The sequence below is a fragment of the Aethalodelphis obliquidens genome, unplaced genomic scaffold, assembly GCF_003676395.1.
Source record: "Aethalodelphis obliquidens isolate GAN/ISIS:26980383/991018 unplaced genomic scaffold, ASM367639v1 scaffold20, whole genome shotgun sequence".
Lineage (NCBI taxonomy): Eukaryota > Metazoa > Chordata > Mammalia > Artiodactyla > Delphinidae > Aethalodelphis > Aethalodelphis obliquidens.
In genome coordinates this window covers 7,357,031-7,429,119 of record NW_020837964.1, presented here as the reverse complement: position 1 = coordinate 7,429,119, position 72,089 = coordinate 7,357,031, and the positions used below count along the sequence as shown (strand labels likewise).

Genomic DNA, 72,089 nt, shown 5'->3' with positions numbered 1-72,089 from the left:
GGAATTCCCTGGCAGTCCAGTGGTTAGGACTTGGCGCTTTCATGGCCAGGGCCAGTTCAATCCCTGGTCGAGGAACTAAGATCCCACAAGCCACATGGCACAGCCAAAAAAAAAAAAAAAAAAAAAGGTTTTCTGAGATGAGTGAGAATAAGATAAATAAAAATAAATCCACAAGTTAAAAACATGGTGGTGAAGCTGTGGACCTCAAAAGGCAACAGGAAAATCTTAAAGGCTATGGAGTGAGCAGAGGGTTGGATACGCAGCAGAGGAGGGTTGACAAGACTACCTGTAGATGAATAACAATTAGATTGACAGGAGACTGCTCAACAACAACAAAAGTCAGATGATAAGGGTATGATATCTTCAAAGTTTCATGAAGAAATAACTTTGAGTCTAGAAATATCTATTCACCCAAACCACCTTTCAAAGTAAAGGGGGAGCTACCATATGATCCAGCAATCCCACTCCTGGACATATATCCAGAAAAGATGAAAACTCTAATTTGAAAAGATACACACACCCTTATGTTCCTAGCAGCACTATGTACAATAGTCAAGACATGGAAGCAACCTAAATGCCCATCAGCAGATGAATGGATAAAGAAGATGTGGTATAGATATACAATGGAATATTACTAAGCCATAAAAAAGAATGAAATATTGCCATTTGCAGCAACATGGATGGACCAAGAGAACATACTAAATGAAGTAAGACACAAAAAGTCAAATATTATATATCACTTATATGTGGAATCTAAAAAATAAAACAAGGCTTCCCTGGTGGCGCAGTGGTTGAGAGTTCGCCTGCCGATGCAGGGGACACGGGTTCATGCCCCAGTCCGGGAAGATCCCACATGCCGCGGAGTGGCTGGGCCCATGAGCCATGGCCACTGAGCCTGCACGTCCGGAGCCTGTGCTCCGCAATGGGAGAGGCCACAACAGTGAGAGGCCCGTGTACCGCAAAAAAAAATAATAATAATACAAATGAACTCATTTATAAAACAGACACAGACTCACAGACATAGAAAACAAACTTACGGTTTCCAAAAGGGAAAGAAGGGGGAGGGATAAATTAGGAGTTTGGGATTAGCAGATACACACTTCTATATATATAATAGATAAACAAAAAGGACTTACTGTATAGGACAGGGAACTATATTCAATACCTTGTAATAACCTACAATGGAAAAGAATCTAAAACATATATGTATACATATAATTGAATCACTTTGCTGCACAACTGAAACTAACACAATATTGTAAATCAACTACACTTCGTTTTTTAAAAAGTAAAGGGGGAAAATGATAATTTTGGATAAATAGAGATGGGAAGAATTTAGCACTAACAAACCCTCACTGCAAGAATTACTAAATGTTACAGTACTTTCAGCAAGTAGGAAATGGAACTCAGAAGGAAGTAGAGTGGTGCAGGGAACAGTAAGTAGAGAAACTAGTAAACACGTCAGTAAATCTGAGTAATAACAGAATAATAACAAATGTTGAGGGAATAAAAACAAAACAGTGGTGATATCAGTGACACTATTTAGCAATAAAAAGGAAGAAACTAGCTCAACAACTTGGATACATCTCAAGGACTTTATGCTGTGTGAAAAGAGCCAATCTCAAAAGGTCACATATGGTACAATTCCATTTATATGACATTCTTGAAATGATACAATTATTGAGATGGAGAACAGATTAGTAGTTGCCAGGGGTTGGAGACAGTGGTAGAACAGGGGTGAGGGTGAGACCATAAAGGAATATCACAAGGGAAAGCTTTATGATGGTGGATCAGTTCTGTGTCTTGATTACAGTAGTGGTCAAACAAACCTACACGTGATAATATGACACAGAACTATAAATAAACATTGTACCGATGTCAACTTCCTGGCTTTGATATTGCACTGTACTTGTATAAGATGTAACTTTCAGAAGGTACTGGGTGGAAAACACAGAGACCACTCTGTACTATCTTTGCAACTTCCTATGAATCTATAATTATTTCAAAAGAAAATGTTAAAAAAAAAGATGAAACCACTAAATAATAAAAATATAGAAGTATAGAAGATGGCAGGGGCGATCGGAGTTAAATCATTTTAAGGTCTTCATATGTTTGAAAAGAGGACAAAGATATTGATTAAACCTTAAGTCATCTATGTCATTAAAAATTTAAGGAGGGCTTCCCTGGTTGCTCAGTGGTTAAGAATCCACCTGCCAATGCAGGGGACACAGGTTTGAGCCCTGGCCCGGGAAGATCCCACATGCTGTGGAGCAACTAAGCCCGTGTACCGCAACTACTGAGCCTGTGCTCTAGAGCCCGCGAGCCACAACTGCTGAAGCCCACGTGCCTAGAGCTCGTGCTCTGCAGCGAGAGAGGTCACTGTAGTGAGAAGCCCGCGCACTGCCACGAGGAGGGGCCCCGGCTCGCCACAGCTGGAGGGAGCCTGTGCATAGCAGTGAAGACCCAATGCAGCCTAAAATAAATAAATTTATTTTAAAAAAATAAATTTAAGGACCACAATAAAAGAACAAAAAAAATGTACAGTTTCTAAACCAGAGAAGGAGAGGGGAAACATAATAAGGAAAACTTGATTAATTCAATAGAAGTTATGAAAGGAAAAAAGAGTAAAGTGGCTTGCTAAAACATATATATTCAAAAAGTCATAACTTTCCTACAACATCAGTAATAATGAATTAGGAAAAAGTAATACAATTCATAATAATAACAAAAGAATTATAATATCTATAAAAAATCTAAATGAAAACTGTGTGTGGCATATGAAGAAAACTACAAATATTTATGGAATAAGTGCTGTTTATACATAGCTATTTGGCCTTGAGAGATAAAGAAAGGAGAGCGAGATTTGTTCATGAAAAGCATGTCCTTGATAAGAAAGCAAAAGTAACAATGTTGTGCTAGTCTGCAAGGGCTGACTGCAAGAATGCTGCAGTTTCTAACGTGTCAAACTTCGACCAGCTGAGTAACATAAAGGATGTGAGTCCTTAAGTCCTCCTAATAAGTGGATGCCATTTAATCCCTGTTTCTGATGGAACAAGCTTGGGGAGAACTCGGGAGCTGAGGGTTCCTACGTCTCACTGGAGCAGGTGTGCAGCTCTAAAAAGGTCTGGGGCCTGATCCTGGTGGGAAGGCGGAGGTACTCAACCCTTGACTTGCTCAGAGCAAGGCTGTTGGTGGTCCCCAGGTCAAGGGTAGTCCACATCGCCACTGCAGCCAGCCACATCTCACCCCAAAAGAACATCCTAACCAAAGGGGGTCTTGCCTTAGGGTTAAGACTTCTCTTATCAGGGAGAGGAAGAATGGCTGCGACTACTTCTATCCTCTTTATCAACCACACCCAATAAAGGGTCTTATCCTTTCAAGAGACTGATGAGGAATATTGAGTTCAATGATCTCATCTGGGTGGGTTTGGGATGATCCAAATCCCCCCTCTCCACACAGATATTAAATTCTCTACTAACTAAGAATTCAACTGGAACACTACATGTGGGTAAAACAACAATGCTCATTGATAAAATATACAGCAAGCTATGCTCCTGAAGAGGGAGTTCTTTCCAAACCAATGTGTAGGTTTGAATTACTATGATTTCAATAAATATCCCAATAGGATGAGTTTTGAACTTGACAAAATTATAATAGCTAGTATTATTTAGAACTTACTGTGTGACAGGTATTAATCTACGTGCCATATGTGTTTTAATTCCATTAATCCTCACCACAGCCCCATGAAGAAGATGGTACTATTGTTCTTATAGAAGATACTGCTATTATTCTCATAGAAGATACTGAAGCAACCTGTCCAAAGTTATAGAGCTGGTAGATGTCAATGCAGGATTTGAACTTGAGAAGTCCACCTGTTGGACCCATGTTCTAAATGGCACTGCAACTTGTATTTATTTATTTATTTTTTGCGGTACGTGGGCCTCTAACTGTTGTGGCCTCTCCCATTGCGGAGCACAGGCTCCGGACACGCAGGCTCAGCAGCCAGGGCTCACGGGCCCAGCCACTCAGCGGCATGTGGGATCTTCCCGGACCGGGGCACGAACCCATGTCCCCTGCATCGGCAGGCAGACTCTCAACCACTGCGCCACCAGGGAAGCCCGCAACTTGTCTTTTAAACTAAAACTGGAAAAATAAATAGATAAAGCTATTAAAGAAAAACACCAATGGAGGCAGACTAGCCCTAACAGCTATCTCAGGGTGCAATACACAGTGTAATATTATATGAGAACAGATAAAGGGAACTGGTGAAACAAAACCAACCATTGAGAAACAGAATCTATTGTGTACATTGATTTAATTAAAGGTATATCTAAAGTCAGAGACAGAGATTTTAGTAAGTCGTGTTAGCACAGCAGGCTAGCAACTGCAAGGGGAGGGTAAAGATTCACTCTGAATTAATAATTTCTCTTTTCACCATGCACAAACAGATATTTCAACTGGAATAAAGAGTTAAATAAAACCAAATTGTATCATAGAAAATAGAATGCATATCATTAAATATTTATCAACTTTTGATGGAGGAGGAATGCCTATGTAATAAATTACAAAGGAAAACAGCAACTGACCTGATAACATAAAATGACCTGATAACATAAAAATGTAAATTTTCTGTTAACTAAGTAAAAACTCAGAAAGTTCAGAGGCAAAGACAAACACAAAAGTTATAGCAAATATAATTTAAAATCATACAAAATGCAACTGCACTGTTTTGTCAAGTTGCTTTAAATTCGAAGAACTCATTGATGTCCTTAAAATAGAAAGAATTTTCAGAAATCAAAGAGCAAAATACTAAAACCCCAGAAAAAAACCTGACATAAGCAGAAAGTCAACAGAAGAGACATTAATGTTCAAAAATTCATTTTTAATTCAATAAAAGATGCAAATTAAAACAATAGGTCATTTTATATTTCCCTTTGTTGATAAAGAGTTCTTTTAAGTAATGGTAGTAAGATTGTAATATAGGTATAAATGCATGCAAACTTTGTGTAATGCAATTTATCAGAACAGTATAGTTACATTTTGTGTCATTTTGAATTAAGTAAATTAAGTAGTGGGATATAAACATCTTAAGAAAATTGTACTTTGTGTGCAATCTTGGAAATAATGCAAAGCTTGACATTTTTAAAACTTGAAAAACAGCAAAATTACTGAGCTTTCCATCCAAGTGAATTGTAAACTGTGGAGATGCAACATAGCATGGAAATTAGGAGTTTGGACACCAGAGACAGGTCATTTGGGTTTAAATTCTTCTGTTTACAAGCTGAGCTATTTACAAGCTGTGTAAACTTGGACAAGTTGTTTTACCTCTCTGTGCCTTGGGTTCTTCATCTATGAAGTGGTAATAATAACCACCTTATACGTTACAAGTATTAAATGAGATAATATATTTAAAGTGTTTAGAACACAGCCTGGCATGTGTAAGTATTACATAGTGTTTATTATGACAGGATGATGATGGTGGTGATGATCATTATGATCATAATGATAACGGTTGACATTGCCACATGACGGCACCAGGTTAGCAGAAAACAAACATACCCATTATCCTTTGTCATTATTCTGACCCATACTGCTGTTAAGTGCTAGACATTCTATAGATGATTTTCTTGGGTATTTATTATTTTGCTATAGTATTCAGTAAAAATAATAGTTTATAGTAAACAGCAACTTTTAAATATGAATTTTCAACTATATTTATATTTATAAGAATGTTTGTTAAATAATAATACAATTACTGTTGCTGAAATGGTAACCCCGAATCAATAACTTTAAAATAGAAATTAGATATATTACAACATTATAAGAAGAATTTTTTAAAACTCATGATACACTATGCCCTTTGAAAAAACTATCAAAGAATGCTGAAAAATAAAGAATCATTAAAGCAAAAATAGACTGCAGTAGTTGAAAATTTATGCACACCAGGAATACCCTCTCGCACAAACTTCACATTCATTCCAATTGGAAAATCAGCCTTGGATTTTCAAAGTCTTCAGGAACACTTCCCTCACATAAAATGCAACCACCTGGTAAAGGCAGAACCAATAAACCTACAACAGTCAGGACCCTTTATGGACTGGCATCAAAATACATAAGAATTGCTATAAAAATCTCAAGAAAGAACTGACCAAAAAGTTAGACTAAAACACTTGATTTTTAAGATAAAATAAGTAGACAAGTATATATACCAAGATATATACCCATTATCTATTTGTCTCGAAAGAAAACCTCAAAATTTTTTCAAAATTTGAATTCGTACAGGCCATAGGCTCTCACCATTTTATCACCAGCAAAGTTTTAAACTGTTTATAAAGTAGCTCTTGAGTCAGGTTGGAAATAAAATCTGTATTTCAAGACAATTTAGAAAATTTCTTCAACAACAATAAGTAGCACATTTCAGAGAATGCAGTCAAAGCTGTATTCAGGGGAATATTCATAGCCTTAACTGCTTTTGTTATTGAACAAGAAATAATAAAAAGAAACATTCGACACAGAAAGCTATAACCTGTAGAAAATGAAGTAAGTAATTATAATAAAGGAGAGATTATTACACTAGAAAATAAAATAGAACTGATATATCTGAGGATGAGTTCTCTGAGATGGCCAGTTAAGCAGTTTAATAAGGAGATATATATATATATATATATATATATATATATATATATATATATACACACACATATGTATGTATGTATATATATGAAATGAGATAGAGAAAATACAAATAGAAAATTTTAGGAATAAAAAGTAAAATTTCTCTCTATGAAATCTCACTTCTAGAGATTTCACAGCCATAAAAATCCAAATAACATTTAAACAAGCCTAACAAAGTAGCATATTAAAATAGCCATAGCTACAACAAAATAAAGTTTAAGAAAGCAAAGATGGTTCCATATTAACAGGAATAGATAGGAAAAACTCTGTCCACTTCAATAAAGGCAGAAAAGCATTTTCTAAAGTACAGCATCCATCCCTGCTTATTTTTTTTAAATCTCCCAATAAAATAGGAATTGAAATATACTTCTGTAATTTAGTAAAGAATATCAATATCAACTGGTAAGCCAGCAAGTAACAGCACATTGCTCATTAAAACAAACAAACAAAAAACCACCAAAGGCATTCTCATTAAAATAGACAAGATAAGAATGCCCATAATCACCTCTGCTATTTAAGATTATGGTAGAAGTTCTGTGTACCATTGCAATACTCTTTATCTGTATAAAACACGAGTATATATCTCATCAACAACAGCAACAACAACAAATCAATTGTAAAACTATTGAAACTAATAGGAAACATTTCCAAAATGTCTGTTTACATTGGTTACAATGGCTTGATAGTTTCAGTTTGGGATGAAAAAAAAGTTTCAGATGTGGTTGGTGGTGGTGGTTGGACAACAATGTCAATGTACTTAATTCCACTAAACTGTACACTTTAAATGCTTAAAATGGTAAATTTTGTGTTATTTATATTTTACCACAATAAAAAAATGTCAATGGTTTAGATAACTTGGAATAATAATGGCACTATAAAAGTGCTTGATAATTTTTTTTTTTTTTTTGCAGTACACGGGCCTCTCACTGCTGTGGCCTCTCCCATTGTGGAGCACAGGCTCTGGACGCGCAGGCTCAGCAGCCATGGCTCAGGGGCCCAGCCGCTCCGCGGCATGTGGGATCTTCCTGGACCGGGGCCCGAACCCGTGTCCCCTGCATCAGCAGGCGGACTCTCAACCACTGCGCCACCAGGGAAGCCCACGATAATTATTTTTTAAATGAATAACTAGTTTTGAAAAGTTAATGGGAAAAAAACAAGCATTCACAATAAGAGAGAGAAGGAAGGAAGGAAGGAAGCAAAGAAGGAAGGAAAGGAGGGAAGGAAGGAAGGAAGGAAGGAGGGAAGGAAGGAAGGAAGGAGGGAGGGAGGGAAGGAAGGAAGGAAGGAGGGAGGGAGGGAAGGAAGAAGGAAGGAAGGAGGGAGGGAAGAAGGAAGGAAGGAAGGAATGGAGGGAGGGAGGGAGGGAAGGAAGGAAGGAAGGAGGGAAGGAAGGAAGGAAGGAAGGAAGGAAGAGAGGCAGGGAGGAAGGAGAAAGGGGAGAAGGGAAGAAGAGAGTGAACAAGGGACGGAGGATGGGAGGGAGGAAGATGCAGGACTCTCATGAAGCTAAAAATGTTTATTCAGGAACATCAAAGACAACTGAGTTTTTTCAAAAGGCATCACATTCCTGGATAAAAACATTCAATATTACAAAGGTCTAAAAATTCTCCAAACTAATCTTTAAAGGTAATTCAATTCTAGTCAAAATATCAGCAGGATTTCCCTTTCAGAATTTGACAGAATAATTATAAGGTTTATCTAGAATAATAAATGAGTTAGAAGAGCCAAGAAGATTTTGAAAATTAGTAATGAGGAAGGAGGGGCCATTCCAGAAATCCATAACGTGGTCTATAATTTTTTTCTTCCTTTTTCTTCCAGAAGACTAGAAGTTCTGCTTCTCCCAGCTCACTCACAATTGTCCAGAGAAAGAAAAGACATTGGTACAAGTTGCTAAAAGTTATTTTAACCGAGTAAACAAGCACCTTCAGTAGAATATGTTTTTAATATATTCTTTATTTTTTATTTTTAAAATAGAACACCACAATTGGAAATAAACTTACTAGTTCTGCTGTATAAATTAACCAAGTGTATTACAGAATGCTTTTTTTTAAGATTTTTTTTAATGTGGACCATTTTTAAAGTCTTTATTGAATTTGTTACAATATTGCTTCTGTTTTAGGTTTTGGTTTTTTGGCCGTGAGGCATGTGGGATCTTAGCTCCCCCACCAGGGATCCAACCTGCCCAACAACTGGACCGCCAGGGAAGTGCCCAGAATGCACTGATATTCTGTGACTTGGGCTCTGAGATTTAAAGTTATTCGAGTGTTGTCTTCTTGTACAATTAATGAAAGTAAAATCTTTCTATAAAAATAAGTAAATTTTCTACTATCCACTGAAAAACCATAATCAAGAACAATTTCTTAGAGGGTGGTTATGGGATCAAACAGACAAACAGACTAACAAACAGAATAGAAAGTATAGAAACAGCACCGAGTATATACATGATTTTCGTATATAGAAAGGGCAGGGTTTTAAGTCAACAGGAAAACAATGAATTATTTGACATTTGCCATTGAAGTTACAGACTGATCATTTGTGGGGAAAAAATAAAGTTAGTTCTCTAAATCATAGCTTACACTAACTTGAATTGTAAATGGATTGAACAGTTTAATTCTTCCATACATTTAACAAATATTTAACAAGTACAAATTTATAAGCTAGACTACTGTGAGGTAGCAAGGACAGAGCAGTGAACAAGACCCACAGGCATGGGGTTGACCACCTAGCTGTGGTCTAATGGTAAATGCCAATAACTTCAGTGGAATTGAGAAATGCTACAGTTACGTATCAAGGGTCTAGTCACAGCAACTCTAGGATTAGGTGATGTTTCACTTCCCACCCTGCATTTCTTTTATCTGGTGAACAGATCTATCAGGTGATAACCCTTTGGCTTTTCACCTTTCGCTTGCTGATAGTAAACTTCAGGTGGTTTCCTGCTTACCTTTTAGAAATAGTGGGTGGGGAGGTAATTAAGCCCTAGGATGTTTAAAATTCAGTTTCCTCGGGCTTCCCTGGTGGTGCAGTGGTTGAGGGTCCAGCTGCCGATGCAGGGGGCGCAGGTTCATGCCCCGGTCCGGGAAGATCCCACGTGCCATGGAGCGGCGGGGCCCGTGAGCCGTGGCCGCTGGGCCTGCGCGTCCGGAGCCTGTGCTCCGCAACGGGAGAGGCCACAGCGGTGAGAGGCCCGCGTACCGCAAAAAAAAAAAAAAAAATTCAGCTTCCTCAACATTTCAGGGGAGATATGGAGGGCAGGGACACATAAGCTCACAAGGAGGTGGAGGGGATCTCCCAGAACAAAGGGCAAAGGTAGCAATCACAAGATAATGTATCCTGCCACCCTTGATAACATTTTCTCCATCAGGGTCAGAATTACTGAGAAGAAGGAGAGAAATTCAGCTTAAAAATAAATATATACATAAGTTTCTCTCCCTCTCCCCCTCAGTGCTTGAACTGGGATGTCACCTGACAGGTAAAATGTGAGGTGTAGCATGTGGCTAATAAAACAGCTCTGATTCTGCCTTCCAATTGTTTCTACCCTAATTGACATGGCAACCATAATGCAGACATCAAAGATTGAACTGCACAATCAGTTGTTTAATTACCTCTGGGATAATGCCAGAGAAGTCCAGGGTCAGGGGATTCACAGAACAGGGGCTCTGACCTAACCTCACGGGTCAGGTGAGGCTTCCCTGAGGATATTTGAGAACTCTGAAGCGGGAGCAAGAATTAAACAGGTAGAGTGACTAAGATAGAGGCTGAGCTCGTGCAGAGTGTGTAATAAAGCAGATGGCCCTCTCCAGCACAGGTGGGCATCATCTAATCCATTAAGGACCTCAATAGATTAAAAAAGTGGAAGGCTGAATTTGCTCCCTGCCTGACTACTTGAACATCAATCTTCTCCAGGCCTTGGTCCTCCTGGTTCTCAGGCCTTCACACCTGCACTGGAAACTACACCATTGGTCCTCTGGCTCTTGGGCCTTTGAACGTATACCACCAGCTTTCCTGTGTCTCCAGCTTGCAGATGGCAGACTGTGGGACTTCTCAGCCTCCATAATCGTGTGAGCTAATATCTTACAATAAGTCTCTTTCTCAGCTTTTTTTTTTTTATTGGTTCTGTGTCTCTGGAGAACCCTGACAAATACAGATTTCTCTCTTAGTCAGTCTGAGTTACTATAACAGAATACCATAAACGGGAATGGCTTAAACAACAAAAACTTGTTTCATACAGTTCTGGAGGCTAAGAAATCCAAGACCAAGATGTGGACAGATCCATTGTCTGGTGAGGGCATTCTTCCTTCTTTGCAGACCAGCCATCTTCATCTTGAATCTCATATGGTGGAGAGAGAGAGAGATCATCTCTCTCATATCTATTCTTTTTTTTTTTCCCCAAGGCAGAATAATAATCTGTTGCTTTATTTAACCAGTCCCTATGGATGGACATTTGCATTAATAGGTTTTGGCTGTTACAAATAATGCAGAAGTGAATATCTTTGCACACGTCTCCTTGTCCATCTGTACAAGAGGTTTTATCAAAGATCTGCCTAGAAGTGAAATTTTCATAGTCCTTATCAACGCTTTAAAAATCGTGATACATTTAAAGAGTACCGGTTCCATCCTAAAAGCAGACAGTTATTCATCAAGTTGAAATTGGGGGACATTTTTTAAACATTTCTTGATCTCTATAGAACCAATCTCTTATTTTACAGAAATTAATGACCCTAAGGAAACTTGCGTGGTCCTTCAGACACTTCCTACCTCAGCGAGCAGAAACACAGTGGTGATAGCTGGTCAGAGGGTCACTTAGCACAGCAAAGAGATGACAAAGAGGATCGTGGCCCCAGGTACGTGGGTGTGCTGTTGCCACTCACAGCACGCTTTTACCCATTAAGGTGGATGTTATAATTCCTCCTTTGTCCAGAAAAGGAAACTGAGGCTCATAGAGAGGCTTTTTTTTTTCAGGTTTATGAGATAGGTTTTTTTTTTAATAGATCTTTATTGGAGTATAATTACTTCACAATACTGTGTTGGTTTCTGTAGCACAACAAAGTGAATCAGCCATATGCATATGCATGTCCTCATATCCCCTCCCTCTTGAGCCTCCCTCCCATCCTCCCTATCCCACCCCTCTAGGTCATCGCAAAGCACCGAGCGGATCTTCCTGTGCTATGCTGCTGCTTCCCACCAGCCAACTATTTTACATTTGGTAGTGTATGTATGTCGATACTACTCTACTTCGCCCCAGCTTCGCCCTCCCACCCCATGTCCTCAAGTCCATTTTCTATGTCTGTCTCTTTATTCCTGCCCTGCAACTAGGTTCATCAGTACAATTTTTTTTTTTTAGATTCCATATATATGTGTTAGCATATGGTATTTGTTTTTTGCTCTTTCTGACTTACTTTACTCTGTATCTCATATCTATTCTTAAAAGGGCACTAATTACATTCATGAAGGTCTACCCTCATAACCTAATCACCTCCCAAAAGTCCCACTTCCAAATACTATCACATTGGCAACTTAGGCTTCAACATATGAAATGGGGGGGGGGACACAAACTTTCAGTCCATAGCACATACCTAGTTACTTTCATTACATCTGGTTTCATTTTCCCTTTCTGTTGACACTGTACTATTTCTCTCTCACACTTAAACCTTTGCCTGTACATTTTCAAAGACTGTTTTTAAACACTTGAAAAAATAATATTATTTTATCAAATTGAGAATAGTAATGTGTGCAGAATAAAATACAGGCTTGGCTACCTAGGAGAGTTCTATGGAAATCTGCTTTTCTTGACCATGACCCTATTCCAATTCAAAGTCTGGTATCTGGGGGGGAAAAAAACCTGATTTTTTAATCTCTCTTTAAACTCCATTTAAATTATGCTCAAAATGTCCTATTCTCATCAATCAGAGGAAAAATGCAAATGAGTAATAAATATGAGAAAATGTTCAGCACTCAACTAATCAAAGAAATGCAAAATAAAACAACAAGGTAATAATTTTTACCTACCAAACTTGCAAATGCTTTTTAAATATCAATACTGGATGTTGGCAACGGTGAGATACAACTCATATAACAGTGATCATGGTAGCACAGACTGAAAGATATTTTGGCAATATAGATCATGAGCCTTCAAAACAGTCATAACCTTTGACCTCATAAATTCTCTGCTAGAAATCTAGTATAGAAAATAATGTATAAAATCAAAGATCTAGGTACAAAAAAATTCAAAGCAGTGGCATAAAAAGAAAAACAAAAAAACTGTCAACATCCTACAATTGATAGTTTTGGTCACGGTTTTCAGGCTGTTTTCAGTAGAGCCCTAGAGTTAAAAACGGGGAACCAGTGGGGCCAGAAAGTGGTCAAGTTCATAGGACTGAGTTCTATATTTCAGCTTTTATCTATTTTACATATTGAGTTCCAGTTATGATTCACTTTTTGGTGGAAGGGGTGTGGAGGAGTTAATCATCTGTGAGTGATGTGCAACCAGATTCCCAAAGCTAAGCACAGTGCTTAGCTCATAATAGGTATTCAACAAATAGATGATGTTTGTTGTATATTTAAGGATTTTTTTCCTGATTAAAAACAAGTTTGAGGGCTTCCATGATAGCACAGTGGTTGAGAGTCCGCCTGCCGATGCAGGGTACGCGGGTTCGGGCCCCGGTCTGGGAGGATCCCACATGCCGCGGAGCGGCTGGGCCCGTGAGCCATGGCCGCTGAGCCTGCGCGTCCGGAGCCTGTGTTCCACAACGGGAGAGGCCGCAACAGTGAGAGGCCCACGTACCGCAAATAAAAAAAATAAAAAAAACAAGTTTGAAAAGTATTATGATCAGTAAATTGAATAAATACCGGAGGTTGGCAAACTGTAGCCTGTGAACCAAGCCTGGCCCACCACCTGTTTTTATAAATAAAGTTTTATTAGGACACAGCCACCCACACTCATTCACTTACATGTTGTCTATGGCTACCTTTGTGCTGCAATAGCAGAGCTGAGTAGTTGTGACAGGGACTGTGTGGCCTGCAGTGCTAAAGATATTTACTCTCTGGCCCGTTACAGAGAGTTTGCTGACCCTTGCTCTATATCATATACTGCATGCCGCCATTTGAAAATATGAAAAATATAACATTAATAAATGAAAATGTTCACAACGTGATGTTAAGTGTTAAAAGTTCAAAAACAAAAGTGTTGGTGAGAAGGTGAGGTAACAGGAAGTGTCCTATGCCACTGATGAGAGTGTAAATGGTTACAAGCACTTAGGAAAGCAGCTTGGCATCGTCTCCTGAATTCATAAGTGTGCCACCTATAACTGACATCTGCAAGTTGATGTCTGAACAGAATTCTTCATTCCTAGCAGTTACACAATGGAAATGAGGGCACATGTGCACTAAAAGGTATATTAAAAGAATGTTCACAACAGCATTATTTGAAATAGGCTCAAACTGGAAACAACCCAAACATTCATCAAAAATAGAGTGGATAAATATATTACGGTAGACTCATACAATGGGAAAAAACCCTCAGTGCAAATGCATAAACTCTACTCACAACAGGGCTGAATATTGCAAACATAATGCTTAGAAAGAGAAAGCAGACAAAAAAAGAGTATACACAATATGCTTCTAATAATAAATAGAAGCCTAATAATAGGCAAAATTAATTTATGACAGATAATAGGATATCCTTTAACTTTGGGGGAAACGGAGAGGATACACGTTTGTAGGGGGCTTTAAGAGAGGCTTCAGAGGGGCTAGTAACCTTTCATTTCTTTACCTGGGTGGTGGTTACATGGCCATTTTCACTTAGCAATAATCTATTGATTTGTGCACTTTTCAGTGTATATTTCAAAATTTGATTTTTATAAATGCTTTAAAATGAATGTATAATATGGTCCTAATTTGGTTGAAGAAAGAAAGTATGAGACTGTATGTGTGAGTGCATCAAAAAAGCAACCTATAGAACTACATCAAAATCTTGAGAAACTGGAACTGCAAAAAAAATAATAAAATACCTAGGAATAAATATAACCAAGGAGGTAAAAGACCTGTATTCATAAAATTATAAAACAGTGATGAAAGAACTTGAAGATAACACAAGCAATGGAAAGATACACTATGCTCATGGATTGGAAGACTTAATATTGTTGAAATGACCATACTACTCAAGGCAATGCACAGATTCAACAGAATCCCTATCAAAATACCAATGGCATTTTTCACAGAACTAGAACAAATAATTCTAAAATTTGTATGGAAAAACAAAAGACCTCGAATAGTCAAAATAACCTTGAGAAAGAACAAAGCTGGAGGTATCACGATCCCTGATTTCAAACGATACTACAAAGCAACAGTAATCCAAATAGTATGGTACTGGCCCAAAAACAGACACATAGATCAATGGGACAGAACAGAGAACCCATAAATGAGCCCACACTTATATGGTCAATTAATCTACAACAAAGAAGGCAAGAATATATGATGGGGAAAAGACAACTTCTTCAATAAATGGTGCTGGGAAAACTGGACAGCTACATGCAAAACAATCAAACTGGACTACTTTCTCACACCCTATACAAAAATAAACTCAAAATGTACTAAAGACTTAAATGTGAGACCTGAAACCATAAAACGCCTAGAAGAAAACATAGGCAGTATACCCTTTGATATTAGCCTTAGCAATAATTTTTTGGCTATGTCTCCTCAGGCAAGGGAAATAAAAGCAAAAATAATCAAATGGAACTACCTCAAACTAAAAAACTTTTGCACAGTGAAGGAAACTCAATAAAATGAAAAGGCAGCCTACTAAATGGGAGAAGATGCTTGCAAATGATATATCTGATAAGAGGTTAATATCAAAAATATACAAAGAACTCATAAACTCAACATCAAAAAACCAAAACCTCAATTTAAAACTGTGCAGAGGGGACTCCCCTGGTGGTCCAGTGGTTAGGACTCCATACTTCCACTGCAGGGGGCAGGGGTTCGATCCCTCGCCAGGGAACTAAGATTCCACATGCTGCACAGTGTGCACCCCCCCAAAAAAAAGAAGTGTGCAGAGGACCTGAATAGACATTTGTCCAAAGAAGACACAGAGATGGCCAACAGACACAAGAAAAGATGCTCAACATCACTAATCATCAGGGAAATGCAAATCAAAACCACAATGAGATACCACCTCACACCTGTCAGAATGGCTATCATGAAAAAGACAACAAATAATAAGTGTTGGCAAGGATGCGGAGAAAAGGGAATCCTCACACACTGTTAATGGGAATGTTAATTGGAGCAGTACGGAGGTCTCTCAAAAAATTAAAAACATACGATCCAGCAATTCCACTTCTGGGTATTTTCCAAAGAAAACAAAAACACTAATTTGAAAAGATATATGCAGCCCTATGTTCATTGCAGCATTATTTACAATAGTTAAGATATGGAAACAACCTAATTGCCAATCAATAGATGAATGGATAAAGATGTGGTACACACACACACACACACACACAAATGGAATATTATCTAGCCATTAAAAAAAAGAATGAAATCTTGCCATTTATGACTACATGGATGAACCCAGTGGGTATTATGCTAAGTAAAACAAGTCAAAGAAAGAAAATACCATATGATTTCACTTATATGTGGAATCTAAAAAACAAAACAAATGATAAAGCATAACAAAACAGAAGCAAGGTCATAGATACAGAGAACAAACAGGTGGTGGCTAAAGGGGAGTGACCTGGGAGATGAGTAAAATAGGCAAGGGAGATTAAGAGGCACAAATTTCCAGTTACAAAATAAATGTCAGGGGACTTCCCTGGTGGTCCAGTGGTAAAGAATCTGTCTTCCAATGCAGGGGATGCGGGTTCGATCCCTGGTCAGGGAACTAGGATCCCACGAGGGGCAACTGAGCCCTCGCGCCACAACTACTGAGCTCGGGCCCCTTAACTAGAGAACCTGTGTGCCGCAAACTACAGAGTCCATGTGCCCTGGCACATGCCACAACTATAGAGCCACAACGATAGAGCCCATGTGCTCTGGAGCCTGTGCCCCACAACTAGAGAGAGAAAACATGCATGCCACAACTAGAGAGAAGCCCACACACAGCAATGAAAGATCCTACATGCCTCAGTGAAGATCCCATGCCACAACTAAGACCCGGCACAGCCAAAAATAAATAAATAATTAATTTTTTTAAAAAAAGCTATTAAAATAAATGAGTCAAAATGTACAGCTTGGAAAATATAGTCAATAATATTGTAATGTCTTTGTATGGTGACAAATGGTAACTAGAGTTACCATGGTGATCATTTTATAATATCTAGAAATACTGAATAACTACGTTGTGCACCTTGAACTAACATAGTGTTTTATGTCAATTATACTTAAATTTTTAAAATAATAATAAAATGAGGAAAAAAATTGTCCTATGTTTGGACATTGAGGTAGTTTCCAATGTTTTTGTGATTTCAAATAATACAACCTTCTGATATTTGTATAATATTTGAATATAATATCACAAATACAAATATTTGTATTTGAAAAAAACCTTGAGAAATTGGATTATGACTGCTTTCATTTTTTTCCTCTATACACTGTTCAAAATTGTCTACAATGTTTAAAACATGACAAACCTCTAAGAATGATAGCGGGGGCTTCCCTGGTGGCGCAGTGGTTGAGAATCTGCCTGCTAATGCAGGGGACACGGGTTCGAGCCCTGGTCTGGGAGGATCCCACATGCCATGGAGCAACTAGGCCCGTGAGCCACAATTTCTGAGCCTGCGTATCTGGAGCCTGTGCTCGGCAACGAGCGGCCGCGATAGTGAGAGGCCCGCGCACCGCGATGAAGAGTGGCCCCCGCTTGCCACAACTAGAGAAAGCCCTCGCACAGAAACGAAGACCCAACACAGCAAAAATGAATTAATTAATTAATAAACTCCTACCCCCAACATCTTCTTTAAAAAAAAAAAAAAAAAAAGAATGATAGCTGCGAGGCAGATATCCAGAATTCCCATTTCTAAAGTTGAAAGAAATAGGCAAAAAGAAGGAAAATTAGCAAAGAATACATAGCGAACATTAAAAATTCAGCTGATACTCCCAACTAGGAGCACACGGACTAGAAGTGAGGGCAAGCCAGGGGGAGCCAGGGAACATCCCCTCTGGAGGGCCTTCCCCCACACTGCTGAATGATGTCCTACATCCCAAGTCAGTGGAGTGGCCTAAGTTTACACAGCAATAGGAGTATATACACCACAGAAATTGACAAATGCTACAAATCAGACCTTGACTTATTGCTTTATTGATCATCTAGGCTTAAGAAAATGATGGAGAATAATGTCAATCATGCATTAAAATTAAATATGTATTTATAAAAATCACCCCCAAATTAAGGAAATATTCTTCCAGGACTCAAAAGCTATTATCCAGGGCTTCCCTGGTGGTGCAGTGGTTAAGAATCCGCCTGCCAATGCAGGGGACACAGATTCAAGCCCTGGTCCGGGAAGACCCCACATGCCATGGAGCAGCCCATGCGCCACAACTACTGAGCCTGTGCTCTAGAGCCTGCCAGCCACAACTACTGAGCCCACATGCCACAACTGCTGAGACCCGTGCACCTAGAGCCTGTGCTCCGCAGCAAGAGAAGCCACAGCAATGAGAAGCCCGCACACCGCAACGAAGAGTAGCCCCTGCTCGCCGCAACTAGAGAAAGCCCACGCGCAGCAATGAAGACCCAACGCAGACAAAAATAAATAAATAAAATTTAAAAAACAAAAACAAAAGCTATTATCCAATCCAGCAAAGGAGTCGCTCATATCATGGACCAACATCCCTACATATGTCTTTGGTTATTGCACTTTCATCTTACTGGTTAACATAAAGGAAAACATCAGCCAACATTTATGGTGGAACTACACTTTCTGGTCAATAGCAACCGTAAGTTGGCTACAGATACAAGCATTCAGCACAAATCAGCAAAAACATACTGTGAAAATCAATCAGCTCTACGGAATTTACAAGAGTATTGCTTATTTTGTCTTTATTTGTAAATTGTGTGCTACACATCCTTTATATCAGTAATAGTGATAATAAATATACAAACATATATGCATCCATCTTCCCAGAGAGTCGGTTGTTAAGCATTTACCAGCACACCACTGCCTAAAAACATTTTTTTCTCAGTAGAAGGGAGTTACTAGCATAAACGTGATTTGCAGATGTAGCCACAGCTGAAGAAGCCAAAGAGCTGATGGGAGGAGGCCACTAAAGCAAAAAAGGTAAAGGTAAAAAGTACCTCTTTCAAACTAGGGCTAAGGGAGAGTAAACAACCAACATTTTGTACCCTGTATGGAGGGAATCTGTAGGAGGTTAAGTCCTCATTTTTCAGGTTCTGCCACAGGTAGAGAAAGAAAATAAGAAATCCGAAAGCAAGGAAGTTAAAAGGTCTTCTCTATAATTAACTTAACAGGTAAATTAAGGTGCATAGATTCCCAGGGGCTCAGATAAAAAGAAGTGGCGTCCCCCAGCATCTACCTAATTCTCTGCACCCTTTGCTATTCATCCAATAAATTGCACTTTCTCCTCTAATGAGATTGTGACTTAATGTGGGAAACCTGATTTCCTTTGCATTTAAACAGTACTTTATAATTTTCAAATACAATTATATTATCTCATTTGATTCTCATAACAATTTTTTTTTTTTTTTTTGGGTGTGTTGGGTCTTCGTTTCTGTGCGCGGGCTTTCTCCAGTTGCGGTGAGCAGGGGCCACTCTTCATCGCTGTGCGCGGGCCTCTCACTGTCGCAGCCTCTCTTGTTGCAGAGCACAAGCTCCAGACGCGCAGGCTCAGTAGCTGTGGCTCACGGGCCTAGTTGCTCCGCGGCATATGGGATCCTCCCAGACCAGGGCTCGAACCTGTGTCCCCTGCATTGGCAGGCAGATTCCCAACCACTGCGCCACCAGGGAAGCCCTGATTCTCATAACAATTTTTATGAAGCAGGAATGGTTAAATTTTAAGGGAAAAATATTCCCAGGGAAAACTTACTATTTTTGTGTGCTTAATTTAATCATGGTTTTAAAACCAGGCCCAAGAAAAATGCTGTATTTCTTTTAAGTGTATTCATACCTGGTTCCTTAAAGATTTTGGTATGGTTTTGTTTCTAAAGCACTTGCCCTTTATCATTCTTCCTGGGAAAGAAGACAAAACCACCTGATTACAATTAACTAAAGGGCAACCTTTAATTTTTTAATTAATTTATTTTTTCACTTTTACTTATTTTTTCACTTTTATTTATTTATCTTTATACAGCAGGTTCTTATTTGTTATCTATTTTATTTATCTATTAGTGTATATATGTCAATCCCAATCTCCCAATTCATCCCACCATCAATTTAGTCCTTGATCTAAATTTTCTTCCTTAGTATAGAAACATGAACACAGTGTGTGCTCAAGTAAATTAGGTAAGAATGGTTTCCCCAGACTGCCTTGCTTGGGTGACAACAAACACCACACTGGAGGGAGACACATCATGAATTGTACATGACTAGAAAATTCCCAAGAAGCCTCATGAAGGCAGGTGATTCAGAGGCAGTGAGAAAATAAGTAGGTACAGTTCCTTCTCAGAGAGAAGGGGTGGGGAGAGAGAATAGAAGGAAAGAGGGAGGGCAGGTGGGAAAGAAAGAAATGCCCAGGACTTCCCTGGTGGCGCAGTGGTTAAGAATCCGCCTGCCAATGCAGGGGATACGGGTTTGAGACCTGGTCTGGGAAGATCCCACGTGCAGCAAAGCAACTAAGCCCGTGCGCCACAACTACTGAGCCTGTGCTCTAGAGCCCGCAAGCCACAACTACTGAGCCCATCTGCCGCAACTGCTGAGGCCCGCGCACCTACAGCCCATGCTCCACAACAAAGAGAAGCCACCGCAATGAGAAGCCCATGAACCGCAACAAAGAGTAGCCCCTGCTCGCCACAATTAGAGAGAGCCCGCGCACAGCAACAAAGACCCAACACAGCCAAAAATAAGTAAATAAATAAATTTATTTAAAAAAAAAAAAGAAATGCCCATTCATTGAATCCCTACCACATGTTCCAGGAACCTTCACAGACTTCATGTACTGAATCTTCAGACAATCTGACTTGGTTATCATGAATCCCATTTTACAGATGAAGAAACTGAGATTCAGAGAGAGGTTAATTGCTCGATAAATAACAAATTAGTTAAAGATGTATCTGTGGGGCTTCCTCGATGGCGCAGTGGTTGAGAATCTGCCTGCCAATGCAGGAGACACGGGTTCGAGCCCTGGTTTGGGAAGATCCCACGTGCTGCGGAGCAACTAGGCCCGTGAGCCACAACTACTGAGCCTGCGCGTCTGGAGCCCATGCTCCACAACAAGAGAGGCCACAATAGTGAGAGGCCCGCACACCGCGATGAAGAGTGGCCCCCGCTCGCTGCAACTAGAGAAAGCCCTCGTACAGAAACGAAGACCCAACACACCCAAAAGTAAATAAATAAATAAATAAATTTATTTTTTTTTAAAAAGATGTATCTGTGATTTCAAAGACCATTCTTTACGTCTAGAACAGGGATTCGCAAAGTGTGGATCCCAACCAGCAGCAGCAGAGGCACCTGGAACTTGCTAGAAATGCAACTTCTCAGGACCCACCTCAGACCTTCTGAATCAGAAATTACAGGGGTGGGGCCCACAATCTGTGTGTTAAGGAGGCCCCCGCTGTTACTCTGGTACACACTAAAATTTGAGAACACCTGGCCTAGAGCAGAAGTCAATAAATATTTTCTGTAAAGGATCAGATAGAAAATATTGCAGGCTTCAGGCCAGGTGGTCTCGGTTGCAGCTACTCAATTCTGCTGTCACAGCTCAGAAGCAGCCATAGACAATACATAAGCAAATGAGTGTGACTCTGCTCCAATAAAACTTTAATTACAGACAATGAAATCTGAATTTTATATCATTTTCACGTGTCACGAAATGGTATTCTTCTTTTGACAATTAAAAATATAAAAACCATTCTTATCCCAAGGGCCGTACAAAAACAGGCTGTGGGCTGGATTTGACCTGCAGGCCATAGTTTGCAACCCCTGCTCTAAAGCTGGACTCCTACCTACTAACAGAGAACTCTATAATTAGAACAGAGACACAAAGGCAACTCTCATACAAGGTAAAATGTTGCAAAACTCTCTAGGGTTCAATGGAGGCAGACAGCCCATTTGGCAATTAGGAAGGCTTCCATGAACAGATGACAATCTGTGGGCCTTTCATGATGGCAACAAGTAGGGACAATGAAGATATGCAGAAGGAATGGCTTGGATAAAGGGGTGAGGACTGGCGTATGCAAGGTACTCCCTTCCAAAATGCCCACTTCCACCCAAAATATTTCAGTCTCTTGAACTAAAAATGTTTTGGGGAATTGTAACATGTAAAATGTGTTTCAATGCTTCTGTGAGCACCACCTAACCTAAAGCATTGAGAAAGGGACAAACTGAAATCACAGCTTCCTGTGCTAAAACCGTTATCAGTGATATATTCTTCTTCTCTCCCTACAGGTCATGAGTTGGGAGGAGGATATCTTATTTCCTACCACAAGTTATTTCCGGGTGCAAGTTCGACTGTATGAAATATGCTCCCAAGTATACAATGCAAGAAATAATTCTCTTGAGATAGTTTCTAGGTATACAAATTCATTCCCTTGAGATTTGTTTTGTTTTCCTAATTCTTTTTTTTTTTTTTTTTTTTGCGGTATGCGGGCCTCTCACTGTTGTGGCCTCTCCCGTTGCGGAGCACAGTCTCCGGACATGCAGGCCCAGCGGCCATGGCTCACGGGCCCAGCCGCTCCGTGGCATGTGGGATCCTCCCGGACCGGGGCACGAACCCGCGTCCCCTGCATCGGCAGGCGGACTCTCAACCACTGCGCCACCAGGGAAGCCCTGTTTTCCTAATTCTTTACATACCATCAAATCAAGTTGTTGTTTATTTTCAAACACAAGAGATCCCTTTATGATCATAAATTAGTCCCATTTCAGAGAGTGGTGTGTTTTTTTCAGGTTACACATTTTCATTAGATTTGCTTCAATACCAGCTATTAACAGGAAATTCTATCCAGTCTGGTTATATTTCCAAGAAAGAAGGCAAATTGTCAAGTTTTAAGGAATAGTAATTTCCTCTCCTGATCGATTTCCAACTTCAGATAGCAAAGTCATTAAGAGACCAGGTTCTGAAGTCAAAGCCTCTGGACCCAAACCCCTCGTCTTCCACTTAAGAAGCTCTCTGACCTTGACAAATTACTTTTTTCTCAGAGCCTCGGTTTCCCTAACAGTAAAATGGGAAAAAGTAATTGTAGTCACCTCTGGTTATGTAAGTGTTTGCACAGTACAGAAAAAGGGACTCAGATAGTTTTAACCATCATTATTATTTCCCAGTGATCCCTTTCCTCCAAAGCTAAACAAGTCTACCTCTCTTTTTTTGAGCTAAAATATTCCCTTCATTCAACCTTTTGATGTGGCCACAAGTTCAAGACAGGACCTGCCAAGTAAGATCTTTCATGGCCCCTCCTCCCTCCTTCCTCCATCACTTGGACCCTGGAGGGATGAGAAACTGCTCACCAAGCTGGGGGAAGCAAAGGCATAAAGACCTGAAGCTTCACTGCCTATTAACCTCGCTGAAGTGCCATTTCCTTCCTTCCTTCCTTCCCTCCTCCCTTCCTTCCCTGTGCAGCACGCGGGATCTTAATTCCCCGACCAGGGATCAAACCGCGCCCCCTGCCGTGGAAGCGCAGAGTCTTACCACTGGACCACCAGGGCAGTCCACTGGGGACGAGGATGAGTGGGGACTAAATGAGATGAGGGGCTGCAGAGTTCTTTGCACAGCACCTGCCATCCTGCAAACCAAACAAACGACAGTTCTGCGTGTCCTGATCATTAGGACCCGTGTTCTCACACCCACTCGATGGTCACCTGCAAAGTCACATGCGTATTCACTAACAGCGGCACCAATTTGCAGTCAGTGCTTTCATCTGTCAGATTACCATCCAGCAGAGCCTGCTGCTGTGGGCTTTCCCCACACACACACGCACCCCCACCCCCCCACCCAAGTAACATTGACATTGACATTCCTTTACTCATTACCATTCTCCTCTCCTGACTCATTGGTCAGGAACGACAAGTTCCCAGGCTGGTATGAATAAGGAACGGGCTTGGTGGGAGGATGGAGAGCTTGCCATCCCCCACCCCTTCTGGTTCGCCTCCCTCCTCCCTGCTCCGCCACACCTGGTACTTCTTTCTTCACACAAATCACACTTTGTTGCAATTATCTCTTGAATTAAACACTTTCTCCACACTCTGTGAACTCCGTCAGAACATAGACTGGATCTTTCATCCCTGGATTTGCACTGTCTAGCTCCTAGTTTTCTTAAATGATTTAATGATATTATTTATTAAGGTCTGAGAATAAGCACCTCATTCAAAAGTACACCAGCACTGCGCGGGTTCAATCCCTGGTCGGGAAACTAAGATCCCACAAGCCACTCAGTGTGGCCAAAAAAACCCCACAAACAAACAAACAAAAAACACCAGCACATATGCTATATAAATCTATATTTGTACTTATAAGCTTTTCCACAGACCATTACTCTAACCGGGTTTTTTCTCACTGAATCATTTCATTTGCCCAGCAGGATTCCCCCAAATCCTCTCTTCCCCAAAGTACAATGTGGCTGCTAGCATTCCATTATGTAAAACAAATATAGGGTGCTCCCTAGGATGCCTTAAGTCGTGTCCCCCAGTGGCTGGAAAGGGGCAACACCTCGCCCCATAACTGCTTCCTCTGGAAGAGACCTCACTGAAGGGAGGAACCGGTGCCATTCTCCAGGGAGCAGAAAACGAGGATCCAGGAGCATGTCTACACAGCCCGCTGGCTTTCTTTCCCAGATTTGCCTCCAAATGAGCATTTCTTAACTTCCTTAAGTGACACCTCCCTACACCTTGTTATCCCATGTGGCCCATGTGTATTCAGACTAAAGAGAGGCACCAAGTGCCCGAGATCCTCCACATCCCTGAGGGAATCAAAGCCACACGGCCATGTCACAGCCTGCCACACCCCCTTGTCCCCAGCTGTGCCAGGGCAAGAATGCTGTTTCCAAAGCAACTGCAACATTGTGCTTTATCGATGCTGCAGGCAGACAGCTCCACGTGCACACATGCAAACACACAGTCACACACCAGTATGGGCACACTTAGGCAGGCACAACTAATGACATATGCACACACCCACACACGGATCCCCTGTATTGTGGAAGCACATGTATCTTTTAATAAGAGACAGATATTTTATTTCTTATTCTGGCCAGAGAAGTTAGCTTTCCAAGGATATACTTAGTTGATTTCATATCTGTCCTTTAATATTTCTTACAAGTAGCCTGCAGGAAATTGAAACTCGATGCTTTGTACCTATTTGTAAATGTCTGCTGATCCCATTAGTCCAACTTATCTCCCCTGTTAGCTGGGAAGGGCTGAGAAGGTAGGGATTATACCTGGCTGGAGATGTGGGCCCCTTTCTCCTAAGGCCCACAAATGAGCAATCCATCACCCATGCTATTTCTTCCTCTTCTTCTCTTTCTGTCTTTTTCCCTAATGCTCTGCTCTTGTTGGAACTCTCCTCCCAGGAAAGTCAGAAAGCCGAATCCATCTCCACGTGTGAGATCCTGGCGGCTGAGTGTGAGTCTGGGGCAGAGCAAGGAGAACGATGTTGGCCCTACAAAGTCTCAAATCTACATGGGGCAGGCCCGGAGGCCAAAAATGGGCTCTGAAGAGCTGGGTCTGCACCTGAGGTCAGGCAAGACAGAGCAGCGTGTCTGGGAGGAAGAGGTGGGCAACGGCCCAGCGCTGATGTGCAAGGCAACAGGCACCTTTGCAGAACTGGAAAAGGGCGCCCCCTTTGGGCTTGACATGGGAAGCTGTGCTGGATTTCAGCTCCCACCTACCCACCCACCCACTCCTGGTGGCCCTGGGCGAGGGTCAAACCTGTAAGAGTGGGGTCCACAGCCTCGCCCAAAGGCCAAGGCAGCCATGGTTCACACACACTCTCTCTCCACGATCTCTTTTCCACACACTCCACAATCAGATTCCTGAGACCAAACGTCCTCTCCACCTGAAGCATCAAAACTCTTAAAGAGAGCTTTGTTCTGTGCATGAAAAACCAACGAGCAAGTAGTACTTTTTTTTTTGCGGTATGCGGGCCTCTCACTGCTGTGGCCCCTCCCGTTGCGGAGCACAGGCTCCAGATGCGCAGGCTCAGCGGCCATGGCTCACGGGCCCAGCCGCTCCACGGCATGTGAGATCTTCCCGGACCGGGGCACGAACCCGTGTCCCCTGCATCGGCAGGCGGACTCTCAACCACTGCGCCACCAGGGAAGCCCAAGCAAGTAGTACTTTTGAGAGTCAGTGTGGTCAGGAGCCCAGGCTCCAAAGCAAGGAGCCCTGAGTTCTCACCCTGCCTGGCCATTGACTGTGAGACATGAGGCAAATTACTCAACCCGGCTGTGCGTTTTCCTCATCTCTACCCTGGGGAGCTAATAGTTCCTACTTCCCTGGGTGGTTATGAGGATGAAATGAGGGCACACATATCAAGCTCTTAGCACCTAACACGTAGTAAGCACTCAACAAATATCACGTACTATGACTTACCTGAATTAACTCCAAATTTAAATTTTCCAAAGTTACTGGTGGATTTGGTTACATATATATATAAAGTAATAGGCGCTGTTTCCCTGTCTGCCCACCTTCAGCATATATGTTTTTTAAAATGTTTATTGGAGTATAGTTGCTTTACAATGTTGTGTTAGTTTCTACCGTAGCAAAGTGAATCAGTTATATGTATACATATATCCCCTCTTTTTTGAATTTCCTTCCCATTTAGGTCACCACAGAGCATTGAGTAGAGTTCCCTGTGCTATGCAATAGGTTCTCATTAGTTATCTATTTTATACATAGTATCAATAGTGTATATATCAGCACATATTTTTTTCACATCTTTACTGGAGTATAATTGCTTTACACTGTTGTGTTAGTTTCTGCTGTATAACAAAGTGAATCAGCTACACGTATACATGTATCCCTATATCCCTTCCCTCTTGCATCTCCCTCCCACCCTCCCTATCCCACCCATCAGCACATATTTTTAAGGCACTCATTCTATGAGAAGTTTATGGTCAATATCCAGAAAGCGGGGCTTAGAGATGAGGCTGACCTTGAGCAGGGGCAGACGGGGGGCGGTGGGGGGGATCAGTCCAGTTGGAGCTTTACCATAGGGTAATAAGTTTATCTATTAGAATGATGAACAAGTCTTGACTCTACAAAGATAAAAGTCTTGACTCTACAAAGTACAGATTCTACAGGTGAAAAGGTGACAAGCAATAAACTACAATTCCACTTTTAGAGGCTGCCAATGAAAACATTTTGAACCAAGAAATGGAAAAACCACTGAGTCGATGTTTTTCCCTGTTTCCTTATGTCTGGTGCTATTATGGAATTTGCTTCTATGATACATACACAGCATGCCTTAAGGCCACCATTAATGTCAACATCAACCATGCATATGGCATTTCTTCCTAAAACTGTCCCTGAATTTCCAAGTCTGGCTTAGGTGTTCCCATCTTTTCCTCTTACATCAGTAGATTAAATTGTTTGCTTATTTATATCCTCCACTAGACTCCAAGCTCCAGGATGGCAGGGCCATTGTTTTGTTTTGGCACTGTGCCCTTAACGCCTAGCACAGCCCCTGGCACCCAGTAGGCTTCAATATTCTTGTAAGTGAATGAATGATGCTGATAGAGGGGATGAGTCAGTGTTTTTGAGAGGACTGTGGATGCGTGTGGGCACTGAGTGGTGTGTGTAAGAGGGGATTCTTGGCCCAGCTCCCAGCCAGATCCGGGCAACCAAACAAGTAATCATTTCCATTCAAAGACAAGGAAAAGAGGACTCTAGAATGTCATAAAGTGGAGGGGTGCATTCATTAATGGATCAAACAAACCAACGTGCAAAAGAAAAATTAACTTACAGACATTTCTGGAGTACATATCCACAAAGCTCAGAATGCATGTAGTAACACAAATCCCAGCTGTGAGTGTATGATTTGGACCAAGAAACTCTGCACACGCACCTTGGCCAGAGCAGAGAGAGAAGTTAGCACAGGAAGACCAGACTGGACCCGCTGCAGGCAGGAGGGACGCCAGTGTGGATTTAAGCCCGGTGCCAACATTCATGGCTGCCCTTGGCTGCAGTCCAGCTGCGGGCCTGCATCTGATAGGGTGAGGGTTCCGAGCAGGGACGTGGCTGGAGGAGGGGTGCGGGAAAGGCCTGCAAAGGCTGCTGGGAAGCCCAAGTGCCCAGTGGAGGTGGGGGGAGGGGAGGCCAGGAAATAGGAGGAAGTTTAGACAGCATCGTTCCCTGGGGCACTGGCCGCTTCTAGGTCACAAGCAAGAACTGCTAGCAGAACAGAAACTTGGCTGAAAAAAAAAATGTTTTTGAAGCTGCTGAGTGAACCTTTGCCTCTTTAAGTGCAGCCAGTTCCCTTACTGTGATCTCAAAGTGGCAGTGGGCAACCTCTGCACTATCTTTGGAGCAGCATTCTCTAGGCCAGCCTACTGGACAGAACTGCGAGGTGGGTCACTGGGAGACTTCTTATGGGAGAACCTTTTGGAGGCAATCAGTCAGTCAACAAATGCTTGCCAGACACCTCTGGTGTGTGGTGGGACCCAGGAATCTAAAGGGAGGTTTCAGACCCAGCTGGTGAGTTCAGACCTGAGGCAGATAACAAACAGTATAAGTGAAACCCAGCTGCCAACTGAGGCCACCCAGGGCGTGCATCCTATCACATCATAGATGCTCTTGCTTTTCTGAAAATATCCACACTCAGACCCTTCCTCGATTTCCTTTTAAAAGCAAAACCAAAGAAGTCTGTGTGCTTAGGGGAAATGGAAAGTTTAGGTGGGTGGAGCAAAGCAAAGAACTTAAAATCAAACACTGGATATCTTGTGCTTTAGATTCCTTTGCCTTCAGCAGTCACTTGACTCCACAAGGGAGCACCAGGCTGAGACAGGTCTCTGGTTCTCCTTCCTCCTTCCTCTTTCCATCTTTCTCTCTCACCTCCTCACTTCTTGATTACCCTTGGGAACTTCAAATGCCCTTCCTTCTACCTTGCAAAATCATGGACTCTTTCCAGTTTCCATTCCCCAACACATCTCCGGGTCCACTTTTTTTTTTTTTTTTTTTAGTAAATATTTTATTTGAACTAAATTAAACTTTAACTTTGTAGCCACCTGTATTCATTATCACTGAAATCTAGCAAACTCCCATTGAAACTTAAGTTGCCCGTAGAGAAGTTGTAACTGGAATGTTCAAGACAGTCTAAAGTTTTGAAAAAAAAAACACGCGTCCCGTGGATCCCCCAAAACACGACTCATCCACAACCCTCCTCCTTGTTGCCTCTTTCCATGCTGGGACTGTGGATTAGTCTAACCCCATATTCTCCTTCCCCTTTTCACTTGATCTCTCACCTATATATGTCCATGAAGAACTTAACTGCAATGGAACGTTCAGGGTTTTGTAGGAATTCTTTGGTTTGTCCATCAGCCTCCAAATGTCCCCAAAGAGTCATGCCCTCTGGTCCAAGCAAAGCCCACAGAAGTCGATTTAATGGAAATGGTTGCCCCTCTATCATTTTGTGAAATTCCAATCAAAGCCAGAGCCAGGGTTGAGCTGACTCCAGGTAGTAAGTTAGGGAAGGTGTGACTTGCTTGGTGACAGCAGCAAACAGCCTCCGGGTCCACTTTTGAAAAACCATGTTCAACTGAACCCGGCATTTGCCATGATCCTTTAGGCAGAAGTGGTTGGTTAATAACATCATTTCTCTTCTCACATCAGGATCAAGTATTATCTCTTCCCTGGTCTCCCAACCTCCAGACTCTCATCAATCCTAAATGAGACTTCCTAAAACATCACTTTTATCAGCTCACTTCTTAGCTGTTGAAAGCCAAAGTTCATCACTTTCTCCCAAATTTTCTTTTCTGTCCATGTTCCCAGTCTCACAAGCATCCATCCAAATGCCCAAGCCAGAGTACTGATATTTTCTACTCTCTCTCCCCATATCCAGCTGGCCACCAAAACCATTAGATTCTCAGGACTTCCCTGGTGGCACAGTGGTTAAGACTCCATGCTCCCAATGCAGGAGGCCCGGGTTCAATCCCTGGTCAGGGAACTAGATCCCACATGCATGCCGCAACTAAGAGCTTGCATGCCACAACTAAGGAGCCAGCGAGCCTCAACTAAGACCCAGCGCAACCAAAAAAAAAAGATAAAACCATTAGATTCTCCCTCTGAAATGTTTCTTGATCAAGAATAATGGTCCAGATGGGTAGTTCAGTGGAAGGAAGGCAGATGCTATGACTAAGCCCTACTACAAACACATGGGATGGGAAAAAGGAGGTTTCCCAAAAGAAGTTTGATGGGCAAGCAAAACTCATGACAGCATCTCAGCAAGCAATCCAGGGGCTGTGATGCTCATGAGTCTTGAGAACTGGCTTCATAAAAGTGTATACAGAGAATCAAGCCACGATCAACAGAACCAGCCCCTCGGAGAGGGATTGGAAAGATCAGATTGGGGCGGGCGTCGGGGGAAGGAGGTATGTCCTAGAGAAAGAGATTGAGGCACAAGTCCATTATCAGAACTAGGGCAGCCATAACGAAGTACCAGACTGAGTGGCTTAAACAACAGAAATTTATCTTCTCACAGCTCTGGAGGCTGGAAGTCCAAAATCAAGGTGTAAGCAGGGTTGGCTTCTTTTGCAGTCTCTCTCCTTAGCTTGTAGATGGCCATCTTCTCTCCTAGTCTTCACATGGTCTTCCCTCTGTATGTGTTTGAGTCCTAATCTCCTTGTCTTATAAGGACACTAGTCATATTGGATTAGGATCCACCCTAATGGCCTCATCTTAACTTAATTACCTCTTTAAAGACCTATCTCCAAATACAGTCACATTCTGAAGTGCTGGGGGTTAGGACTTCAACATATAAATTTGGGGGTAGGGGGAACACGGTCAGCCCGTAACAAGGGGCCACAGTCAGAACCAAACTGTCAACAGCAGGATGACTTTGTGATGAATCTGAGAGAAGTAGCCAGAGGCACTCAGGAGGCTCCAGCCAACTATGCTCCCCAGGCCCTTCTCATTTATGACAGTTTTATTTTTTATTGACTGGCTTCTGAGCTGCAGTTGGTTAGGGGCTTTGAAGCATCATCAATGATTAAAGCAGAATTAACTCAGTCACTGCAAAATGGATTCCATTCACAACTAAAGACTAAAACAATCTTCCCTGGTCATCTAGAAAGCAGAAGGGCAGGTTTCTTTGGCTATGGTAGTGAGTTACCTGGAACTGAAATCTTGGTTTTTATATCCCAAAACTCCAAACAGGGCCATGCTCTCATTGAAGGCTCTAAGAAAGAATCTGTTCCAGGCCTCTAGTCATCTTCAACCTGACGTTTATACATGAATTGCATTTCATATGGGATGTGGGAACATTTGATTGTGATTGATGGGATGCAAGAAGGTGCTTCACAAAGTGAGAGTGCCTAGGGCCTCTTGTGCACGTGGAGATCTTAAAACGGCCAGCCTTTGCAGCCTGCGGCCCCCATGTCAAGAGAATTCTAGCCGCAACTCCCTAGTTGTGGAGTTTTGCATTCGGTGGACTTCAAGGTCTCTATAAAACTCCCTGCCTGCAGACAGGGAGCCCTAATTCACCTTGCCCTTGAAGACCTTTCACATGGATTTCCTGCCAAAATGCACCCCACTGGAGCAACCTCAAGATGGCCCTGACCTCCAGGGTGGCAGCCAGCAGCCCCACAGGGGCAGAGGAAAGTAGGCAGTAACTGGGGTAAATGCCTCTGTCGGGAGCAGCCTGTGGCACCTCAAGTCACAGCTCCCATCCAGCCTCCTGGAGGGAGAGAAGAGGGAGCCTGAGATGCTGCATTCCCCTGTCAGTCTCAGGGAAGCAATTCTTTAGGTCATCAGTCAAAAGCCTCCTTGGAAATGAGAAACGGGCCTGAACACCAGGTCGTTTAAAAAGATATTTATTGTGAAATGTAGAGGCAGCAGCGCCTTTCCAGAGTCGAGACAGACGCTCAGCATGAATTATGTCGGCTAAGTCTGGAGAAGCAGGCGGCAAGTACCTGGGTAGAAATGACATACGACCTCGAAACGATCACTACAAAGGCCTGGGAGGAAAGAGCACACGTGTGGGGGGCGAGGACATTGGTCCCCAGGACTGTGGAAAGGGACCACGGGGAGCCCACTGCCCAGGGCAGATGCTAGTCCTGGTGGCACTCCCCAGAGGGTCTTCAGCCCTGGGTGAAGAGTGAGGCTAAACTCATTACAGTGCAAATGGAAGATGACAGCTGAAATGACTTGTTGTCTGAAATCTGCTTTGAAACACTCAAAAAAATATCTATATCAATATCTATATCTATATATCAGGGGATGGATAGATAAAACAAGATATTGAGGGAATTCCCTGGCAGTCCAGTGGATAAGTCTCCGCGCTCCCAATGCAGGGGGCACGGATTTGATCCCCAGAGAACTAAGACCCTGCATGCCGCACAGTGCAGCCAAAAAAAAAAAAAAGATATTAATAACGGCTGAAGCTGGGTGATGGATATTTGGGGGTTCATTATATTATTTTTTCTACTTTTGTATAGACTTGAAAATGTAAATATTGAAAACAATTTTTTGAAGAAAATAGGCCTTTATCCTGCATTCATGAATCTATATTCATGGATATATATATCATACATATATATTGTATGCATGGACACACACACACCAGTATTGTAATTGTTACGTGTAAACTATACAGCATGCCAGGCACAAAGCATACCGTTCTATGTGCATTTTATCATTTAATTGTCATGACAATCACATGAGGCAAGGGACTGAGTAAGTCATCCAAGGGCAAAGAACTAATAAATGCCAACTCCAGGTTTCAGGTCCAACTCTGTCTGACTCTAAAGCCTGGAATATCACCCGCCCTGCTATCCTTACCCAGCTAACCTATGCTCAACTAAGGGTAGGAAAAGCCTCATTGTATAATCACAAGGCCAACAGAAACAAATGGCTTGTGCCAATGAGGAAAGGTCAAAGGAAGCCCAGCTGGCCTGACTGCTTCTAACTCCCCTTCCACGTCTTGCTTCAACATCACCCCACCGCTCACGTCCCTTTAGGCAAATCTGTGTGCACATGACGGCACCCAAAGAGGGCCACCCACTGGCAGCTTCTGCACGAACTGCTGCTTAGCATTACGTGGCCACCCGCCCTCAGGCATCTGCAGTTGGCTGTGCAGCAGGACCCCGGAACTGAGCTCAGGGGCCAGAAATGGGGAGAAGGGGAATGGAGTTTCCAAGTGTAAACCCACTGTTATCTTTAAATGAAACTGGCCATGTTTGATTTTTCTAAAGATAATTGGGTTCCACCAGAAGCAAACCTTGAGTTAACTTGAGTGCAAGTAGTTTCGGGGTAGTGTCAGTAGGCGAGGGGCGGATGAGTCAGGGAATGGAAGGCAGCCACTGAAGGGCTGTGTTACTAAGCAGGCAACCACCATGGGCAACGCGGGAGCTCATTTCCACTGGGAAAGTCTGGGAGACAATGTCGAACATGCATTGGAGTTTCCCCACCTAACAGGCAAAGAAGCTGGGATAGTTGCCCTCCAACTCCACCCACCACTGGCTGAATGCTGCTCCTGGCATCAGTAACTCCACCCACCAATGGCTGAATGGCGCTTCTGACATCAGTAACTGCGGCACTTCTAGCACCTCTCTTGCGCCTGGGGCACCACTGACATTTTAGACTGGATGATTCTTTGTGAAGGAAGCTGCCCTGGGGCACTGTAAGATGTTGAGCAGCATTCTTGGTCTCTACCCACTAGAAAGACAGCAGCAGCTCCCCGACCCTAGCTGTGTCCACGAAACATGTCACCAGACGTTGCCAAGTGTTCCTGAGTGGGGGATAGCAAAATCACCCCACTGTTGAGAACCACTGAATTATGGCAGCCAACCATCCACGTTTGCCCAGGACTCTGGCTTTAGCACTAAAAGGCCCATATTCTGGGACAACCCTCAAGTCAGTTGCCCACCCAAAATACATTCCCTTTGAGGGCTAAGAGTAGCTCATGTGCCACTGAAAAGCCCTAAGTTTTTCCAGACACCCCAGTCCAGACCCAGAGTGTGTAGGGGACCTTGGGATGAAGCTACAGATAAGAAGCCCTTTGAGACATCCCACCCAAGGGGCCCAGGAGGTCTGAGCACCCACCCCACTAGACTGAGAGGTCCATGAGGGCAGAAGACCAAGTGTCTCCTTCCCCAGTGATACCCCAGTACCCAGCAGCACATGAAACATGATCAGTAAGTATTGTTGACCAAGCGGTGGATGGATGGTTGGATGGATGGATGGACGGTTGGATGGATGGATGGATGGATGGATGGATGGACGGATGGACAGGTGGATGGAYGGGTAGATGGATGGGTGGATGGATGGGTGGATGGATGGATGGATGGATGGATGGGTGGGTGGATGGATGGATGGATGGATGGGTGGGTGGATGGATGGGTGGGTGGATGGATGGGTAGATGGTTGGATGGATGGATGGATGAATGGATGGGTGGATGGATGATGGTTAGATGGGTGGATGATGGATAGATGGATGAACAGATGGCTAGATGAATAGGTGGATGGATGGGCAGATGGACAGACAGATGTATAACTCTAACTAAGGGACTACAATTAGGTTGTTCAATCTTTCAAAACTTCAGCATACTCCTACCCATCAAATGTGGATAGTAACACCGTCTGTGTAGAGCTGCTTGGAAAATTAAATGAGAAACTGAACTGCTGTGCGAGGCCTCCAGGATAATGCAGGCTTAATGCAGTGCGTAGCACATAGTAAATGCTGGCTCCCTTCTTCCTTTTCTGGGCTCCAGAGAACTAGTTAAATTTAATTAAATAATCTGAAACATGAGGAAAGGTAGGAGAGGCCTCCACAATGCCCACAACACAAGCAGGGGCGAGGATGATTGCAAACACTCTTATCTTTGATTTTTATCACGTGATCATAATTTCAAATTGTTCCTAATTCAGATAATGGATCCAGTAAATAAGATCTCACAGTGTCCTGCCAAGTGCATTCTGTCTTGCCTGTCCTGGGGTCGGGGAACCCTTTATAACCAGCCCTCTATGCATTAGGATGACCCTGCTTCTGAGTCATTTGGTCCCTCTCATCACTCGGATCACAAGGAGTTAATCCTCCCACCCACACTGCAGTGCAGAGAAAAGAGAGCAGAAGGCAACAGCCCAGGCTGTACTCAGCATTTTGAACCTGGGGACTTTTGCCTTGGCTCAGCTAGGGGCCCCTGACCCTATGTCCTTCTCAAGTTCAGCAGCTGACCTTGGGCTGGAGACCTCTTTGAAGCCTATGTGGGGGGAAAAAAAAGGAAGGGGGTGGAGGAGAGAGGAGAGAGAAGAAAGAAGAGAGAGAGAGAGAGAGAGAGAGCGACAGAGAGAGACAGAGAGAGACAGAGAGAGACAAAGAGAGACAAAGAGAGAGGGATTTGTATGAATTGATCCCATGGCCATCACTAGGCTGCCAGCCACCCTCGAGCCTTCTCTGGTTCGTGGAACCCGCCCAGCTCCTTCCCCCCTCAGGCTTTCATGTCTGCTATTGCTCTGCCTGAAACTTACCTTCCGTGCCCAGCACAGGGCACATGAAACATGTCACCTCCTCAGGGGAACCCTTTCTGACCCCCACTTGACCCCAGACTAGGGATGCCAAGTACTTTTCCTTGTAGCTTTTATTGTATTATAGTTTTAAATGTTTGTGGAATTATATGTTTGATGCCTGCCCTGAAAATTCCTATGTCGAAGCCCTAGCCCCCCGTGTGATAGTATCTGGAGATGGGGCCCTTGGGAGGTAACTGTGTTTAGATGAGGTCATGAGGATGGGATCCCCATGATGAGATGAGCGTCCTTATAACAAAAGAGAGACCAGAGCTGGTTATCTCGTGCACGCACTCTGCCACATGAAGACACAGTGAGAAGGTGGCTGTCTGCACACCAGAAAGAGAGCTCTCGCCAGGAAATGAATCTTGATCTTGGACTTTCAGCCTCCAGAAATGTGAGAAATAAATGTCTGTTGTTTAAGTGCCCCAGTCTATGGTATTTTGTTAGGGCAGCCAGAGCTGATTTAGGACAATGTCTGTTGACCCCGGCCAGACCAAATCTGTCTTATTGTTCCCTTCACTCCCAGGCCTCACGGGAGACTTGATGGCACACCTGAACTGGATAAGCAGAGGAGGGTTTATTTATATAAAGGGGTGGGGGCTGTAACCCAGAACTTACCACCCCAGGCTTAAGGGGAGGAAAGGAGGGGACATTAGGGAAGCCACAGAAAGGAGAGCTGTGACCAGACAGGAAGCCAGAGGAGGAAGTGCCTGACCCCACCCTCCCTCTTTCTCACAATCTCCTGCCAGGACCCCCTGTTGGCCAAGCCCAACCAGAGGCCAGAGGGCAAGGGAGCCCAATGCTGCCCACGTAGGTCAGCCTTCTGGGCCAGAGCAAGGTGGGGACAGGTGGAGAGTGGGTCTGAAGGGGCAAGTGGAGGCTACCTGGAGCATTCCCCTAGCCTGCGGCACAGTTCTGAGCGCAAGTGTGAAATCAGTATTGTTGAATGAGTGACCATTCTGACCCTGAGCCTTCTCTCCTGTGCCTGGAGTCTGCCTGTAAAGGCAGGTCTTAAGGATTTGGGGTACCTTCCTCCTTTGCTTTGAAGGGAAAAGCGCAGAGGTGATTCCCATACTCCAGTCTTGCGACCATGTGCCCTTTGACAATCAACACCATTTTGGTGAAAAACCACAAGAACTGCCACCTGCTCCAAAGCCATCTGGTTACTGTTCCCGATTTAGACAAAGACAGACACGTATACTTGGGTACCTGTCTCTGAGTCAAGGTATTCCATATGTCTGCTCCACATGAGTGTCTTCTAAAAAGGCCAAACTCTCTCCTTGGAGAGATCTGATTTCTTCCCCTCCCCAACCACCCATTCAACTCAGCACATATTTATTTAAATACATTTCTCTATTCAGGGCATAGTGGGTGAGGGCCAATCTGCGATTAAGAGTATGGCAGCCATAGAAAATGCATTGCTCAGATCTCCAGCTGTAGGAACACAGTTGACTGACAGACCCAGCTGCCACCCATTGGGATGTGCCACGTTCACGACGAGGCTACGCTTCTCTCAGGCTACACCACCCAGTGATTGAGCACAGCATGGTACAGTGCCAGCCCTTTTCCACAGGACATGGGACTCCTCTCAAGGGTGACTTTAGCTGGAGGACCCCTTATCAGCCTGGCCAAAATGTTCTTAGACCTGTACTGTGGTCTGAGGCTCTTCCTGCCTAATCCTCCCTCCTTCCCACTCTCCTTTCAAAGGTGTCAGACTTGGATCTAATCTGAAGGCTCGTCCTACCTCTTCCTGCTTCCTCCCCTTGTCACAACTTCACAGGCAAGTCCCCCAGTGAATCCTTTGCTTGTCTAATCCCATCTTAGCGTCTGCTCTTGCAGACGCAATCCATCACATAAAGCCTGGCAGTTTGCCAAACTGAATAGGCTGCTGATGCCTACAGGCAGGTGTTTGCTTGGGTTTGCGTGCCTGTCCATGCAAAGATGCTTTCATTTATTTTATTTATTTTTATGAAAGAGGATGATGGGGGCTGGGGACTAGGGAGAGCAGGCTGATAGAGGGAATGACATGAGTACTGTCTCTTTACCAAGTTTTAGCAGCTGGTTTGAGCCTGCATGGAAGAAGGGGAAATGGCCAAAAGTCAAAGAAGCTTCATTCAAGAAAGGCTGTTTGAGAAGCTGAGCATAAGTATGACCAAACGTGGGGAAAAGGACAGTCACACACACACAGTTGGCCACTGACCACCAGGCACTGGCAGAAATGGCTATATGCAGTGGGGTAGTATTTTCATAGAAGATGGTATCAGTTAGCTATCGCTAACCTCAACATGCCCAAACATTATTTATTATCTTAAGATGACAGTAATTTCTTATCTCTCATGTGTCTACAAGTCAGGTTGAGTTTGGCTGATTTAGGCTAGGCTCCACTGAGGTTCCTTGGAAGCTGGGAAACATCCAGTGTGGCCAGAGCTCAGAGATCAGGGGAAGAAGCGAGTTAAAGGGCTAGACCATGCATGGCCCCAAAAGCCCCTGTAAGATGTTTGAGTTTTATCCCAAGAGGAGATGGAATCATTGAAAGGTCTTCAGTAGAGACATGACATAACCTGATCTGTGTTTTCTTCATTCTCAAGCACTTTGGAGAACGGGTTGGAGCTGTTAAGAGTAGAAACAAGAGGCCTATGAGGAGGCAATAGTCGTGGTCCAGACAAACAAAATGGGGGCCTGGAGATGAAGTGAAAGGGACAGATCTGAGGGATGACTTTTTATTTATTTTTATTTTTTGGCTGTGTTGGGTCTTCATTGCTGCGTGTGGGCTTTCTCTAGTTGCTGTGAGCAGGGACTACTGTTCGTTGTGGTGCGCGGGCTTGTCATTGTGGTGGCTTCTCTTGTTGCGGAGCACGGGCTCTAGGCACGTGGGCTTCAGTAGTTGTGGCATGCAGGTTCAGTAGTTGTGGCTCATGGGCTCTACAGCGCAGGCTCAGTAATTGTGGTACACGGGCTTAGTTGGTCTGCGGCATGTGGGATCTTCCTGGACCAGGGCTTGAACCCGTGTACCCTGCATTGGCAGGCGGATTCTTAACCACTGCACCACCAGGGAAGCCCCTGAGGGATGTTTGAGAAGTAAAACCAATAGAACTTGGTGGAAGATGAGGGAAGAAGATCAGGTTGGTGACCTCTTAACTCTGGACACTGCTTTCCATTGAGGACACTCTGATTTTTTTTTAATGACCCTTATCCAATAGCCCAAGGAAGTCATGGAAGATTGTCTTGGCAGCAAAGAGTGTAAAATAGACTCCAAGCTAAAATCCACCCAACACTGCCACAAACTTTCTCATTCTACCAGCACAGTATGGGGTGAACTACATAGGACTGTGAAACAGAGACCTGGGTTCTGATTCCACCTCTGACCCTCATTACCTAGAGAACTTGTGTAACCTATTTTAACTTTGTTGAGCTTCAATTTCTACATCCATAAAATGGGAACTAAAATACCCACCTCTTGGGGTGGCTTTAACATGGGTTGATTCGATCAGATGATAGAATGAAAATCTTTACAAAGCACTATATACAATGCTAGTTAATTTGGCACAATTATAAGGAAAATCATTCTCTTATGAGAGTACATTTATGTAGCACACTGGTTCCTGGCAATGGCTAGTTCTATATTTACTCATCCCCAAAAAGGGAAAATGCTCTTTGGGTCTTTGTTGTAATGTTACATACTTAAAATGTAGGGGACAAAACCTCCCTCTGTGACTTGATGATGAAGCCATTTCAAATGGAAGAGCACAAAGTATCCTATTTTGAGGACAGTTTTCTCCACTCAGAAAAACCTGTCACCGATGACCTGTTGTCTTGTCTACAGTCCTCTTTGATAAATTACACAGGTGTTGAAGCCACAGGAGAGCAAATGTTCAATGCAAAATGGGATCAAAAGAGGCCAAGCGAGGAGCAGGGCTGGTCCCGAGCGTAAGCTTGGTTTCAGGAGGGGGGCACTTCACTTACAGATGACTCAGAACAGTTAAGTAAAAAAGGGAAATTCATGGACATGAAACAGAAAAGACTGCGGCAGGGCTGGATATTGGGACTTGAACAATGTCAGCAGCTTCTCTCTATCTTTTCCTTCTGCCATGTTGGCTACAGCTTAGGTAGACTTTGCCCTCACATCCTCCCAGTGGCAAGTCCAGCACAAAAGAGAGAAATTCTCTTCTGAGTGACTCCTGGGCAAGTCCTGGGCTTCACTCTGATTGGGCCAACGTGAGTGTGAATCATAAGTTGGTGAGGCTCGAAGATGCCTCAAGCTATGATGGCCCGCTTCCCCACGCAAATGCAGGAGACCTCAGTTTGAGGTGGCCCAGTGGATCTCCCTTTTATCACACTCCTAGGCAAGGACCTGCCTTCAGACTCCCAAACCTAGTGCCACGGCTCGTGTGCCATGCCCTGTGCCATGCTGTCTGCCGCTCTCTGCTTCCTGAGACTGCCACTTGCCAGGTATCTCAAATTATTCTAGAGTTAGAGGGACTAGTGTATTTGTGGTTTTGTTTTCCCAGCACCCATTCGCCCTTCTCATGATAACGACAACCTCAATTTTCCTTCAGAAAGACACATCTTTCTGATTCTCAATCCAGTGGCTTGGGAGAGGGGGACCTCTGCCAACTCCACCCCACTGCCCATTTCCCGGAATGAGCCCATGACACTGGTCTGACCAGTCATTGTAATATCTGCCCCAAGACTCAGTGATTAAGTCAAGGATGGGTATGAACTGAGTCAACCAAGGGAGAGTCAGCCCAAGGTCTCTCTTGGGATTATGGGACAAGAGTCTCTTTCTTTTCGCTGAGCCTGTTATGGGGTATTAGAGGACTGTCCTCAGCTCTTCACTCCCGCCTGTCATGTGACTTTGTAGTGTATGAGTGGCTGGAGTTTGATTCTTCACCCTCCCCAGGTGACTGGTTTTGGTCAAAGGGCTGTGGTCAGAAGCGACAGTGTGCTTGTTCTAAGCCAAAGCCTTGAGAGGCACCACATATTTCCACTTGCACTCTTGGGCTCCCACCCTTGGCCATGAGGAGAATATTTCATGGATAGATGTGGATCCAGAGAGAATATGGAGACATATGGAGTAGACCTGAGCCCAGGCAATCCCCAACCAGGAGCAGAGCTGTCTCAGCCAACCAGCAGAAAACTGTGAGCCAGAAAAATAGATGTATGTTGTAGAAAAGCCACTGAGTCTTTGGGTGTCTTTTTATGCAGCATTATTGTGGCAATAGCTGACTAAGATTCCTGTCAAGCTGGTAAGGTATAAACCTAGAGTTGTTAGTGGTCATTGCCCCCAGATAAGAGAAGAACCTACCTAAAAATGAAGCCAACAGAAAGAAAATGTCAAAAGATAGAAATGAACAGTGTTTGTATTTAAATTTAAATAACAATTTCAAAAGCCAAATTAGTCCACTCCCAGACAATTCAGTTCATTAATTCAAAATCATTTCAAAGAAAGTTTTATTGAGCACCTATTATGTACCAGGCACGTTTTTGGGTGCTGGGAATAGAACAGTACACAAAACAGACCAAAAAAACCCTGCCTTTTTGGAGCTTACATTCTACTGTAGCATATATAGATAACAAACAAAAAAAATAATTAAAATAGGGACTTCCTTGGTGGCACAGTGCTTAAGAATCCACCTGCCAATGCAGGAGACACGGGTTCAATCCCTGGTCCGGGAAAGATCCCACACGCCACGGAGCAACTAAGCCCGTGTGCCACAACTACTGCGCCTGCGCCCTAGAGCCCACGAGCCACAACTACTGAAGCCTACGCACCTAGAGCCTGTGCTCCGCAACAAGAGAAGCCACCAGGATGAGAAGCCTGCGCACCACAATAAAGAGCAGCCCCCGTTCACCGCAACTAGAGAAAGCCCGCGCGCAGCAATGAAGACCCAATGCAGCCAAAAATAAATTAATTAATTAATTTAAAAATTAAAATATATATAGTATGTTAGAAAGTGATAAATGCTAAAGAGGAAAATATAAAGCTGAAAGGGGGAATATGAAATCTGATGGAAGGTGTCAGGATTTTAGAGAAGGTGACCAAGGAAGGTCTCACTGAGAAGATAACATTTTAGAAAAGACCTGAGTGAGTCAGCTGTTCAGGCAAAGGGAAGAGAAAAGTCTCTGCTCCGAGGTGAGACTAAGCCTGGCATGATCAAGGAGCGTAAGGAGGACACTGAGGATGAAGTTGAAAGGAGGGCAGAGTAGCAGGGTATAAGGTTAGAGAGAGGATTGGGGTGAATAGTGCCTCCCCCTAAAATTCACATCCACCCAGAACCCCAGAATGTGACCATATTTGGAAATATAATCAGTTAAGACAGGCCATACTGGATTACGGTGGGCCCTAAATCCAATGACTGAGGTCCTTATGAGAAGAGAAGAGACACACAGGGAGATACACAGAGGGGAAGGCCATGTGAGGATGGAGGCAGAGATTAGAATAATGCAGCCACCAGCCAAGGAACACCAAGGATTGCTGGAACCACCAGAAGCTAGGAGAGATGCATGGGACCGTTCCTCGCTCAGAGCCTTCGGAGGGAGCTTGGCCCTGCTGACACCTTGATTTTGGACATCTGGCCTCCAGAACAGTGAGAGAATAAAATTCTATTGTTTTAAGCTACCCTGTTTGTGGCACTTTATCATAGCAGCTCTAGGACACTAATACAGAGAGTCAATGGGAGACACGTGTACTGGAAGATTTGGGACATGAGCGTTACAGAGCCTGATTTACATGTGAACAGGATTTCTCTGAGTGGAAATTACCTGCAGGGGAAACAAGGGCATAAGCATTTAGGAGGCCACTGCAAAAATCCAAGCAACAGACAGATAACGGTGACCCACACAGAGTGCTGAGAATTGGACTCTGGATAGATCCAGAAAGTAAGCCAACAGGACTTGCTGCCAGTTGGATGTGGGATACAAGAGAAGGAGAGACATCAAGAATGAAGCCAGAGGGCTTCCCTGGTGGCGCTGTGGTTGAGAGTCCGCCTGCCGATGCGTGGGACACGGGTTCATGCCCCCATCCGGGAGGATCCCACATGCCGCGGAGCGGCTGGGCCCATGGGCCGTGGCTGGTGGGCCTGCGAGTCCAGAGCCTGTGCTCCGCAGCAGGAGAGGCCACAGTGGTGAGAAGCCCGCGTACCGAAAAAAAAAAAAAAAAAAAAAAAAAAGAATGAAGCCAGAGAAATAGAGACACAGATGTAGAGCACAAACATATGGACACCAAGGGGGGAAAGCGGGGGATGGCAAGGGGTGGGATGCACTGGGAGATTGAGATTGGGATCGACATATATACATTAATATGTATAAAACAGATAACTAATAAGAACCTGCTGTATAGCACAGGGAACCCCACTTCGCTGTACAGTAGAAACTAACACACATTGCAAAACAACTATACCCCAATAAAAAATAAATTAATCAATTAATTTAAAAAAAAAAAGAGTTATAGGAATGATGGCACTGCCATTAATTAAGGTGGGAAAATTGTGTCAAAGCCGGAGTTGGTGTGCATGGGGGATACCGGGGCTCTGCTGGGACTTGTTACGTTTGAGAAACCTATTCGATGTCTACGTAGAGACAGTGTGAAGGCAGGTGGATATTCCAGAGTGGAGTTCAGGGGAGAGGTCCAGGCTGGGGATATAAATTGGGAAGTTATCAGCAGCACATGGATGGGCTTAGAACTGTGAAGCTGGATGAGATCACCTAGGAAGAGAGTATGGATAGAAAAGAGGCCCAAGGCCTGAGCTCTAGGGAACTTCAACCTTTAGAGAGCGAATGAGTGATGCACACTGGGCAAAGAAGACCGGCATCTAGAAATGGGAGGAGGATCTCAGGAGAGGAGCTTGCCCCAGAAACATGTCAAGGACAAGGGGATCAACCGTGTCAAATGTTAGTGATAGGGCACATCAGATAAGGGCCCAGAAAGTACAGGGTTTAGCCTCAAGGAGGTCACTGCAAACCTGCAGAAGGGCAGATTCAGTGAGTTGAGGTACAGAAACCTGACGAGGGTGCGTTCAAGAATGAATGGAACTGGAGACAGCAAGTATGGACAAGTCTTCACGGAATTCTTGAACCCATCAAGATTTTCTTTTACCTTAAGCTTGTCAATTGCCTTCTGTTGCTCATAACCAAAAAAAAAAAGAGTCCACTAAGGAAGGAGGAAAGCAGAAGGCAAAAGAAGGTACTGAATACCTCCTATGTGCCGGGAACTTCATACACATTATCTCATTTATTTTTCATTTTATATAATAACCTACAAAGTAGGTATTCTTTATCCCCATTTTACAGATAAGGAAACTGAGGCTCAGAGAAATTACCCACCCTTGCATTCAAACTTGCATTCAAACTCAGATCTGACTCTCTTACAGCACAGCCACAGGGGGAAAATGTTATTGAAGGGACCAGAGGGTGGTCACTGAGGCTCTACTTTTGCATTAATATATATGCCAGTGGCTCTCGAACTTCAGAACCACATGGAGGGCTTGTTAAAACACGGGTTGCCAGGACCAGTTCAGCACTGGGCAAGAGAGAGGGGATAATTTGCATTTCTAACAAGTTCCAGTTGGTGCTAACGCTGCTGCAGGGACCACACTTTGAGAACCACCAATCTATACCATCACACTCCGTCGCTCAGGCTCAGGGTGCGCGAAGAGCCCCATTCAGAACTTAGATCTCTCAGTCCCACATATTTTCAGGCTACTAGAGGGGACCTCACAGCATTAGACTGTAATCCTTTGGCCCCTTCTTTTGAATCCCTCCTGAGACCTAGCAGTGGGCAGTCATAGGCACTTCATTTAAAATGTCTTGTGTTTAAAAAAAAGTCTTGTATTTAAAAAGACTCCCTGTATTTATCATCATGTAGCCCATAATCATTTATAATCATGATTGTCAAATGAGACATGGAATTCCTTGAATTCCACTACTTCAGAAACAGTTTCTTTGGGAAATTTGATAGGTGTATAATCTAGGGGGATTTCTTCCCAGTTCCTGCAGGCCAGGCTGCTACAGACAGGACTATCCTGAAATTCATGGACATTTCTTGAGATTTACAGCCTCTGTGAGACAATGCGGAGAACAATCCATTGGTGCCTCGCCCAAACCTTGCACGGGCCCCTTTGGGCTGAACAGCCCATCTCCCTGATGCTTTCTGCCCAGACCATAGTTCCCAGCCCTAGAATTTTGTGTCTGCTCCTCTTTGACCCTGCCTATCCTTGCCCAGCCACGGTGTGGGGCTGGGTCCCTTTTGGGTGTCTGCATCAACAGGAGGGAATGCAGGGCTGAACAGCACATTGATCTCAGCGTCAGACACACTTGAATTCTATTCCACATTCAGCCAGGCAGTAGCTATGTTCCCCCAGGCAAAATACTTGACCTCCCTGAGCCTCAGTTTCTTCTTCTGCAAAAAAGAGACAAAAAGAGGGAAGTCCCTGGCAGTCCAGCGGTTAGGACTTGGCACTTTCACAGCCGTGGCCAGGGATTCAATCCCACAAGCTGTGCAGCGCAGCCAGAAGAGAGAGAGAGAGACAAAAAGAAATATCTCACAGGCTACTGCTGTTGATTATCAAAACTATTTAATAAATGCTCAGAATAAAGGATGGTTATTAACAGTTATTTATCTATTCATTTATCAAGTATTTATGGAGCACATACTATGTCCCAAGCACTGCGCTAGGAGCTGGGGATACAGCAGTGAAGAAAGCAAACAAAAATTTCTGCCCTCCTAGAGCTTAAAGTCTGGTGGGAGAAGTCAGACAATTAGTGAAAAATAATTAAAACTATTATAATTATTATTACATGACATTAAAAGGAGCTAAGTTTGTTGGACGGCGGCCAGGGCCTGCTTTGGCAGGGAGTTTGCAATTTTCAAGAGGATGGTCAGGGAAAGCCCTCATGGAGAAAATGCTCTTTGGGCAAAGACTTGAAGAAGATGAGGCCCTGAGATTGGGGCATTCTACATGGGTTTGAAGACTAGCCAAGAGGACACTGGGCCAGGGCAGAGTGCATGAAAGGAAAAGGATTAGCAATGGGGTCAGGGCGTAATTATGTGGTTTTTATTAATGGAAGTTACAAGCCAAAGGTAACTCACAGCTGCTCTGTCAGCTCACCTAGTGGCAGCTACCTAAATGACACTTTTTAAATAATTGCAGTATATTACACATGACACAACAACCCTTTGTAAGCACATTTGAGTAATCAGGTCTTTCCCTTTATTGCCAACTGTTATCAAAAGCGACTTCCACTAATACCAATAAAACCCCAATTCCCCAAAGGTGTAACTGGACCACGTGGGAAGGAGCAGCTGGATCTCTTGACTTGTTCCCAGAGACCAGTCTTCCTTTCGGGATCTATCCCAGCCACCGCCCTGATGGCCGCTAGGGGGCGTTGCTCCCCACTTAACGCCCTCCTGGTCTTGACGAGGAATCATCGCGCTCCTTTAATGCCCCTGAGCACAGGAGTCAAGGCGTTTGCAAATACGAGGGCGGAGAGCAAAGGGGAATGAAACACTGCGGACCTGTTGGAAATGTGATCATCTGGGGCCCTAGGCCAGCCCCAGAATCCAGCTCTCAGCCAGCCTCCCTGAGGTAGGCAGCTTGCAGGGTGTATGTGTTCATTGAACACATCTCTGTTGGGTGAACTGTGCTAGGCAATGGGGATATATTTTTAATAAAAGAGGCACAGATCTTACACTTGACAAAGAAATCAATACATAATCCCAAAGTGGAATAGGCCATTGAAGGGAATGGAGAGGTGTGGCGATAGAGAACATCGGAACTGGTGTAAGGTGGCCAGGGAAGACCTCTCTGAAGGGGTACCCTTTAATCTGAGACTTGAGGAGGAACGGCCTGCCTTGCAAAGATGGAACCAGGCAGGGGGAGAGGCTGTGTAAAGCCCCTGATGTGTTAGAAAAGCAGAAAGAAGGCCAGAGGGGCTTCTCATTGGGCAAGGGCAGGGGACCAGGCTCTCTGACACTGCGTTTGGACTTCACCCAGGCTCGAAATGGAATCCTACTGAAGGTCTTTAAGCAGGGGGGTTCCTAAATGACCGCACCAAGATCTCCATCCCACACGCCCTTCAGTGCGTCTTGGACACGCCCCCTCTGAGAGGTGGGGCCCACCTTCCCACCACCACCCCTCCCCCAGGTCCGGGCAGGGGCTGGGACTGCTCTCCCTAACGCAGGGGGTGAGGCGGCGGGCTGTGTGATTCTGGAGGGCATGGGGTCCAAAGGATACAGCTCCTGCCTGCCTCCACCATTCTGGACGCCTGCTCTGGGGAAGCCAGCCATCATGCTGTGAAGCCAACCCGAGGAGCCCAGGTTGAAAGCCCACGTGGACAGAACCACGTGGAGGGGAACTGAGGCCCCCAGACACTAGCCGACAACAACAGCCAGACAGATGAGTCAAGACGCCTTCAGAGGACTCCAGCTGTCAGCCCTGGAAAGCCGTTTGAATTCCTCCCCCACAGAATCCATCAATTCAAAGAATGCCTGTTTGACACCACTAAGTTGTGGAGAATGTATTACGCAGCATTAGGTAACCAAAACAAAGGTCTGTTAGAGCGTGAACTGGCTGGAGGCGTAAACGGTTTACGAGACATTTCAATTCCTTTAAGTCTAGATGCAAAGAACAAGACCCTGAGATAAAGCAAAATGCGCTTTCTCCCCTGCCTGGGATAAAACTTTCCGGTCTGACGACGCCCCCTCACACTCAGGTGACTGACCTACGGAAGAACCATTTCCAGTAGGTAGGAGCCACCTACCCACAGGTGGGATGGGCGGGGCCTCGCGGTGAAGGACCACGTACAACAAACAACAGGATCACCCTGGTGGCCCTTCATGGCGCACGCGCCGCCTGGAATCGTTTCCCGGCTTTAACTCTTGAGCATTTTCAGCTTATTCGTCCAAGGACATGTCCACCTTAATTTCATATTTGTAGCAAAGCATTTGTCAAAAGTAATTCTTTTTTCCATGATATGTAACTTTCTGTCCCTTCAGTGTTTTTGCTTCCTTTTAAATGCCTTTTGCTCTTTTGCCTGCTTTTAGCATTTTAAAGACTTTTTTTTTTTAGCCATTTCATCCGAGTACCTCCATCTTAATTGGCTGAAAATCCTTGAAATGTTGAAATGTAGCTAGGCAAGAAAAATACAGCCAGGATAGAAGGCTGCCGCTGGCCTTCAAGGAGCAGCACCCAGGGTTCAATGTCTTGTCTTTGGCACATAAAATTCAAAACCCAGAATGCAAAATTCATTCTTTGTGGTGATAAAACAAATGAGTCATTTTTTTCTTATATTATTACAAAATAAATACATGTTGATTGTAGAAATTTTAGAAAATACATAAGCCAAAAAACAAAGGAGGAGGAAAAGGGGAAGCAAAATGGGGGGGAGGGTGTTAGAAATAACCACTATCATTACCCAGAAAGTCATAATTTCTCATTAATACATCTTGGTAACCTATCAGGTCTTAATATGCTCATTTGGTGCCAAGCCAATCTCTCTCTTGTTTTTGTTCATTCAACTTCTGTACAAACATTTCTTAAGCACCTACTAGGCACCAGGCTCTATTAGGCAATGAAGCTACCGCAATGAACAGGCAATTATGATACAGCCTGATACCTGACACTGTGGGGAAAACAGAGGGCACAATAGGGATGCAGGGGAAGGCCCCTGACCCTGGCAGGTTGGGGGGCTCAAAGAGAGACGTCTAACTGGACTTCAGAGATGGGTAGGAATTAGCTAGCAATGGGAATGCCAAAGGCATGGGGGCCGGGTTGGAGGGGAACTGCAGAGAGTGGACCCCATACTGCAGGAACTGAAAGAAGATCTTATGGCCGGAGCCTGGATTGCAAGGAAGGGAAATCCGGACATACGACCGGGATAACGCACAAAGGTGAGATCATGAGGCCCTTTATCCTAAGAGAATGCAGACCATCTGTGGCCTGTGGTATGACTGGATTTGAAGAAGGGCAGTAGTGAAGGCAGGGAGACTAGTTATAAGGACTCTTCACTTACCAGCCCTGGCTGGAGATGCTAGGGGTCCATGGAGAGAAGGGGAGAAGGGACAGATTGGAGAGACATTTAGGAGGCAGAATCATCAGGAATTGGTGAGTGACTGGATATGGGGGGATGAGGGGAAGAAGGATGTTGAAGGTGACACGTGGGTTTTCACATGGACACGTAGATATATTCGTGGTCTTAGTCACTAAGAGAGCAGATACCGGGCTTCCCTGGTGGCGCAGTGGTTGAGAATCTGCCTGCCGATGCAGGGGACACGGGTTCGAGCCCTGGTCTGGGAAGATCCCACATGCTGCGGAGCAACTGGGCCCGTGAGCCACAGCTACTGAGCCTGCGCGTCTGGAGCCTGTGCTCCGCAACAAGAGAGGTCGCGATAGTGAAAGGCCCGCGCACCGCGATGAAGGGTGGCCCCCGCTTGCCACAACTAGAGAAAGCCCTCGCACAGAAATGAAGACCCAACACAGCCACAAATAAATTAATTAATTAATTAAAAATTTAAAAAAGAGAGAGAGCAGATACCAAGAAATGGGATGAGGGAGATTTTGGACACATGGAGCTCCAGGTCTCTGTGGGATTCCAGCTGGAACTCAACAGTGGGGAGGTGAATGTAGTTTGTGTTTTTGTCATTCATGGCTGGTTTTCAGGTCCCCTGCATAGCATCTGTCCCTATCAAACTTTTCCATGTTGGTAATTAGCTGTTTCTCTGCTTGGATACTGGGTGTTGGACTCTTACGTAATTCTGAACCAAATGGTTACAGAGAAAAAGCTAAACAACTTATTGTTTTGTCCACAAAGTATCAACATTCAAAACAGACAAAAACTAAGAAGTGGATTCACATAGGTGTTTGCGCTTGTAGACCCTCCACCCACAGCATCTACCAACCCAAGGACATGTCCCTCTTCCCTTATTCAAGGGACCCATGGACCAAGGGACCCACATCACCAGGTCTGCAACCTGTTGGGGCTCAGAAGGTCACACTGCTTAGTGTCATTTAGGTTAGGCTGAGAATATCGGTCCATGAGGACAATCTCCGTATTCCACAGATGGCTGAAGACTCAGCTCCTGGTGGCTACAAGGCACCTTACAAAGAAGAAAGGAAGACTAAGGCAGTGAAAAGAGGCTGTCAGGACTCAGGAAATAGGCTCAGATGATTTGAGTGTTTACTGTCAGGGTAGTGGCACCTTCTTGTGCCAAAAAGTCGTCCTATGTCTGCTCCTTTGAATCTCCCCTCCACCCATGTCTAGGAGAGCTCCCCCATCAGGCTGAGCCCCACCTTTCTAGCCTTGACTGTCAACGTGAACCAGAGGCAGACCCTCCATAACTGCTCGCGGGGTATCTGGACATTGCTGAACCGCCACAGCATGGGTTCAGGGTCACATCCACATCTTTGGCGTCTTGAATGCTATAGCCAAAAGCCTTTTAGGTGGCTCCTTTGCCCCATTTCAAGGTCTGCCTTCCTACCTCATTTCCCACTGCACCAGGAAGGGGCATGGTCAGCTTCCTGAATGGATTTACATGGTGCATGCCTTTGTGGCTTCAGGAAATGGACCAAAAAGCTTTCAGTCCATTAGTTTGTCCATTCATCCATCCACTGAATCCTATGTTCTGAGGATATAAGAGTAAGAGAAACAGACATGGCCCTTGCCCTCATGGAGGTTATGGTCTAGTGGTGGCAACAGCATTAATCCTGAGGCTCAAGGAGGCTGTTCCTAGTCAGCAAGGCATCTGCCAAGGGAAACACAGAGAGTGTCTCCTGCATCTCTGGCCGTGTCCAGAGATCTGGAAAAAACCCAGATTCTTTGTCTCATGCTCCCCTCCCCGCAGGGCACAAGAGTCCCTGTGTAAATCAGGCCCCAAGATCATGCTACAGGATGCTCACGTATCCCCAAGGAAGCTGTGCAAGCTCAATCCTAATAACGACCTGGATAAGGGATCGGAAATAATCTCTCAGCTGCTTTAAGAAGTTGCCAAGGAGAATGTTCGATTACTTGAATATTCAACTCGTATAAAAACAAACCACTCCCTTGAATTTAAAGTCACATTTGCTCTCAGTGTGCCAAGGTATCCTAACCAGGTGAGATGCCACCTCACTTCATCTTTCTCAGTGTTGCTGCATCCCTGCTCTCCCAGGCGGTTACCCTTGCCTCCAGGAGATTGTGTTTAATTTTCAGCATTTTCATTTCTGCCACTAACTATTAAAATTCCACTAAAATTGAGAGCTCACAGCAAGAGAGCTCTCAGGATTGTGCCTCTTTATCCAGGACGCCCAGAACTGGGCCCATCGTGGTGGAAGATGAGGTGTTGACAAATGACAGCCACTCTCTGAAAGGAGAATGGATAGATGTACGGGTTATACTTCTTAGGGGTCTCCTATTTGCAAAAGAAATCGCTTAAGTAAAATCTTCTCATCAGAAGTGATTACAAAGGAAAAGACTGGCTGATAGACTTAAATATTTAAAAGTCCAAAATTTTAGAGAGATGTCACAGAATTAAAAAGAGAAGGGTTCAGGCAGAAAGAGAGATAACAAACTGCTATGGTCATACAATGGAATATGACTCAGCAATGAGAAGGCACACAACATGATTAATGGCAAACGTGGTATGCTAAGGGGGAGCTGTCAGGCTCAAAAGGCTACATAGTGCATGTTTCCATTTATATGACATTCTGGAAAAGGCAAAACTATACGTCAGAAAAATAGATCGGTGATCACCAGGGTCTGGGGCTGGGGAAAGAGGTTCACTACAAAGGCTCATGAGGGGATATGGGAGGTTATGGAATTGTTGATTGTAGTGGCGGTGACACCACTGCATGCATTTGTCAAACCCCTAAAAAGGGTGGATTTTCGCTATATATAAGTTGTAACTCAATTTCTAAAACTTTAACTATGAAAAAAAGCAGACAGAGGAAAGTACTTAAGTTAAATATGTCAAACCCTGAAGTAATTCAAGTTTTTAGGGACACTTCAAGACCTAATAGATAGATAAAGAATATAAATAGATAATTTATATGGGCAAATACAACTGGTAAAAAAGCATATGGAAAAAATCCATACTATTAAATTTTAATGCAGGCTAAAGCAACCTTGACATATCATTTAAAACCTGCCCAAGTTGGCAAAATTTCACAATATAAACAATATGTAATTCAGGCCAAGTTGGAGCGAAAGTAGGACCTCATTCATTAAGGGTGCCATTGCAAACCAAAATGGCCTCTTTGGAAAGCACTATTACAAAACGTTTCCGATCATTTCATTCCTGGAAACTTATACCAAAGAAATGATTCAACAAAAGCAAAAAGCTATATGTCACAAATATGTTTATTACTTTCTCAGCTATTACAGAAAAATAACAACTAGAATCTATCTAACTGTCCGACACTAGACAACTGCACTGTAAATTATGAAATATCCACTAAAAATGACATCTGGAATACTGAGAACTTTAAAATGTTAATAATGTACAGCCTTGAGTAAAAAAAAAATAAGACCCAAAACTGTATGTACAATGGTTTCTCACCGTAAGCAAGAACTAGATTTTATTCCCTGTAAACAAAACCATCCCATGTATTTCAAGATAGCAGGAGCCAAAAATATTTGGAAAACAAGTATAGGGATTGTGTTGATTTCCATTTCTCTGCTTCTTTTTCTCCCTTACCAGCCGTGTAGGAAAGTCACATCTTTTAAACCTTGGTTCCTTCATTTATTTATTTATTTATTTATTTATTTATTTTTGGCTACATTGGGTCTTCGTTGCTGTGTGCAGGCTTTCTCTAGTTGCGGTGAGCGGGGGCTACTCTTCATTGTGGTGTGCGTGTCTCTCATTGCAGTGGCTTCTCTTGTTGCAGAGAAGCAGCCACTGCGCCACCAGGGAAGTACCCCTTCATTTTTTTTTATTTTTTTTTTTTTGCCGTACGCGGGCCTCTCACTGTTGTGGCCTCTCCCGTTGTGGAGCACAGGCTCCGGACGCACAGGCTCAGCGGCCATGGCTCATGGGCCCAGCCGCTCCGCAGCATGTGGGATCTTCCCAGACCGGGGCACGAACCCGTGTCCCCTGCATCAGCAGGCGGACTCTCATCCACTGCGCCACCAGGGAAGCCCCCCCTTCATTTTTAAATCGAGGTAAAAAATGAGTGTAAAGTATTGGGTTGGCCAAAAAAATTCTTTCAGGGGTTTTCTATAAAATGTTACGGAAAAACCCAAATGAACTTTTTGGCTAACCCAATTAAAAAAAAGAAAGAAAAGGAAAGAAAGAAAGGGGAAAAGAAAGAAGAGAAAAAGTAAGGGAAAACACTTTCTAAACTATAATGTACTATATACACAAAACATTGCAATTACTAGGAAATAGCAAAAAGTTAAGGGATGGTTCCACAGGAATTTGGAACACTAGTAAATAGCAGGGCTGATGACGTAAGATTTTAAACGTCAGGGACTTTGTGTGTGTGTGTGTGTGTGTGTGTGTGTGTGTGTGTGTGTTTATGAGCTGATTCTAAAGTGAACTTTTCTGGCAGTTTTTAAAGTTGAAAGACAAGGGACTTCCCTGGTGGCGCAATGGTTAAGAACCTGCCTGCCAATAGAGGGGACGCGGGTTCGAGCCCTGGTCCGGGAAAGATCCCACATGCCATGGAGCAACTAAGCCCGTATGTCACAACTACTGAGCCCACGTGCCTAGAGCCCGTGCTCTGCAACAAGAGAAGCCACCGCAATAAGAAGCCCGCGTCCCGCAACGAAGTGTAGACCCTGCTCGCCGCGACTAGAGAAAGCCTGCTTGCAGCAACAAAGACCAAACGCAGCCAAAACCAAAACAAAGACAATATTTACAACCTAATTTATTCCCCAAGCTAACTTTTAGCAACTTGAAGAAAGTTTCTTTACTTTTCCATGTTTTGGGTAGTTCTTACACAATGGGACAGTGCTCTCGATCAGTTAAACTGTCTGGATAAATTTGATTTAAGGATGTGTAGTACGTGAAGTCTGGAAGCAACAGTGAAGAAAAAATATAATTATCACAGTGTCTTGAACATACATGTTATTGAACAAGTGAGTGAATGAATGATCGAATGAATAAATATGGACATGGTCCAGGGAGGATTTTTTTAATCACAGTGGCAGGCTTGTGGATAACTGGGTGTCATGGACAGAACACAACTTCAGAAATTCCAGGTTAAGAGGTTAAGACAGTAATTGAAATTGCATCTCAAAATTTCCCAGTCCTGACATCTAACACAATGAGTAAAATAGTTAAACAAGCAAAGAACCAAAAAGTCATCAGTACTATTCAAAGAAGACAAAAGGGGTAAACCAATGAAAGATCAATTATGGAAAGAAACAAAATATTCTGGAGCAAAGCAAAAAGTACAACATGGCATGGCTGTCAAGCCACCCTCATCGCCCAGAAGCTCTACCTGTAAATCAACAAAATCCAGGGAAGTTTTACTTAATCCCCCAATTCTTATCTCTTTCTCTTCTGATATAGAAATAGGGGAAAGGGCTACTGGGAAGAAATAGGGAGAGATCAGGAAACAACAGAGAAAAGTGAACAGATAGAAAGGAAGGCTCCAAACCTATATGCTGAAATTGAAAACAAGACACAGGATATCCCAGCCCCTAGAGAAATGGGTGTACACCCCCCCCAACCCCGCCAACTGAGTGTAGTGAACCTTGATCCAGGATGTTTGGCATAATTTAGAAGAGAGAATAGAGTCCAGGCAACAACAGCATTTTTGCTTGGAGAGGAAACAATCTGGTTTCAGATAGGGTATGGAAAGAGTCAAGAAGTCATCCACGCTATATAATTGCAAATAGAATGTCCAATCAGAGCTGCCCGAGCATAAGTAAAATGAAAAGAAATGTGATAGAAACTGTGCAGACTTACAGCAAAAAAGAAAAGAAGAAAGGAAGGAAGGAGGAGAGAAGGAGGGAGGGGGGAGAGGGAAGGAGCGGGGGAGAGAGGGAGGAGGAGGGAGAAAGGGAGGAGAGGGAAAGGGGGGGAGAGGAAGAGACAGCAAATATAAAACAAAGAACTCAACCAAGAAGAAAGCATGACTCCAAAAAAAGAAGGAAATCCCTTACAACTACTTCGTACTATACAGCAACAAATAAGAACATGAATGTCAATAAAACAAGAGCTCCAAACAAGAAAATAAAACAACAGAGTGAGATGCTCTAAACAGAGACTGAAGAACTTAGGAAACAAATTGAGGACCAAAACAACAGCAATATTATGGAACTAAGACATAATTCAGGACAGCAAAGAAAGAATGGATCTTGTGCTAAAAATTGAATTACTGAAATAAAAAACTTGCATTGCAATTAAAATGACAAACATTTTTAAACTGTTAGAGAGAAACTAATAGATATGGAAGACAAAAAATATCCAACATATGGATATTTGATTCCTTAAATTAATAATCCAACAAAGATTAGAGAAGATGTACTTAAAGACCATACAGTGCAAATCATTTTCCTGAAATAAAGAGAGGAATGATTTTTTAGCTCTAAGAGCACAGTTATCCATTGCAGGAAAATTTTAATCAGAATGCTCAAATATATCCCAGTTAAACTGGAATTATATAGAATCAGAAAGAATCATTCCAACACTCAGGAACAAAAATAAATTACCTACAAAGAAGGAAAAAAATTCTAGCTATCCTCAAACAATTCCACAGGGACTTCCCTGGTGGTGCAGTGGTTAAGAATCCGCCTGCCAATGCAGTGGACATGGGTTTGATCCCTGGTCCGGGAAGATCCCACACACCGCGGAGCAACAAAGCCCGTGCACCACAACTACTGAGCCTGCGCTCTAGAGCTCACATGTCGCAAACTGCAGAGCCCACGCACCACAACTACTGAAGCCCACATACCCCAGCCCGCATGCCACAACTACTGAAGCCCGTGCTCCCTAGAGCCCATGCTCCGCAACAAGAGAAGCTACCGCAGTGAGAAGCCCACACACCGCAACGAGGAGTAGACCCTGCTTGCTGCAACCAGAGAAAGCCAGCGCAGCAACGAAGACCCAACACAGCCAAAAAAAAAGGATTAAAAAGTCAATTCCACACCAGCACTCAATGCCAGAAGACAATGGAATCATGTCTACAAAGTTTTAAATGAAAACCAGTGTATCTTGAGAAGGTTACGCCCAGCCCATGTTGTTGTTCAAGCCATACAGGACCCATAAGTCATTTGTGAAACAATGACTTAAATAAATAATTGAGGAATGCAAAAGAAAAGAGCTGGTGATGAGCACTAAATCTATTTAAACATAGAATCAACAGTAAATATGTTTTACTATGGTTTCTATGGGAAATAAATTTAGATAACTGAATATGTAAATACATATATTTACTGAACGTGAATGTTATAAGCCTGTAAAATTAAAAATAATCACAGTGTAACTTTTTAAAAAATCAGGAAACAAAAGAAGTGATAGGAAGAAATGCATAAATCTCAATGCCCCCATCTTTCTTGGCAAGGATTACGTATACTAGCTAAAAAGTAAAGCATGTAGCTTTCACAAATCTCCAACCACTTAATTCACATTCCTCTTCCCTCTCTCCCTCTCTTCCTCCTTTCCTCCCTTCTTAAAGGAATATTTTATTCTATCTCTTGTGATAGACACATTTATTTAAAATTCAACAATTCTTTCCATTTCACTATCATTTCTTTTCTTGTATTGAATTTCAATAAAAGTAAATTATCAAATTGAATACTTTTTAATAAAATATCATTTCATTTTAATAAAATACTTATATCTATCCTCTACTATATACATAATACGTAAAAATATGTGCATGTATACATTAAAATCTATCTGGAGCAGGATTCACTCTGTGTTCACCAAGGTTAATTGCAAGCGGTGGGATTTTGCCTTTTTTCATGTGTGAACTTTTCTGCACCCTTGATCTCTTTAAAATAAGCATATTATCTGTTTAAAAAGACAACAGATTGGTTGTATTATTAAGTACCGATACCAGAAGTGTTAGAGGCGGAGAGGAAGGAGGGGGGATGTCGGGTGGACAGGGAGAGAACAGAGGAGAGAAAGTAGCGAGGGGGACCAGAAAGAGGAGAGGGCAGGAAGGAGGGATGAGAGAACTGGAACCGCAGGGGGCGCAGAGCGAGGAAGAGCAGAGAGTTCGGAGAAGTGGGGAAGGGAGGGGAGGGCGCAGAGGGGGACGCTGGGGACCAGCAGGAAGTGCTGCCTGGCCGCAAGCTGACCTACTTTTCTTGGGCCGATTTGTCTGCAGCCAAAGCTACTGTTGAGAGAGCCCGGTGCTCGGTGAGACTCGCAGGAAGCCAAGCCGGATGCCCACCACGGCCGCCTCCTCCCTATGCACAGAGGGCTGTCAGTTTCATCAACTCCAGCTTCCCCAGAAAAGCCGAAATCCCTTCGCAGACAGCGGGGCCAGGCTTCTTGGAGAGATCAGGGGGTTTCGTCTATAAACCCGAGTCCCGCGATGGGATTTCCGGCCAGAAAGCAGATTTCCTTTTCCCTGGGGCAGGACTAGACCCCTGTGCTCTGGGACCCTCACCTGATGCTCCCTCTAGGGCCCACGCTTACACACCACACACACACACACACACACACTCTCACACACACACACACACACACACACACACACACACACACACACACACTCCCTCCTGGTCCGGGCATCTGCCGGGACTTACTGACTGACAGGTTCAGGTTGTCAGCTCAGCTCTGCCACTTTCCGCCCAGTGTCCTTGGGCAAGTCACTTGCTGCCTTGGCGTTTCATCTTACTTGTTTTTTAGATGGAGAAAATGCCACGTACATCTCATGGTCAGGGTGAGGATTAAATAAAAATAATGTGTGTGATACTGCCCGGAGTGGCAGCAGGCACATGGTGGGTGCTCAATATAAATGCTGGTTTTATCTACTCGTGAGGAGGCTGCTTCCTAGGGGACACAGCTGATGGCTCCAGACGCTGGCCGATGCTGCTTTGTCCACAGATGGTCAGGAGTGATTTACGTCATCATAGTTACCTAAGCCCTGAGACATGAAGTAACGAACTGCTTGGGAAAATGCCTTCATTCTAAAATATTTCATATGAAGTAGTTTGGCCCCATGCCCACCACCTAAAGAACGATCTTTTGGATTATTGGTACAAAAGAGTAATAAACACAAAGCAATCGCTGGGATACGATGGAGGGTGCCAGAGCTTTAGGTGAAATACCTCTCTTAGCCTCTCAGCAGCAACCACCAGGAGGAAAACTGATACTGAAATAAGCAGCGGAGCTGTGATTGGACATTTGTCATTTTGGGGTCATGTGTGTGTGGGGGGGTCCATGACCCCTTTTTATGGTTAATATTATCTTGATTTCTTCTAGGGAAATTACTTCGTCTGCACTGTACCATCTCGGGTGACTGAAAACCAAAGTCTCCTGCCGTCCCCAAGCCAAGGAGTGGGCCCATGACCCCACTGGCCAATTGGACTCTCCCTCCCCCAGGACTTGGAATCATGAAGGGAATGTGCAAGGACAGGAGAAAACAATCACACCAATAATAACAATAATAATAACAACAGTGGGTTTTTTTCTTTCTGGTGGTGGTGCCCTATCTAGGTTATCATTGCTTCCACCGCCAGCACCACCCATAACCCATGAGCCTCATGTCTGTCCCTGTAGGCCCACCTCTCTCCAGAGCTCCAGACACAGCAACCCAGCTGACAGCTGGACAGCCACAACCTGATGTCCCAAGGGCACTGACATGCTTAAGACTGAACACCTTGCCCTCCCCTCACCCCTAAACCTGCTCGTCTCCCGTGTTCCCTGTCTCAGTGCAGGCCACCACTGTTCACCCAGTTTCCCAATGGAGAAACCTGGAAATTATCCTAGGTCCTTCCTTTTTCAGCCCCCATCCATCTGGTCTCCAGGTATGCCAATTCTGCCTGCTAAAGAGCTTCTAAACCCATTCCTCTTTCATGGGCCTCAGTTCTTCTGGAAGATGGCAATAGCTTCTCTAGGAAGAGGCCTCCTGCCTCTGGGCCTTTCTCCTCCAACCCATCTTCCATGTTGTAGTGAGGGCGATCTTTCCGAAATCTTCCATCTGGTTATGTCAGGGGCTTGAAACGCTTCAATCCTGGGCCCCTTGCTCCTCAGTAAAGCCCAGACTCCTTATCATGATAAACAAGATCTTGTATCTCTTGGCACTCTGTGCCATGCTTGTCATCTCTCAACACTCCTACCCAAGCACTCTTCACTAGCTTTACGAAATTCATCACAGATTCCAGGACATTCTTTGCTTTTTTGAGCCTCCAAGCTTTTGCATGTGTTATATTCCTCTGCTTAGAATGCCCTTCACCCTCTTCTCTACCTAGGAAGCTCTTCCTTGTGCTCTGCGATGAGGCTCAAACATCCCCTATTGAGGGAAGCCTTCTCTGAGCCTCACAGGCAGAATCTATCACTCCTTCTTCTGAGTTCCCATTATGACACCTATACCCCAAGTCTACTCTAGCACCTACTTTACCATATTGGATTTATCCTGCAAGTCATGTGTTCATCTGTCCCCTTCGACCAAGACACCACTTCAAAGAGTGGGATGAGTGAATGAGTACACTCTGGTTGGAGATGGGGAAAGGAGATAGTCTTAGGTTTGCTTTATTTCCCAGGCAGAACATGGGAAGCTGGTTTGAAATGGGCCTCTTTACATTTCTGAGAGTGAATAAGACCTAAGCCTGGACCTGCACGCAGCCATTCTGCCACTATGAGGTAAACACTGCCTGGGAATGGAACCCAAACAAAGAAGGAGTTAGTACCTGGAGTGAGACCAAGTTCCCATGGTGACATTTGAGCCCCTAGATGCAGCTGTGCCTGATGTCAGACATAACTCTTGAACTTTTCAGTTGTGTAAGCCATTCCCTCTGTTTGCCTAAGACATTTTGAACGTGGATTTTCCATCTATTGCAAGCAAAAGAATCCTGATATCATTAAAAGATGTTGAAATAATAATACTCCTTGAGAGAAAACCTTTGAAATCCACAGGTCATGCATCAAAATAGAAGTATGGGATCAACTTAAAGAGAGATAATGGCCCTGAAGCTGCAATACTTGACTGCAACCTAACTGAACAGACTTAGAGGGCATACCTTGTGTCTAGGCTCTTAAGTTACTGGACACAGAAAGTGTCCATGAGAAGGAGGGTTGGTCAGACACAGGTGCCTGGACAAAGGAGGGCTGTGGAGCAAGAGTTGGCAGTGGCCATCCAAGCACCATCTGGGTTAATAGGTATCAGAGTTTCCTTAGCAAGATTCCCCATCTAGCGCAGAGGCTCTGAACCTGGGGTCCCCAGGCTGGGCTTCCTGGAACTTAGTGACCCTCCTGAAATTGTATGTGCAGTTGTACATCTTTCAGAGAAGAGTGTCCATTGTTTCAGTCAGACTCTCAGAGGGGTTGATTATGTCAAGTAGGTTAAGATTTGCTAATGTAGCAAGTGAAAGGGTTTCAGGTACCCTGGTAGAGAAACTCTTCTTCAAAACCACCCAAATGCTTTTGTATACTTCAGTCTCATTCTCAGGACACTGCCCTGTGATAATCAGCTTTCCCGTGTGGCTTGCCTCCAGGAAGAGAATGCAGTGAGCAACTGATGGGGGCACCTGGCTCCACCTGAGAGCTGTGTTACTAACTGCAAAGTAAGAAATGCGGACATTGGGAAAGGAGGGAATGCATTCTCCTAGGCAGCCCCAGGTGCAAGGGTAAGAGAACCTGGGGATTAATAACTAGTATTTGATGAGCCTATGTTCCAGATGCTTTCATATGTTACCTTATTTAATCATAGCAAACCAGGGAGAGGGAAATTATTATCCTCATTTTTATATGAGGACACCAAGGTTTATAGAAGTTTAAAAATTTCCTAAGGGTCACACAGCTGCCTTACTTCCAAGACCATGTGTTTTCATGCTGCCAACAATGACCACAAACCACATCCAAGGAACAGTAATCACGTGTTGGTCTGTGTGGTAACTTTGGTGATGGTGCTACTGTCTTGATTCCCCCTTCCACATGTTTCTAGCAGTGGACCCCACCTCCACCGCTGGCCACAGGTCTGTGAACCCAGGCATAGCTGACTGGGATATGTCCCTGGACAGAGAGATTGACTGAGGGATGAAAACATGACCCACCTCAGGACCATCAGAGTTATTCCCTGGATTGTGTAAATGGGGAAAGCCCTTTGCCTCTTGGGTCTTGGAAAAAGAAAAAACTAATCTTCAAGAGGACAGAGTAAAGTCAATCAGAAACCAGAAGAGATGAGAGATGGACAGCAGGACTCCAGCAGTTCTAGGCCTCCAGGTCCAGTTCTAGAAGTTCTCCTTTGCATTCTGTAAACATCTCTCCTAAAAGCCTGGGCAGATGGAGTCAGTCACTGGAAAGGCAATAACCATAAACTCCATAGCAACCTTTCACCACATTTATTCTTTGCGTCCAAACTCTACGGTCGGTGCTATTCTTTTTACCAAAAGGAGAGAAACAAGGAACAAAGTGGTTAAGCAAATTGCCCAGGGTCACACAGAGGCGAGTGGCAGGGCTCCAACTCAGTCTCCATGTCACACTGCTTTCCTTTAACATGATGGAAGTACGTGCCAATATCTGAGTCCTACCAGTGAAGAAGAGGAAGGCCATGCCTCAGTTTGGGCAGGGAGCTGGAAGTAGCTGAGATACCTGCAATGAGGAAGGTTTGCCCCAGAAGATTGACTCTTCCTCACTTACCTAGAGAACCAATGTATTAGTCAGTAATGTATTCTGCTGTAACAAACTACTCCAAAAATCTCAGGGGCTTACAAAAACAAGGGATACTTCTTACACTCAAGTTCGCAGCTCTGCTCAGCTCTGACCCACATTTTCTCACTCCAGGACCCAGGCTGAAGGAACAGCCTGAATTTGGGATGTGATGATCTGATGGCAGAACACAGGAAGGCAAGAGGCCAAGCCAAACTATGCAAGATCGATGAAGGCTTCTGCTTGGACACTGTCTAGATCATGTCCACTCACATTCCACTAGCCAAAGCAAGTCACATGGCCAAGCCTGTCGATACAGTCCACCCACTGGAATAACTCCAGGAAAAAATACATTCCACTCATTGGCATCATTCCTGGAAGTCACGTGGCAAAGGGTGTGGATGTATAATACCCTCACCAGGAGGAAGAAGATGGTTGCAAACAATAACGCAATCAGTTATACCAAGAAATGAGCGTGTGCGAGAGTAATAGAAGACCTGACAAATCTACCTTTCATCACAGGGAGCCTTCCAGCAGGGCTGATGGGAGGAGACTCAAAGCTCCCAGACTTCTGGGAGTTGAGCAAAGACAGTCTCAGCTGCATACAGTCCAGATTTCAGTGGCAGAAACAAAGAGTCTTGAGAGCTAAGCTTTTTTTTTTTTCTTTAACATCTTTATTCGAGTATAACTGCTTTACAATGGTGTGTTAGTTTCTGCTTTATAAAAAAGTGAATCAGTTATACATATACATATGTTCCCATATCGCTTTTGACATCTGGAACCCAAACAGAGGGCTCACAAAAGGCCAGAACACAATGGTCCAAGGGATGCCTCATGAATGTGTCATAAGAATAATCATTGTCTCAAGGCATTGGGTTATGAGTAATTTCCCCTTCTGTTTTCTATTGCATTATTACGCTACTTTCTTAATTGCTCATTTTTATACCCTTGCTGAAATCGAAAACAGCATGGGCAGCAGACGCAACTGCTTTTCAATGTCAAACCTCACGATGTTGAGGAAGGTTTGCACGTCAGATGACGCACCGGGGCTGAGTAATTTCAATCCTGTGGGACAAATGGTCCTGCCACCAACTGGAATGACTGACAAACAGAAAGGTGGTGATCAGGATAATCTTCTTCCTTGGGTTCTATATGTGTACAAACTAGGCTTCACTTCCAAAACCTACGTTCCAGGAATTTTCGACTTAGATGCCATCTAAGGTTGAAGAAAGAGAATGGCCACCTGTTCTGTATAAGTTGGAGATCATGGATTTCCTTCTGGTCCAAGAAGGGAGATTAAGCAATATGGGCTTACAAATGTCTTACCCAGCACTGAATCAGCCCTGTGGTTTTATAAAAGTTAAATATGAGTTTGAGGGACTTCCCCGGCGGCACAGTGGTGAAGAATCCACCTGCCAGCACAGGGGACATGGGTTTGATCCCTGGTCCGGGAAGATCCCACATGCCACTGAGCAACAAAGCCCATGGGCCACAACTACTGAGCCTGCGCTCTAGAGCCCGTGAGCCACAACTACTGAAGCCCGAGCGCCCAGAGCCCATGCTCCGTGACAAGAGAAGCCACCGCAATGAGAAGCCCGTGCACCGCAACGAAGAGTAGCCCCCGCTCGCCGCAACTAGAGAAAGCCCGCGTGCAGCAACTAAGACCCGATGCAGCCAAAAATAAAAAAAAAATTTTTTTAATTATAAAAAAATTGAGTTTGAACCAATGTCAGCCCAATTTGATGTAACTTGCGTGGCAACTTCAGCCATGTTCTTCTGAGTTATACAGACCTTTAAACCTTGCCCCTGCTGCTTGACAGCTCTGTGACTGTGGACAACTAATTTAATTTCTCTGTGCCTCAATTTTCTTCTTGAAAAATAGGATAATAATAGCATCTACCTCATTGGAATGTGTTTTTAGGATTAAACACACACACCTAAAGCTCCTAGCACTGTACCCGACATATATCAAGCAAATAACAAACTTTGGTTATAAGTACTAATATAATAGGGACAAAAATAATTGATATATGTGTGTTCATAGCTTTCCCCTTTCTTCTCCTATTGAAGAGAGGCTGGCATTACTTGGTCAACATTTCCTCCTTCTTCCCTTTCTCCACACTCTCCTCTACTCTTGGGTCTTATGCGGGAAATCTGGTTCATCAGTGGGAGAAGAACCAGAGAAATGGGGATGAGAATTTGTAATGGAAAAAAGCTAAACAGAACAAAACCAAAATCAAGCAAACAATTATGAAGAGAGGGACTTCCCTGGTGGTGCAGTGGTTAAGACTCCATACTCACAATGCAGGGGGCCCGGGTTCAATTCCCGGTCAGGGAACTAGATCCCACATACATGCCACAACTAAGAGTTTGCATGCCACAACTAAGGAGCCCACATGCCGCAACTAAGGAGCTGGCAAGCTGCAACTAAGACCTGGTGCAACCAAATAAAAACAAGTAAATAAATAAATATTTTTTTAGAAAGAAGAAACAGAGACAGAAAAACAGACAGAGGGAGAGAGGGAGGGACAGAGAGAGAGAGAAGGGAAGAATTGGTCCTGAACAATTAAGTGTATTTGTTAAAATTTTGAAAAGAGTGAAAAATAAGAAATAGGATGAGAGATTTTGGAGCTGTGAGAGAGGTGGTAACTGAGATCCACCAAGGAAAGGGACTGAATTAGTTACCTATTGCTGCATAATTAATTATCCCAAAATTTAGCCACTCAAAACAATATTTATCATCTCACCGTTACTATGGGTCAAGAATTTGGGAGAGGCTTAGCTGGGCTCTTCTAGCTCAAGGTCTCTAGTGAGGGTCCTGTTAAGATATCAGCCAGGGCTAAAGTCCTCTGAAGCCTTGATGGACTGGAAGGCCCTCTTTCGAGATAGCTCACTCATATGGCTGTGGGCCGGAGGCCTCAGTTCCTCACCTAAAGAGCTCTCCCCAGGGCTGCCTGTGTGTCTTCACAACATGGCAGCTGGCTTCCCCAGAATGAGTGATCAGGGAGAGAGAGCAAGCAGGAAGCCACAAGGCCTTTTATGACCCTGCCTTGGAAATCACTCACCAGCACTTCTACCATAATCCAATCATCAGAAGTCAGTCACTAAGTCCAGCTCACACTGTTCCGCTGTTCAGTTACTGGCAAGCCACCCTGAACTAGTGCAGGTTTAGTTTTACGATATTAGTGTGGATCTGCGAGAAGCCCAGCCTCTGCAACTTGGTAGGACTCAACTTCCAAACTCTGCCTCAACTGCAAATCTTGTCACGATACCATTTTGGGTTTGTTAGGGAAGGTACAAATTAGGTCTTACCCTAGGGTATTGTTCTCAACTAGGGTGATTCTGCCCCTAGGGGACACTTGGTAATGTCTGGAGACATGTTTGGTTGTCTCAAGGTGGTGGAGCATTCCTGGCATCTAGTGGGTGGGGTCCAGGGATGCCGCTCAGTATCCTACAATGCCTAGGACAGCTCCCACAACAAAGAACTCTCTGGTCCGAAACATCAGTAATACCAAGGTTGGGAACCCTGCTCTAAGACAGACTTGCCTCCTAAGGTGTGGCCTTTCTAACATCTCAGCTGGATGCCAGCGTAGTCACAAGCCATTAATGATATCTCTCCACTGTGGCAGGACCAAAAATCCAATGATCCCCAGCACTGCTCATCCTCTAGGACCTATATTCTTCTCTCAACCCTATGGCTGCCCTTCTCTGTGAGCCTCAGGTGGTCTTGTTTGCACATGTGTCTCTAGGCCACTAGAGACTCAAAGGGGACCCGCAGAGAGGGGGTCCTCCTGTACAGAGAGCCCTCTTCTGTAACATCCTGCCCCATGGATTCTACTTCTTCACTTGCCCTGAACTCTGATCTCTGCCTCCTTCAGTCAGTGGGACAGCTGTGCTCTGCTCAAATTCTGATTCTTTATGCCACAGCCAGAATATTTCCCCAGACTGGGTGCTGGATGATTACAGGACTCAACTCTTGAGTTTCCCATCTCTCAGGGATCACGTTATTGCTCTACTTGTCGCCCACTGTCTGACAAAAGTTGCCCCATGTATTTATAGTTGTTTGTGGGGGGAGGGTTAATCCACACCAGTTACTCCATCATGGCTAGAAACTCAAGTCCAGTGTGTTTACCTCGGTCTTTCTATTTCTACTTGAAGTCTTGTAGAAATTGATGAATCTGAAGAACTATGGTAACACGCCCACGCTGTAGGTGTTCCCAACCTGCCACTCACTGAAGATGTTTCTAGTTCAGATTCTCATTCAACAGACATGTCGTGAGTCCTCACCATGGGCAAGGTTCTCTTGCAGAGGACAAATCAGTTTATCCTCATAACAACCCTCAGAGGTATGCATCATTATCCCCATTATTTTACAAAATAAACTTGTGTCGGAAAGTGCAATTTTCTTAAGTTTTATGGGAGATAAAACAGATCCAGGGAGAGCACATTACTTCCCCAAGATCATATGGAAACATGTCAGCAACATGAATCAGGTCTATCTGATTCCAAGCCCAAAAGTCCTTTCCTTCCTTTCCAACTTCCACAGCTGTCTCTCTGGGATCTATCTACCACCTCTCAGAGGAGATCAAATGGCCTCAAAACGTGTTTTGAGTTTTTCCCTTCTCATACTCATCTGCTCTCTGACGACTTTATTCATACTTTTCCTTTCTGGCTAACCTGTATGTGATGCTGGGCCTCTTTGTCTAATTTGTCCTGGGACGTATCTGAGGCTGAACACCATCTGTCTCCCAGGGAGCCAGGAACTTACACTGTCAAGAACATGCTGTCCAACATTTACATCACACAACTTCATTTCCTCTGTTAAAATCTAGAAGAAGAAAAAAAAACCCAAAACTCTCAAATGTTAACTAAGGAGTTATCCAACTTGGATAAGAGAAAATTTAATGCTTTCTGTGGAGCACAAGTAAGTACTGACCTATGTATTCCTATTTTTATGACTCAGGAACCACTTTTTAGGTTGAAAATTAAAACCGTGTTATCTGTTTGCACTGTAAAATCACAACGAAGAGCAACCACGTTGTAGTGGGTCAAATGTTGGCACCAAAAAAAAAAGCTATATCTATGCCCTAACTCCCCAAACCTGCAAGTATGACCTTATTTGGGAAATTTGTCTTTGCAGATGTAATTCACCTAAAGATCTTGAGATAAGACCATCCTGAGTATCCAGGTGGCCCTAAATCCAGTGGCAAGTGTCCTTATAAGAAACAGAAGTGGAGAGACACAAGGAGGAGACTATGTGAAGGTGGAGGTAGGTATTGGAATGATGCCAACAGCCACCAAAAGCTGGAAGAGTCAAGGAACAGAATCCCCCCCAGAGCCTTTGGAGGAAGCACAGCCCTGCCAACATTTTTATTTCAGATTTCTGGACCCCAAAACTGTGAGAGAATAAATTCTGTTGTTTTAAGACACCTACTTTGCAGTAATTTGTTACAGCAGACATGGGAAACTAACACACGTTCTCAGAAAAGGACAAACACACTAAAGTCTTCAAGATCTTTTCCATTAATATTTTCTTTTCTTCTTGTTCATGGGTTTCCTCAATGGCTAACCCTTGTTACTACTACAAATGTTTATAGTACAAATAGGGGAAAAGCTTAAAATTGAGTAAATTAAGAAACAATTGCTATGTGCTTCCACAACCTATGTGGTACAGAGAGAATGCTTTTGGCGGCAAGACAAGTGGAAAGCCCAGACCAAAGTAGCTCAAACCTCAAGAACATTTACTGGCTCCCCTTCTGGAAAAGCAAAAGTGGGGCGGGCTTCAGAGCCAGCGTGATACCATCAGCAGATTTAATCATTCCTCCACTCTGCCATATACAGTGTTGCTTACTTTTTAAGGCTGTTCCCCTCACTGTTGGCAAGCAGAGCTACATGCTTCCTCTTTGGGGTCCAGGAAGAGAGTCCAGAGACAGAGAGAGGCTTCCTGTAGCTCTCTCCTTAGAAAAGGTGCTTCCCTGAACACTTCAGCAAACCTTGCCAAGTTTAATTGAACACAATTGGACCACATGCCCTTTTCTGAACCAACTGCTGGTAAGAGTGATGGGTCCTTAAACTAATGAGTCCATGCAACCCAAACCTAAGGGTGGGTCAGCTTCTCCGAGGCCCCAGTAGGATGCATGAAGGGAGGGTGGAGTCCTAAACAAAATGGAGGTTCTGTCAGGAAGAACAGAGGGGAACACATGATGGGTGGGCCTTGAATATAAATGATAATGCAACAATACTAATGTGCCCACCGTCCCACCCACCTTAAAATATAAAATACAGCCATGGCTGAAGATTCCTGCAGTCCCGTGAACAATTACACTCCCTTCTTCCTCCTTAAAGTTGCCTGCTAATTTAAATTTAGGGCTTATCATTCCCGTGTATTTCATTCTATTTTTATTATATACGCTTGTACGCCTAGCCAATATGTTGCATTCTTTTGCGTGTTTTTAAACTTAATACAAATGGGATCATACTGTACACGCTATTCTGCAACTTGCTTTCACTGTTCATGATCCGATTAGTGAGACATGTCCACAGGCATATGTGAAGTTTCAGTTCACACATTTTCACAGATGCATTCCAACGTACGAACGTATTTATTCATTCTCCTGTTCACCATTTAGGATGATGCTTTTTTTTTCTTTAACTGCTGCAAAGAAAGCTGCTGTGAACATGCTCATCAGCACATGACTGTATATTCCTAGGGGAGTTTCTTTTGGGTATATGAGTAAGATTGGTATCACTGAGTCATAAGGTATGTGCATCTTTAGCTTTCATTGTTCTCGGTAGAGGCTGTACCAAGTTATATCTCCACCAGCTGTGCGTGAGGATTCTGCCCCTCCACACTCTTGCCAACGACATGCCGAGTCCCACTTTGAAATGGGTTGGTCTTGTAAATCATCTTTAAATGGTCTGTCGCTCTTGCTAATCTCCAAACTCCCCATAGGCCAAGAATGTGTTTACTTCATTCACTCCCAGACACCAGACGACGCTCAGCACTTGTTAAGTTTCACGAGGGAGAGCTGGGCCAGATGCTGAGCTTTTTGAGTGCGGGGTCCTGGCCTCATTCTTCTTCTCTGTGTAAATCCTTTGCTGTGCTGTTAACAGTAAGGAGGGAAGGTGGGAGGGTACAGTCTGGTGACTGGGAGAACCTTGCTGTGGGCTCAACCAGCATGCACACGGGATCTGGAGGATGGGGAAAGGATGCCTTTACCTGTGCCCTCAGGTTGCCACCAAGTTTTATCAGGAGTCCTCTCCCCCCACCCCCACAGTGCTCAGGGTCACTTAGCCCCTCATTACGCCTCCTGGCCAGGGTCTCCCTCTGCCTCTGGCTCAGGCTCAGCCATTCAGGTCCATCGGGTTTACCCTTTGGTGGAGATGGGAGCAGGGAGGTGGGTGGGAGCACATGGAGATGGGGATGAAGGAAGAGGAGGAAGGCAACCATCCTGGCAAAGACAAGTGTGCACCACACCCAAGACGTGCAACCAAATTTTTCTGTTCGTTCCAAATCTGTCTCCCCTGCCGTGGTTCTCAACCGGGGCAGCGGCGCCCTCTGGAGGCATATGGAAATGTGTGGTGGCATTTTTAGCTGTCTCCCTGCTTGGGAATTTAGTGGGTCAGGGCCAGGGATGCTGAACGGCCTGCAATGAGCAGCACAGACCCGCAGTGAGGAACTATCTGGCCTAAAATGCCCATAGCGCTCTCGTTGAAAACTCTGCAGGCTCTGGGAGGCTGAGGACAAGTGTGTCCCCAACACCTGGCCCAGGGCCTGGCATAGCGGGAGCCCCATAAATACCTGCTAAGTGGAAGAAGGCACGTGTGAACGCAGTATTCTATGGCACCAGCCCACAGAACTCCAGCGCTTGCTACGAGTACACTTTGAAAACCAGGGTGTTCACTCATCAGTCAGAAACAGACAGGAATCTGAAGGGAAAATATCCTCCCTGTCAGGAAGTCAGTGAGATTTTCTTTCAATGTGGGGAAAAGATTTTGTTCTCTATCCCTGGAAGCTATTGAATCCTGTCTCCTCTCCCATTTAGAAATGTGTTGGTTGGTAGTGGGGTGGGCACGGGTGAAGAGATAGAGTCACAGGAAAAAAAAAAAAAGCATAAATGTTCAGACTTTACAAAGCAGCTAAAACCTCATGCACAGTAATCCACACCCCCGAACGCCACACCAACGACAGTGACCACGAATGAAGAGCGCAGGGCAAAATTTGCCAGGTTAGTTCCATGGGCTTTTGAGAGAAAGTTAAGGGAATTCCCAAGCCCATCTCATCAGAGAGGAGAGGGCAAGTGACTAAGAGCTGGGCTCAAACCTCAGCCGTGATGCCTAGTAGCTGAGAATTACCAAACTTCTCCGAGCCTTATTATCCTCAACTATGAAATGGGGATAAGGATACTTATCCTATAGGGCAATGTGAGGATTAAATGAGATCATGCAAGTAAAGCACAGTGTCTGGCACTTAAGAAACACATTGTTATTATTATTATTATCACCATCGTTATTAATTATCTGAAAAGCAACCTCAGATGAATGGCCAGTAACAAAGCCACTGATCACCTGGGGGAACAGAAGAGATACTTCTCCGCTTATTTAACCCAAGCACTCAAGCAGACCAACAGAACTCTGTGTTCTTAAGAGACACAAATGAAGTAGTTTTATTCCGCCTCTAAGTCATTTCATCTCCTGTTGAACAACACAAGGTTATGACTCATGTTAAATGATAATTGTGCTTCTCTATCTCTGTGATGATAAATATTTCACTTTTAGCCTTCTTTTGCCAAAAAAAAATTAAGCCAACTTATTCTTCATTCAAACTTTACAAATTCATTGTTCTTCCCCCACCTTTTCCCCACCCCAGGCAATTGCTGTTCCAAGGAGTATATCTGTGGTTGATTCCAATAACTTCGAACATCGATAATAATGAAAACACTTGGCATCTGTTCTCTGTCGAAATGTGAAAGCTTCAGAGCAATATTTACAGAACCCACTTCTCCAACCACTGCTCTCAGATTTGATTAAGTAACAGTAAAACATGACATTCCAAATCAGTTACAAGCTGTTCTCGGGCTGTGTCGGGGCCAATCCTTTATATTTTCAAATTTATGAGTATGCCACTAGAGAAACATCACTTACCCAGCTGATCCAACAAATGCTCTCTCCTTTCACTCCCATGCAATACAGTTTGGTTTCTTGACTCAAATCCCAGTCAAAGCCCCCTTCCACACATACTGGAGACTGCTGGTGATATGGGGAATATTTCAATATTGGAAGTATATGAATTGGGGCATATTCATGAGTTAATCAATCTTTTGGTAAAGATGCTCTGGCATAAACAAATCAAGGTAGGAGCAGGAAAGGGTATTTTATATCAAACTCAAGTCCCTATTCAGAAAGCTGAGACAATTCTCCCCAGGAGAGCATGTGGGCAGGCGGCAACTTTCACACATCCAGTTACACAGCCACGGTATTTGATTTGAAGCGAATCCACATCATTAAATATTACTGTGTGTAGGAGGCTGAATAATGGCCCCCAAAGACATAGGGTCCTAATACCTGGAACCTGTAAATGTGACCTTATATGGCAAAGGGGTCTTTGAGATGTGATTAAAGATCTTGAGATGGGGAGATTAGCCTGGATTATCTGGTGGGCCCTAAATGCCATCACAAGTATCCTTATAAGGAGGCAGAGGGAGATCAAACAAAGAAGATAAGAACCTGTGGCCACAGAGGTAGAGATTGGAGTGATGCAGCCACCAGCCAAGGAATGCCAGCAGCCACCAGAAGCTGATTTTCCCCTGGAGCCTTCAGTGGGAACACAGTCCTGCCGACACCATGACCTGGACACAACGAAACCGATTTTGGAATTCTGGCCTCCAAAACTAAGAAAATAAACTTCTGTTGTTTTAGGCCACAGTGTCCATGGCATTTTGTTACAGAGGCCATAGCACACTAACACCATGCAAATAAAAGGCCAATAGTAAGAGAGTCAAGAATGTAGCACTGGAAAGAATTTAATCCAATCCCTCTGTTCCTGTTTTACAGATCAGGAGACTCAACAGAGTACCATGTACCATGTCAACAGAGTATCAAGTAACAAGTACCAAGTACCATGACAAAAACCACACATAGTGGGAGGCAGAGCTAAAACCAGGTCTTCTGAGTCTCACAGCTCTTTCTTACGAAGGGAGGTCAAGCCTTCGGCCTGCATGGGTACCCTCCTAATTTTCTCAGAATGTTTCCAGCGCTGTACAATACTGTCCAATATGGTAGCCACTGGCCACGTGTGGCTGTTTAAGTTTAAATTAATTAAAAGTAAATGAAATTTAAAATTCAGTCCCTCAATCACACAAGCCACATTTCAACAGTCCTACACTCACATGTGGCTACAGGCTACTGAGTTGCACAGCACAGATATTACATAAATATTTCCATTATTATAGGAAATTCTACTGGACAATGCTGGGCCGACACACGGAACACCCAGTAGACTACTCACTGAACTTATAAGCACCATGTCTGTTGGTTCATGCTATGTTCCCGACACCTTGTACACTGGCCTGCATGCCCTGGGGATCCCATAAGGATTTGAATGAAGGTGCAGAGTGACCCGAGGGGCTGTGACTGCTCATACCTTCTCCTTGCTGAGTAGGGCTTTCCTGCATGCTCTGAGGGACACTGCAATATGGGTCAAGGACCACATCCTGGGAAACTCCCTTGTCTGGGCCCAGGAGCAGCACAGGGAGGCCGAGTATAAGACAGTGGGGGCTAGACTCTCCTTCAGAGCATCCCTAGACCCAGCTCATGCTCCAGGAGGGTCTACAGAGCATTCAGGGGCCACTCCCTGCTTGTTCTGATGC

At 44.0% G+C, this 72,089-nt stretch overlaps 1 long non-coding RNA gene across 1 annotated transcript; it reads left to right on the top strand.

The window, feature by feature from the left end:
• Positions 1-22,435: 22,435 nt before the first annotated feature.
• Positions 22,436-30,635, top strand: LOC113627328 (uncharacterized). The gene is made up of 3 exons (XR_003435519.1): positions 22,436-22,446; positions 26,113-26,116; positions 30,556-30,635. It is a non-coding gene; the product is annotated as an uncharacterized LOC113627328 (long non-coding RNA).
• Positions 30,636-72,089: the final 41,454 nt, after the last annotated feature.